Here is a 72,089-nt window from a genome sequence, read left to right on the forward strand (position 1 = left end):
CCCTTCTCCTTCTTCCTTTCATCCTCCACCATCCCTCGCTTCTCCTTCCATCCTCCACCATCCCTCCCTTCTCCTTTCATCCTCCACCATCCCTCCCTTCTCCTTCCTCCTTTCATCCTCCACCATCCCTCCCTTCTCCTTCCTCCTTTCATCCTCCACCATCCCTCCCTTCTCCTTCCTCCTTTCATCCTCCACCATCCCTCCACCATCCCTCCCTTCTCCTTCCTCCTTTCATCCTCCTCCACCATCCCTCCCTTCTACTTCCATCCTCCACCATCCCTCCCTTCTCCTTTCTCCTTTCATCCTCCACCATCCCTCCCTTCTCCTTTTATCCTCCACCATCCCTCCCTTCTCCTTCCTCCTTTCATCCTCCACCATCCCTCCCTTCTCCTTCCTCCTTTCATCCTCCACCATCCCTCCCTTCTCCTTTCATCCTCCACCATCCCTCCCTTCTCCTTCCTCCTTTCATCCTCCACCATCCCTCCTTCTCCTTCCTCCTTTCATCCTCCACCATCCCTCCCTTCTCCGTCCTCCTTTCATCCTCCACCGTCCTTCCTTTGTCCTTCCTCCTCCACCACCTCTTCTTCCTCCACTTTCTGCAGGTCGTGGTCGGGGTACCGGAGGAGGGCGAGGGTTCGCCCTAGCTCGGGGTGCAGGGGAGGGACTGGCAGTTTAGGGTTGGCACGTGGAGAAAGAATTTCCCCCTAAGGGGGGAGAGGCGCAGGTGTCAGGCTGCTGGAGAGCATTTTAGCAACATGAAATCGTATTAAAATCTGTTTATATAGACCCCCAGGAAGAATGACATTTTAATTTTTACATTTTCTGACAAGTAAGCAATTGGATAAGGTAATTTTCACTTTTTCATAAATTCTTAGAATGTTTGGGAATTACATATACTAAAGCATATTGATTAATACAAGCACATAAATGCATTTTGAAATGACCTAATTAATGAAAATGAACACAATGTAATGTAGTATAGTGCAAGTTGACAGATGCATTGATCTTTCAATTCATAATTATTGTTTTTTTTACTGATCTATACATGAGTTATTGAGATAGGAATAATGCCCATATTTGTTTTATTATTCATCTGTGATCCTACTCATGTACGTCTCTGAGCAGCAGTATTCCATTTTGCTCATCACTAAGGACATACAAATCTCTTCTCTCGTCTACTTACTGTTGCTTTCAGAAGCTGAAATCAGCAATGACCTGAGACTGGTTTTGGTTGGTCTGAGTGGATTGGAGAAGAGTGCAGCATGAAACACCATCATGGGCCAAAAGCTGTTTGATTCCAGAATCAGTCCCAAGTCACTGACCCTGAAGAGTGAGAGCAGAGAGAGAGACGGGGCTGTGTGGGAGGACAGTGATGGTTGTGGACACTCCAGGTCTGCTCAACAGTGACCTCTCTGAAGAGGAAGTCAGAGATTAGATTGAGAGGTCTTTGTCTCTCTCTAACACCAGGTCCCCATGCCTTCCTACCGGTCATTCAGCTGGGCCGCTTCACAGAGCAAGAGAAGAGAGTGATGGAGACACTGGAGAAGATGTTAAGTCCCTCTGTCAGTGAATATACCATAGTGCTTTTTAGTTATGGAGACACTTCCGTAGAGCTGTTTTTTTAGAGAAGACCAAAACCTGAAGAATTTTGTTCAGAAATGGGAAGGCAGTTTCCAAGTGTTCAACAATGATGTTAAGTGCGATACCAATCAGGTCAGAGAGCTTTTAGACAAAGTAGAACAGGTAATAAGACAGAGTATGCAAAATTATGAAGATAGTCGAATAATTACACTAAACATCATCACTTCTTCTTTGGATTTGACTGTGGTTTCTCATCAGGATGTTAATCAAAGCATCAGAGCCTGTGAACAGTGCTACATTTTACAAGGTAAAAATCTGTCTTTCTGCCCTTAACAAGGCAGTGTTCCACGGTAAACCATCATTGTAAACAAGAATGTGTTCTTAACTGATCTGCCTCGTTAAATAAAGGTTAAATAATAATTAGGCCCCAATCTATGGATTTCGTATGACTGGGCAGGGGCCCAGCCAATCAGAATGAGTTTCCCCACGAAAGGGCTTTAATACAGACAGAAATACTCCTCAGTTTCATCAGCTGTCTGGATGGCTGGTCTCAGACATTTCAAGGTCCTGAAGTGGCCTACCCAGTCTCCAGATCTCAACCCCATAGAAAATCTTTGGAGGGAGTTGAAAGTCCGTGTTGCCCAGCAACAGCCCCAAGACATCACTGCTCTAGAGGAGATCTGCATGGAGTATTGGGCCAAAATACCAGCAACAGTGTGTGAAAACCTTGTGAAGACTTACAGAACACGTTTGACCTCTGTCATTGCCAACAAAGGGTATATAACAAAGTATTGAGATAAACTTTTGTTATTGACCAAATACTTATTTTCCACCATAATTTGCAAATAAATTCATTAAAAATCCTACAATGTGATTTTCTGGAGAAAAAAATCGCATTTTGTCTGTCATAGTTGAAGTGTTCCTGTGATGAAAATTACAGTCCTCTCATCTTTTTAAGTGGGAGAACTTGCACAATTGGTGGCTGACTAAATACTTTTTTGCCCCACTGTAGATGTCATCCTAACTAACTCGCCCTCCAAATACACCTGTCCGGGGTATCCTGGAATGACATTGACCTCATCCCGTCAGTAGATGATGCCTGGCTATTCTTTAAAAGTGCCTTCCTCACCATCTTAAATAAGCATGCCCCTCTCAAAAAATGTAGAACTAGGAATAGATATAGTCCTTGGTTCACTCCAGACCTATCTGCCCTTGACCAGCACAAAAACATCCTGTGGCGTTTTGCATTAGCATCGAATAGCCCCGGTGATATGCAACTTTTCAGGGAAGTTAAGAACAAATATACACAGGCAGTTAGAAAAGCTAAAGCAAGATTTTTCAAACAGAAATTTGCATCCTGTAGTACTAACTCAAAAAAGTTATGGGACACTGTAAAGTCCATGGAGAATAAGAGCACCACCTCCCAGCTGCCCACTGCTCTGAGGCTAGGAAACACTGTCACCACCGATAAATCCACTATAATTGAGAATTTGAATAAGCATTTCTCTACGGCTGGCCATGCCTTCCACATGGCTACCCCTACCCCGGTCAACTGCCCGGCACCCTCCACATCAACCCGCGAAAACCCCCACCATTTCTCCTTTACCCAAATCCAGATAGCTGATGTTCTGAAAGAGCTGCAAAATCTGGACGCCTACAAATCAGCCGGATTAGACAATCTGGACCCTCTCTTTCTAAAATGATCTGCCGAAATTGTTGCAACCCCTATTACTAGCCTGTTCAACCTCTCTTTCGTATCGTCTGAGATTCCCAAAGATTGGAAAGCTGCCGTGGTCATCCCCTCTTCAAAGGGGGTGACACTCTAGACCCAAACTGCTACAGACCTATATCAATCCTACCCTGTTTTTCTAAGGTCTTCGAAAGCCAAGTTAACAAACGACCTCTTAGAACTACCCATCCCGGAATCGGGAGAATTGTCATCAACTGACACTAATTAGCATAACGCAACGGACAAAAAAATCTTACTAGAAAATATTCAGATTCATGAAATCACAAGTGAAATATATTGAAACACAGTTTAGCCTTTTGTTAATCACCCTGTCATCTCAGATTTTGATATTATGCTTTACAGCCAAAGCAAGACAAGCATTTGTGTAAGTTTATCGATAGCATAGCATAGCATAATGTCCAGCTAGCACCAGGTAACTTGGTCACGAACATCAGAAAAGCAATCAAATTAAATCGTTTACCTTTGATGAGCTTCGGATGTTTTCACTCACGAGACTCCCAGTTAGACAGCAAATGTTCCTTTTGTTCCATAAAGATTGTTTTTGGAGCCGAAATACCTCCGTTTGTTCTTCACGTTTGGCTGAGAAATCGACCGGAAATTGAGGTCACAACAACGGTGAAAAATATTCCAAATTAGATCTATAATATTGACAGAAACATGGCAAACGTTTTTTTATAATCAATCCTCAAGGTGTTTTTCAAATATCTATTCGATAATATATCAACCGGGACAGTTGGCTTCTTAGTAGGAGCGAGAGAAACAATTGCCGCATTTGTCTATTATGCACAAATCAATCCTCAAGAGCCACCAGCTGACCACTGACGCAATGTTGTCGTTCACGCTCATTTTTCAAAATAAAAGCCTGAAACTATGTCTTGTGATACTAAACACATTAGGGAAGCCATAGAAAAAGGAATCTGGTTGATATCCCTTTCACTGCTCAATAGGGACACATAGGAACGCAGAGGTTTCTAAATAAGAGTCACTGTCTGATTGGATTTTTCTCAGGCTTTCGCCTGCTATATCAGTTCTGTTATACTCACAGACAATATTTTTACAGTTTTGGAAACTTTAGAGTCTTTTCTATCCTAATCTGTCAATTATATGCATATTCTAGCATCTGATCCTGAAAAATAGGCCGTTTACTTTGGGAACGTTATTTTTCCAAAAATAAAAATAGTGCCCCCTAGTTTCAAGAGGTTTTAACAAACAGATTACTGACCATTTCGAATACCACAATACCTTCTCCGCTATGCAATCTGGTTTCAGAGCTGGTTATGGGTGCTCCTCAGCCACGCTCAAGGTTCTAAATGACATCATAACCGCCATTGATAAGAGACATTACTGTGCAGCCGTATCCATCGACCTGGCCAAGGCTTTCAACTCTGTCAATCACAACATTCTTATTGGCAGACTCGACAGCCTTGGATTCTCAAATGATTGCCTCGCCTGGTTTACCAAATACTTCTTTGATAGAGTTCTGTGTGTCAAATTGGAGGGCCTGTTTCCAGACCTCTGACAGTCTCTATGGGTGTGCCACAGGGTTCAATTCTTGGGCCGACTCTCTTTTCTATATACATCAATGATGTTGCTCTTGCTACTGGTGATTTTAGACTGTAAACTCTCCTTCCAGACTCACATTAAGCATCTCCAATCCAAAATTAAATCTAGAATCGGCGTCCTATATCGCAACAAAGCATCCTTCACTCATGCTGCCAAACATACCCTCGTAAAACTGACCATCCTACCGATCCTCAACTTCGGTGATGTCATCTATAAAATAGCCTCCAACACTCTACTCAGCAAATTGGATGCAGTCTATCACAGTGCCATCCGTTTTGTCACCAAAGCCCCATACACTACCCACCATTGTGACCTGTACGCTCTCGTTGGTTGGCCCCCGCTTCATACTCGTCGCCAAACCCACTGGCTACAGGTTATCTACAAGTCTCTGCTAGGTAAAGCCCCTCCTTATCTCAGCTCACTGGTCACCATAGCAGCACCCACTCGTAGCACGCGCTCCAGCAGGTATATCTCACTGGTCACCCCCAAAGCCGATTCCTCCTTTGGTCGTCTTTCCTTCCAGTTCTCTGCTGCCCATGACTGGAACTAATTTCAAAAATTTCTGAAGCTGGAGACTCACATCTCCCTCACTAGCTTTAAGCACCAGCTGTCAGAGCAGCTCACAGATCACTGCACATGTACATAGCCCATCTGTTAACAGCCCATCTATCTACCTACCTCATCCCCATACTGGTATTTATTTATTTATTTATTTTGCTCCTTTGCACCCCAGTATCTCAACCTGCACATTCATCTTCTGCCGATCTACCATTCCAGTGTTTAATTGCAATATTGTAATTACTTCGCCACCACAGCCTATTTATTTCCTTAACTTACCTCATTTGCACTCACTGTATATAGACTTTTTGATTTATTTTGTTCTACTGTATTATTGACTGTATGTTTTGTTTATTCCATGTGTAACTCTGTGTTGTTGTATGTGTGGAATTGCTACGCTTTATCTTGGCCAGGTCGCAGTTGCAAATGAGAACTTGTTCTCAACTAGCCTACCTGGTTAAATAAAGGTGAAATAAAAAATAAAAAACATTGTTTGTAACATGTTTTCACAACAAATATATTTCATTAAGCTGTTGCCAACCCCTCACTGTGTTTGAGAAAATAATGAAGAAGAGAGGAGGAGATAGAAACGCATGGTGGTGAGATATTCTGTAGTTAAAAGTAATGTCTCAGCCAATTAATTATTAAAATATAGTTAAAGGTTATTTATCAGACAATTCATTGTAGAAATATTAAGCTAGCCCAATTATTAGGCAATTCAATATCAAATGCAAATGTATTGATGGATAACTCTGTAAGGCGCCTTGCACAATCAATGAACCAAAAGCATCGCCCAGGTCTATACGTTATCTCCAAGACTCATGGATAAAAAGTTTGTAGCTTAGCATAAGTTAACCAGTCCATTCAGTATGCACACTAAAAAGTATACACTTAAATGTAATTGCTACTATTTTTTATTTTATGTACATGCTAAACCAATTATCTACCAAAGACATCTTGAATCAGTTTTTTTATGTTTATGTCATGCATAATATGTATTGTATAACAGCACAATCATTATTTGAATTAAGTTGGGCTCTACAGGTCTAAAGTACGCATATGCATACGCTCTAATATGTGTTCGAGTGTTTGTTTGAATAAATCATCGCCTTAGAAAATGCTGTCCATTTAGTTGTGTTCGGCTTTGAAACAACATCCACAACGATCATCTTTTCCACTCAGTTTCAACCCGTTGGTTCTTCAAATTTACCAATCACGGTGAGGTGAGTGTTAAAATAACTACACTGTTGTGATGATGTGTTTGATGTGATTTTCAAATTGCATTTGCTTCTACACCTGCATTGCTTGCTGTTTGGGGTTTTAGGCTGGGTTTCTGTACAGCACTTTGAGATATCAGCTGATGTAAGAAGGGCTTTATAAATACATTTCCCTCCTTGACTCAACACTGAGAATTCCGAGGTGACTTAACCTGTCATCAACCACGGTTATCCTGAGGTGGGTTTTAATCAGTTTTAGAGCTGAGAAGCTTCTCTCGCAAGAAGCACTGCTGACTGGTGTAACAACAGAAATCTTGCAAAGTCGAAATAGCTCATGGAAGACCTCTTTAGAAGGTTCTAGAAGCACAACAAAGTAAAGGAGAGTAGATGGTCTGTCTCTTTCACTTTTTTCTCTCCTATCGAGAAGCCCCCTGGTTTGATGAACCTCATGTTTGAGGTCCTCTAAATCTGACTCAAAGGTCTGAGCAAAGTCAAACAGAAGCTCCTCATTCAAAAATGCTGTTCTCTTTGGGTTGAGAGACTGGACCCCTTGCATTATCTCACAATTCTTCTTTGAAAAACGCCTCTGTCAAGACTGTCAAGCACCTGATAAAACATAGCTTTTTTGAAGCTCTCACCATCACTTTGGTCACAACATTGACGAATACGCTGATTCGGTGTGTGAGTTCATTAGAACGTGCGTTGAAGATGTCGTTCCCATAGCAACGATTAAAACATTCCCTAACCAGAAACCGTGGATTGATGGCAGCATTCGCGTGAAACTGAAAGCGCGAACCACTGCTTTTAATCAGGGCAAGGTGTCTGGTAACATGACCGAATACAAACAGTGCAGCTATTCCCTCCGCAAGGCTATCAAACAAGCTAAGCGTCAGTACAGAGACAAAGTAGAATCTCAATTCAACGGCTCAGACACAAGAGGCATGTGGCAGGGTCTACAGTCAATCACGGACTACAGGAAGAAATCCAGCCCAGTCACGGACCAGGATGTCCTGCTCCCAGGCAGACTAAATAACTTTTTTGCCCGCTTTGAGGACAATACAGTGCCACTGACACGGCCTGCAACGAAAACATGAGGTCTCTCCTTCACTGCAGCCGAGGTGAGTAAGACATTTAAACGTGTTAACCCTCGCAAGGCTGCAGGCCCAGACGGCATCCCCAGCCGCGCCCTCAGAGCATGCGCAGACCAGCTGGCCGGTGTGTTTACGGACATATTCAATCAATCCCTATACCAGTCTGCTGTTCCCACATGCTTCAAGAGGGCCACCATTGTTCCTGTTCCCAAGAAAGCTAAGGTAACTGAGCTAAACGACTACCGCCCCGTAGCACTCACTTCCGTCATCATGAAGTGCTTTGAGAGACTAGTCAAGGACCATATCACCTCCACCCTACCTGACACCCTAGACCCACTCCAATTTGCTTACCGCCCAAATAGGTCCACAGATGATGCAATCTCAACCACACTGCACACCGCCCTAACCCATCTGGACAAGAGGAATACCTATGTGAGAATGCTGTTCATTGACTACAGCTCGGCATTCAACACCATAGTACCCTCCAAGCTCGTCATCAAGCTCGAGACCCTGGGTCTCGACCCCGCCCTGTGCAACTGGGTACTGGACTTCCTGACGGGCCGCCCCCAGGTGGTGAGGGTAGGCAACAACATCTCCTCCCGGCTGATCCTCAACACTGGGGCCCCACAAGGGTGCGTTCTGAGCCCTCTCCTGTACTCCCTGTTCACCCACGACTGCGTGGCCACGCACGCCTCCAACTCAATCATCAAGTTTGCGGACGACACAACAGTGGTAGGCTTGATTACCAACAACGACGAGACGGCCTACAGGGAGGAGGTGAGGGCCCTCGGAGTGTGGTGTCAGGAAAATAACCTCACACTCAACGTCAACAAAACTAAGGAGATGATTGTGGACTTCAGGAAACAGCAGAGGGAACACCCCCCTATCCACATCGATGGAACAGTAGTGGAGAGGGTAGAAAGTTTTAAGTTCCTCGGCATACACATCACAGACAAACTGAATTGGTCCACTCACACAGACAGCATTGTGAAGAAGGCGCAGCAGCGCCTCTTCAACCTCAGGAGGCTGAAGAAATTCGGCTTGTCACCAAAAGCACTCACAAACTTCTACAGATGCACAATCGAGAGCATCCTGGCGGGCTGTTTCACCGCCTGGTACGGCAACTGCTCCGCCCTCAACCGTAAGGCTCTCCAGAGGGTGGTGAGGTCTGCACAACGCATCACCGGGGGCAAACTACCGGCCCTCCAGGACACCTACACCACCCGATGTCACAGGAAGGCCATAAAGATCATCAAGGACATCAACCACCCGAGCCACTGCCTGTTCACCCCGCTATCATCCAGAAGGCGAGGTCAGTACAGGTGCATCAAAGCTGGGACCGAGAGACTGAAAAACAGCTTCTATCTCAAGGCCATCAGACTGTTAAACAGCCACCACTAACATTGAGTGGCTGCTGCCAACACACTGACACTGACTTAACTCCAGCCACTTTAATAATGGGAATTGATGGGAAATTATGTAAATATATCACTAGCCACTTTAAACAATGCTACCTTATATAATGTTACTTACCCTACATTATTCATCTCATATGCATACGTATATACTGTACTCTATATCATCGACTGTATCCTTATGTAATACATGTATCACTAGCCACTTTAACTATGCCACTTTGTTTTTGAAAACTTTGTTTTCAGCAAAAAACTGGGTCAGGCACTGATTTTACAGTATCGAGAAGCACCAAATTCAAACAATGTGCATTATATTACACACAAAATGCAAATATTGCACTGTTTTTAATCCGTGCAGACAGGACCCTCATCTGTGGATCTTGAAATGTCTGAAATACACATTAAATAATGTCATATCTCTATGGAAATGTATAATTAAGGGATCCACAAGATTAGATACTAACAGCTGCTAACTAAAATGTGTAGTTTAAAGTTTAGGCCTGGCCTACCATTGGGCCCTTTTGGAACAGCATATCTGGTGTCTCTCTTATTGGATATAGGGGGCGCTATTTTAATTGTTGGATGAAAAACGTTCCCGTTTTAAACAAGATATTTTGTCACGAAAAGATGCTATAATTGACAGCTTTGGAAAGAAAACACTCTGACATTTCCAAAACTGCAAAGATATTGTCTGTGAGTGCCACAGAACTGATGTTACAGAAAAAACCCAGATAAAAATCCAATCAGGAAGTGCCGCATTTTTTGAAACCGCCTCATGGCAATGACTCCTTATATGGCTGTGAAGGAGCTAGGAGTCAGCTTATGTTTTCCACGTTTTCCCCAAGGTGTCTGCAGCATTGTGACGTATTTGTAGGCATATCATTGGAAGATTGACCATAAGAGACTACATCTACCAGGTGGTCGCTTGGTGTCCTCCGTCGCAATTATTGCGTAATCTCCAGCTGCAGTATTTTTCCGTTTTCTTCTGGTGAGAAGGCAACTGCCACAACTGATAGATTATCGAATAGATATGTGAAAAACACTATGAGGATTGATTCTAAACAACGTTTGCCATGTTTCTGTCGATATTATGGAGCTAATTTGGAAAAAAGTTTGGCGTTGTAAGTGACTGCATATTCCGGTGTTTTTCTTAGCCAAACGTGATGAACAAAACGGAGCTATTTCGTCTACACAAATAATATTTTTGGAAAAATTGAACATTTGCTGTCTAACTAAGAGTCTCGTCATTGAAAACATCCGAAGTTCTTCAAAGGTAAATTATTTTATTTGAATGCTTTTCTTGTTACTGTGAAAATGTTGCCTGCTGAATGCTAGGCTTAATGCTATGCTAGGCTATCAATACTCTTACAGAAATGCTTGTGTAGCTTTGGTTGAAAAGCATATTTTGAAAATCTGAGATGACAGTGTTGTTAACAAAAGGCTAAGCTTGTGTTTGTATATATTTATTTCATTTAACTTGCGATTTTCATGAATAGGAAACGTTGCGTTATGGTAATGGGCTGGAGGCTATGATTACGCTCCCGGATATGGGATTTCTCGACGCTAGAGGTTATCTGATTAATAACTGTCTCTTAACGGAGCCAAAGATCTAACGTTAAATTATACAGCGACTCATCCTTCGTAAAAGTTGTTCAGGAAACCTAAACCCGATGCTAAACCTTAAAACAGTTGGACGTCAAAATAAATGCTTCTTTCAACAAGAGGTGAAATGAGATGTCAATCAGCATCAAACTGCATGTAGAACATTATATTTTGGGGTGGCACCCGGTGTGGCCAATCAGATGGCAGCGGTTTCCAGTGCAAACCTGGACACCCCACTGGCTACGCCCCTGGGGTTAAGTTTAGGAGTTAGGTTAAAGGGTTAAGGTTAGGGTTAGGGGAAGATTTAGCTAACATGCTAAGTAGTAGCAAAGTAGCTAAAAAAGTAGTAAGTAGTTTAAAAGAAGCTAATTAGATCAAACGTGCAAGTTGTCCGTGATGAGATTTAATATAATATAAATATGGAAAGGACCTTTTCCCCACAATGTGACCTTACTAGGAAAACTTCCAGGTCTTTAACTAAGGCCTGGAGCTTTCCTGGTCAGGTCATGTATAGCTTCTTCTAGAATTAAGGAATATAAGGAAAGGAAGCCATTTAAGAGTATTGAGACACAGCCATGTGAGCCACAGTGGCCTGGTCTGTCTGGATCCTCCAGGCCAGCAGAGGGAGAAAAAATGATATACCGCTCTGGGGACCCCAGGCAAAATGGCATCATATTCCCTATATAGTGCAGTACTTTTGATAAGGGCCCATGGAGCTTAGGTAAAAATCTGTGAAATAGGGTGCCATTTCAGACAGTCAGACAAGGAACCAGCAGCCCTATGTAATCAAGAGTGCAGCGATTATCATCAACAGTGTTTAAAAAATATATATTGTAAAGACTATATACACCTCACTCACTTTATATTCAATTATTACACTCAGTTCTCTAATATCTCACACACGGGTACAGGAAAATAACCAGCGAACCATTAACATTACAAAACAGACATTAGGGGACAAACTATAGTCATTCAGTCACACACATACTCTTTCACACTCTTTCACTCTCTCACCATCTCTCACTTCTCACTCTCTCTCACACAGAACTTTGAGAGTTATTATTTGTACAATAAATAAGGAGAATTGCTTTTCATGATGTTTCAAAATGACACAAGCTGATAAAGCGCAGACACACTGAGAGGATACCTGTATCATAGAGGGTTATAGGAAGAGGGGTTTGAGGGAAGAAGAAGCACCTGGTTGAATGAAATGCAAATCTCCAGCACCACCCAGACCAGTGAGGGATCATTTGTAGCATGAACAAGGATTTAACACCATAGTACCCTCCAAACTCGTCATTAAGCTCGAGACTCTGGGTCTTGAGCAAATTATGGACAAGCAAAAAAGCTAATTATGGACTCCTCTTTAAATCTGTGTATTCCTCACTGCCAAGACCTAGGATCAAGGGAGACTAAAGTTTTGTAAAACTATATCTCTTGACACATTGATGAAAATAATCATGACCTCTAAACCTTCAAGCTGCATACTGGACCCTATTCCAACTAAACTACTGAATGAGCTGCTTCCTGTGCTTGGCCCGCCTATGTTGAACATAATAAATGTCTCTCTATCCACCAGATGTGTACCAAACTCACTAAAAGTGGCAGTAATAAAGCCAAACCTTAACCCAGAAAATATAAAAAACTATTGGCCTATATCGAATCTCCCATTCCTCTTAAAAAGTTTTGAAAAACCTGTTGTACAGCAACTCACTGCCTTCCTGAAAACAAACAATGTATACGAAACACTTCAGTGTGGTTTTAGACCCTATCATAGCACTGAGACTGCGAAGGTGGTAAATTACCTTTTAAAGGCGTTAGACCGAGGCTCTGCCTCTGTCCTTGGGATCCTAGACGTTAGTGCTGCTTTTGATACCATCGATCACCACATTCTTTTGGAGAGATTGGAAACCCAAATTGGTCTACAAGGACAAGTTCTGGCCTGGTTTAGATCGTATCTGTCAAAAAGATATCAGTTTGTCTTTGTAGATGGTTTGTCCTCTGACAAATCAACAGTAAATTTCGGTGTGTTCCTCAAGGCTCCGTTTTAGCACCACTATTGTCTTCACTATGTTACCTCTTGGTGATGTCAATCGGAATCAATGTTATCTTTCAATACTATGTGGACGACACACAGCTGTATATTTCGATGAAACATGGTGAAGCCCCAAAATTGCCCTCCCTGGAAGCCTGTGTTTCAAACTTAGGGAAGTGGATGGCGGCAAATGTTCTATTTTTAAACTCCAACAAAACAGAGATGCTAGTTCTCGGTCCCAAGAAACAAAGAGATCTTCTGTTGAATCTGACAATTAACCTTGACAATTAACCTTGAATGGTTGTACAGTCGTCTCAAATAAAACTGTGAAGGACCTCGGTGTTACTCTGGACCCTGATCTCTCTTTTGACGAACATATCAAGACTGTCAAGGACAGCTTTTTTCCCATCTACGTAACATTGCAAAAATCAGAAACGTTCTTGACCAAAATGACGCAGAAAAATGTATCCATGCTTTTGTCACTAGGTTAGACTACTGCAATGCTCTACTTTCCGGCTACCTGGATAAACTTCAGTTAGTGCTTGACTAGAACCAAAAAATGTGATCAAATTACCCCAGTGCTAGCCTCTCTACACTGGCTTCCTGTTAAAGCTAGGGCTGTTTTCAAGGTTTCATTGCTAACCTACGAAGCATTACATGGGCTTGCACCTACCTATCTTTCCGATTTGGTCCTTCCGTACATACCTACACGTATGCTACGGTCACAAAACGCAGGCCTCCTGACTGTCCCTACAATTTCTAAGCAAGCAGCTGGAGTCAGGGCTTTCTCCTATAAAGCTCCATTTTTATGGAATGGTCTGCCTATCCATGTGAGAGACGCAGACCCAGTCTCAACCTTTAAGTCTTTATTGAAGACTCATCTCTTCAGTAGGTCCTATGATTGAGTGTAGTCTGGCCCAGGAGTCCCTAGGAGGGGTGCGTCACTTGAGTGGGTTGAGTCACTGACGATATCTTCCTGTCTGAGTTGGCACCCCCCCCCATTGGGTTCGTGCCGTGGGGGAGATCTTCGTGGCCTATACTCGGCCTTGTCTCAGGGTAGTAAGTTGGAGGTTGAAGATATCCCTCTAGTGGTGTGGGGGCTGTGCTTTGGAAAAGTGGGTGGGGTTATATCTTGCCTTTTTGGCCCTGTCCAGGGGTATCGTCAAGACGGGGCCACAGTGTCTCCTGAACCCTCCTGTCTCAGCCTCCAGTATTTATGCTGCAATAGTTTGTGTCGGGGGGCTAGGGTCAGTCTGTTATATCTGGAGTATTTCTCCTGTCTTATCCGGTGTCCTGTGTGAATTTAAGTATGCTCTATCTAATTCTCTCTCTCTCTTTCTTTCTTTCTCTCAGATGACCTGAGCCCTAGGTCCATGTCTCAGGACTATATGGGCTGATGACTCCTTGCTGTCCCAAGTCCACCTGGTCGTGCTGCTGCTACAGTTTCAATTGTTCTGGCTTTGGCTTTGGAACCCTGACCTTCTACCTTGATCTGCTAACTTGTCCCAGACCTGCTGTTATCAACGGTAGAGAGGAAGAGATACTCTGAATGATAGGCTTTGAAAAGCCAACTGACATTTACTCCGGAGGTGCATTTACTCCGGAGGTGCTGACTTGTTGCACCCTCTACAACCACTGTGGTGATTATTATTTGACCCTGCTGTTGTCTATGAACATTTGAACATCTTGGCCATATTCTGTTATAATCTCCACCCGGCACAGCCAGAGGAGGACTGGCCACCCCTCATAGCCTGGTTCCTCTCTAGGTTTCTTTTTAGGTTTTGGCCTTTCTAGGGAGTTTTTCCTAGCCACCATGCTTCTACACCTGCATTGCTTACTGTTTGGGGTTTTAGGCTGGGTTTCTGTACAGCACTTCGACATAGGCTGATGTAAGAAGGGCCTTATGATTGATTTAATGATGACAGTTTATTAAAGCTGTATCTACCAATGATGATACTTACAGTAACAAGCTAATCAGAAGTGCCTTGCATGTAGAGGAAGGGTTCTAGTAGAAAAAAAACAGAGCCCCTGTCCAGAAACAACTCTTCCTATACAGCACTGGTGGAGATCTGAGAGGATTGGACAGGTTGAAGCAATAATGAAATTCCACCTAGCCTATCAGAGGGCAAGGTGAAGCTATCACCATAGTAATCATTCATGTCTTCTCAGATCTCTACAAGTATCTTGGGGAAAGGTTTGTTTCTGGATAAAAATAGAGACGCATCTCCATAATGAATTAAAATTTCATCTAGCAACAGACCAACCAATATCCTAGCCAGCAGAAGGGTTTAGTAGTTAGCTACTTACGTGCTTTCAAGACATATTTTATTTATTGGTATTATAAATAAAATATGTTTTAATTGACAAGATTCTCAGCATAAAAACAGTAAAGAAAATAAGAGACTCACTCAGCTGTGAGTCTTTCTGGGTACGTTTCTGAGAGCTTTGCACACCTGAACTGTACAATATTTGAACATTATTATTTTTACAGCTCATCAAGCTCTGTCAAGTTGGTTGTTGATCATTGCTAGACAGCCATTTTTAAGTCTTGCCATATATGTTCAAACCTATTTAAGTTGAAACTAACTAGGCCACTCAGGAACATTCATTGTAGCCTTGGTAAGCAACTCCAATGTATATCGTTATTTTATGCCTGGTTATGACACCTACATAAGTGTCAAAACCCACATTTATTCAAATTATTTTTCTCCCTGCCAAGAAGATTCCTTTCGTTTTACGTTAGTTTCTTAAATCCTTTGTTGTTGCAATAAATTCTTTACAATCATATTTTCTTCATCATGTTTTATATAAGTTTCATGATGCTTTATGACCATTCTGTGTCACTTTACTTGGACGAATAAAATGGTCGAGGTTCTGTCCGAAAAAATATGCAGGCATTGCATTGAATCAACCAAAGGTTGCGTGCCACATCTTCCAGATGGCACTATCATATGATGTGGTTAGCTGACATTAAATACCTATCCAAGCGTTGTAAGATATAGCTTTAGTCAGCTTGCGTCAGTAACATAGTCACCGCAGGAACTCAACACAGCATTTCCAAGAAATCACGTGACTGACTAGAAAGCAAAAACGTTCATACGAACCCAAACAGTGCTATAAAACATTGGCTGCATCTCCAATTGTAGACATATGCCTCCAGATATCTAGCTCAAAAGGCAGGCAAAGGTAAGGACGACCAGAAAGTTACTATTACAAGACAAGCCTGAAACACATTCCTGTTGCATGTTTTGATATTACAAATGGGTGTTCTTTCCAAATTGACATTCAAAAATGATCTGTGAAACTTTTACAAAGACTGCATATGCAATTTATTTTATACAAAGCATTCTATAATATGTTTATCGTAACGAGAGTAAGTAATGAATACATGTCATGTTATAATTTTGACGCCTGCACTATAAAAGCTCTCTTACCATTTTAAAGCTAGAATCCTTCATTGAAACCATAACAATGCGTTCTCCCCACCCGTTATGCTAAAAAGCTAAGGACTGGGGCTGGATAGATTTAACCACTCAAATTCATAGACAGAGCTATAGACTGATATCAAATGTATAGTTTTATCCATGTATGTTTACAAATAGAATTAAACAAGTTTAGGCCGTAATTCAATCAGATCAAGGAGATAGCCGACAGCCGCATAGCTTATCTTTAGGCGGTGCCGTAGCTGCTCTTGTGATCATTGTCATGAAGCCACACCCTTCCCACTTGCATTAGATTAGATGATCAGCAACGCAGTTAAGCCAAAACCACGGCCGGTTATTCAGAGGGGTGTTTTATTACGCTCCCATTGGATAGCTAGCATTGTCTCACTCACGGGATCAGCGCAGAGACAGTGACCTTCCAAGGTAAGGACGGAAAGTGTACTTTAACAATTTGCTGCCTACCGTAATGCAGACCTATTATTATTATTATTATCATCATTATCATGTTAACATTTGCCCATGTATTTATTTTCAGAGTTTCAATGAATTGTAAAAATGTTTCAGAACTCTGCTGTCAGCTAAGTTAACCTAGGCTACTTAAAGTTACTAGCTCGGTATCTGAAGTTGTTATATTATCGTTAGTAGCATATGCTTAAATCTTTATTTCTCAAATGTTTTTTTGCGCTACGTGATATTCACTTCCGGACTTGGAGATCGCTCAAAGCGTGGTAGAACGCTACTCTGAATAACGGGGTGTGGTTTTGTCTTAACTGCGTTGGGGAAAAGAAAGACGCTGTTCAGACGAGAACATGTAGGCTATAAATAAATAATGACGTTGAAATTGAAAATCATTCAATGAAACAAAGATGTATATCTGCCTAATCGAGGTGTGGATTACATACCACATTCCAGTGATCGAATTGAGAAAAAAGGCTGCATGGTATTTATTTAACGGACTCCGTGCAGCTAATGGCAATGTCCCCAAGGAGCGGATTTAGTCCGGAGAAGTAACACTCCAAAAAGTAATTAATAAACCTTTTTCATTTCCATATGTACTAGGAAGCTTAGTTTATTTCTTCGGCTTCAGGAATGTGACTGAAAAAGTGGAGAAAAAAAGTTACTGATTGAAAGTATAACGGGACATCTGTGAACAATTAGAGGAGCTTACTAAGGTCTTCAAAAACTCATATTAGACCGGGAGCCTACCGGGAGCCTAATGCATTATGTCCCTTGCGCTGCTGGTTCACCAGTATGAAGAAAATTGCAAACAGCTTTTTTTGTTCCAGCCCTCAAGAACTGTTGTCTGCTAAAGATAATCCGTTTCCATCTGCCAATTTATGTCAATTTATGGGTAGTATCCAGACGATTTGTCCCCAGAGCTTCCTATACTCTATTTCAGTAAGGTGTTGATGCCGGTACTAAGAAGAATGAGAGGCTCAATTAAATATGTTACAGAACTGCTGTATTTGAAGCACAACTCCCTTCTTCCCAGTTTCCCTGACGTTGCTATGGCAATATAGCTGTATTTAACTTCCCTGTAACTGCTGCTTCTGCAGACAGATCCTTTTCTACACCAAAACTCAGAACTACCTAAGAAGTACAATGTCTCAGGAAATACTGTCTGGGTTGGCAGACTTCAGGACACCAGGGGAGTCTCAAATTTAATTTAATTTGATTTAATTTACCTTGAATTTTGCAGCCTATTTGTTTGTTTATCTGTTAGCCAGATAAAATCTTGCTACTGTTATAGCCTCGCTACTGTATATAGCCTCGCTAATGTTATTTTTCCCTGTCTTTTTACTGTTGTTTTTATTTCTTTACTTACCCATTGTTCACCTAATACATTTTTTGCACAGTTGGTTATAGCATGTAAATAAGCATTTCACTGTAAGGTCTACCTACACCGTTGTATTCGGCACCCGTGACAAATAAACTGATTTGAGTTCAACATTAAAGTGGCTGAATTTATCTTCAAACCGACAACTTGTCATTGTTAAGCTATTAGAGTACCTTTTTATAAAATGTTTATACATATCAGCTACAGTTTAATTCGTAAGTTTACATACACTTAGGTTGGTCGGCCGATTAATTAGGGCCGATTTCAAGTTTTCATAACAATCGGAAATCGGTATTTTTGGAAACCGATTATTATTATTTTTTTCTACCTTTATTTAACTAGGCAAGTCAGTTAAGAACACATTCTTAATTTCAATGACGGCCTAGGAACGATGGGTTAACTGCCTTGTTCAGGGGCAGAATGACAGATTTTTACCTTGTCCGCTCGGGGATTAGTTTTTGTAACCTTCCTGTTACTAGTCCAACGCTCTAACCACCTGCCTTACATTGCACTCCACGAGGAGCCTGCGTAGCAGTCTGACTATCTGTTACGCGAGGGCAGCAAGAAGCCAAGATAAGTTGCTAGCTAGCATTAAACTTATAAAAAAACAATCAATCAATCTTCACATAATCACTAGTTAACTATGGTTGATGATATTACTAGTTTATCTAGCGTGTCCTGCGTTGCAAATAATCGATGCGGTGCCTGTTAAAAGGAACCACCAGCTTTCATGTGTTCTCATGTTCTGAGCAAGGAACTTAAACGTTAGCTTTTTTACATGGCACATATTCCACTTTTACTTTCTTCTTCAACACTTTGTTTTTGCATTATTTAAACCAAATGTAACGTTTCATTATTTATTTGAGGCTAAATAGATTTTATTGATGTATTATATTAAGTTAAAATACGTGTTAATTCAGTATTGTTGTAATTGTCATTATTACAAATAAATACATAAGAAAAATCGTCATCGGCTTTTTTTGGTCTTCCAATAATCGATATTGGTGTTGAAAAATCATAATCGGTCGACCTCTATTGGAGTCATTAAAACTAGTTTTTCAACCACTCCACAAATTTCTTGTTAACAAACTATAGTTTTGGCAAGTCGGTTAGTACATCTACTTTGTGCATGACACGTAATTTTCCCCAAAATTGTTTACAGACCGATTATTTCACTGTATCACAATTTCAGTGGGTCAGAAGTTTACATACACTAAATTGACTGTGCCTTTAAACAGCTTGGAAAATTCCAGAAAATTATGTCATGGCTTCTGATGGGCTAATTGACATAATTTGAGTCAATTGGAGGTGTACCTGTGGATGTATTTCAAGGCCTACCTTCAAACTCAGTGCTTCTTTTGCTTGACATCATGGGAAAATCTAAAGAAATCCCCCAAGACCTCATAAAAAAAATTGTAGACCACAAGTCTGGTTCATCCTTGGGAGCAATTTCCAAATGCCTGAAGGTACTACGTCCATCTGTGCAAACAATAGTACGCAAGTATAAACACCATGGGACCACGCAGCCGCCATACCGCTCAGGAAGGAGACACATTCTGTCTCCTATAGATTAACGTACTTTGGTGCGAAAAGTGCAAATCAATCCCAGAACAACAGCGAAGGACCTTGTGAAGATGCTGGAGGAAACCGGTACAAAAATATGTATATCCACAGTAAAACGAGTCTTATATTGACGTAACCTGAAAGGCCGCTCAGCAAGGAAGAAGCCACTGCTCCAAAACCGAAATAAATCATTCTCTCTACTATTATTCTATTCTGACATTTCACATTCTTAAAATAAAATGGTGATCCTAACTGACCTAAGACAGGGAATTTTTAATTGGAATAAATTTCAGGAATTGAGAAAAACTTAGCCAAATACATTTAAACTAAGGTGTATGTAAACTTCCGACTTCAACTGTACATTTGGAAACTACGTTCACCGTAGCTAGAATATTTAGCACCCTAACAACCGCTCATTCGGATTAGAAATACAACATTTATTTACACTTAGATGTCTTTCTCTGTCATCTCTCTGTTGAAACCACTAGATCCGTCTATGGGGAGTAGTTAGTCTCTGGTTGTCCACAGAGGTCACAATGACCTTAGTTGTAGGCCTCTTTGCTTGGAGTGTTCTTAGAATGGATACCACAGGTGTCACCCATGGTGGTGAGAGGGATCTGTTCTTCCCTCTCGTCTTTGGTCAAATTGTCCCAGACTACTTTACATACCCATCTGCAGAGTGTAAATGTTTGGTCTTTACCTCTTCACTCGTCAAGAGTTTTACAATTTTCTGGTCTTGTAGTTTTAACCATTTCAATGTGTGGACCACGTCCTCACCTTCTCAATTCTCTATTTAAATTCTCAGCTAGTCCTTTTAAGCACACTGGCCTGAATGGCGGTTCCATCATGTTGACATGAGCTCTGAGATCACTTGGGCGTGGCTACTGACTGGGCTGACTGAAAAAAAACTATTCTCATTTAGAAGGCTAAAATCACATGGCTATCTTTTCCAAAATAGTTTCATATGTAATACAGTTATCAACATTTAGATGTAAATCTGATATTAGTGAACGCTCTTAAAGTTAGTGCTTCCATTATTACGTCTTTCTGATCATTTTAATAACGTCACAAAATAGACATGAATTTCTCATATTCCATCTGTGATCATTGAAATATATTGTCCCGGTGTCCATTGCTTGATGTTGAAGTTTTTTGTGCAACGCCCAGACATTCCATTCTCAATTTTACAACCGGCTGTTATTAAGTCATAAAACCGGCCCTGTAAGAGAGAGAGAGTTTGGCTGTCAGACATTGGCCTAGCTGATCCGGCACCTTTGATCCTCACCAAGGAGAGTGTCATGACACTTGTGAAGGGCATCTTTACGATGAAGACATACTCTTGTGTGTGCCTCTTCCTGGTCACATTGTGGCATTGATTTCAGAGAGCCCTTTGAGAGCACAAACTCAATTGTAGCATAGATCTCTTTTCCATTTTCAGATTTATTGGCAAACACCTTCTGTGTCAACATTTTGCAAAGCTCCTGTTTGTTATTAGGGTTTCTGAGGAAGTATTAGAATGTACATGGACGTTGGTTGTCTCCCCATCTGTAGTCTTTTAGACTACTTTGTGGGTAGGCAAAGAATGGACAATGACAGCTCCGTCAATTGTGTTTCCTTTATTTAGGCAGTTATTGTTAATTTGCTTAGAGTTTATACTTTTTATAGACAAAAAATATTAGTCTAAGAAGCAATGTGAGACTGAAAATGTAGATTTAGCAGTTCTGTAAGATCAACAGTGTAATTTTTATCCAACAGAGACCCAAATTGCTCTGGTTGGGAACAATAGACCTGGGAAGACCTTGACAGCATTCCAAAACCCTAACATGACTGGTGAGTACTTCGTCTTCATTTCACTGTATGTAGGCTACAAGACAGTGATGGGCACGGATTTATATTTTTATAAATCTTTTTTTTTTTTATGGGTTTGCACAAAATAATTATATTTTCAGTAATTAATACATTTTCATAAATTATATGTAGGATTACATGTAGCTTAATTTATAGATAATGTAATTGTTAATTTGCTTACAGTCCATATTCTACAGACCAATGTCTAAGAATCTAGAAACTGATCATATTCAGTAGCTATTCTGTATGATGACCAAACAAAAAGAACATCAGACTTCTTTCTACAGTAACAACATCTCCTTCTTATCCAACAGAACAAAATAAAGAGGTCCGGATTGTTATGGTTGGAAAGACTGGAGCTGGGAAGAGCGCAACAGGAAACACCATCCTGGGGACAAAAGCTTTTAAATCAAAAATGTCCTCTATTTCTGTGACATCAACATGTGAAAAGAAAAGAGGAGAGGTGGGTGGGCAACATGTAGCTGTCATCGACACACCAGGCTTGTTTGAAACTAAGTTAACACAGGAGGAGGCACTGAAAGAGATCTCACAGTGCCTGCTTTTCTCTGCTCCTGGTCCCCATGTGTTCCTGGTTGTGATCAAGCTGGGAAGATTCACTGAAGAGGAACAGAAAACTGTGGAGATGATTCAGACATTATTTGGTGATGAAGCATCCAGATACACCATGGTTCTCTTCACACATGGAGAGAGTCTTGATGATGACGACGTTGTAACAATTGAAGATTATTTGCTTGAAAATCCACATCTTCAGTGTTTGATTGCCAAATGTAATGGAGAGTATCAGGTCTTCAACAACAAAGATAAGAATTGCTCCCAGGTCACTGAGCTGCTTGAGAAGATAAACAAGATGGTGAAGATGAATGGAGGAAGCCACTACACCACTGAGATGTTCCAGGAGGCTGAGAGAGCGATTGAAGAGGAGAAGAACAGGATCCTGAAAGAGAATGAAGAGAAGATACGCAGAGAGGAGGAGAAACTGAAGATGGAAAAAATAAAAATAAAAGCTCTGGAGAAAGTTCTTAAAGAGGAGAATGAGAGGATCCTGAGAAAGAACAAAGAGCAACAACTCAGATATGAGGAGAAACTGGGGGAAATGAAAATAGAAGCTCGGGAGGAAGCAATTAAAAAGGAGAAAGAGAGGGTCCTGAAAGAGTACGAAGAGCAGAGACTCCGAGAGGAGGAACTGACAGTGGTATCATCCAGAATGTTTGCTGTGGGGGAAGAAATAAAGACGCTGCCAGAAAAACATGAAAGAGAGGCTAGAGATGAAGCTGAACAATTTTCAATTTTCAAATATTTGGATTTCAGTGGAATGTTGGCCCCCGTCTTGAATAAGTCGCTCAGCTACATCAGAAGCAAATGTAATATACAATGAAAATGTGAAACAGCGGTGTACCATCTAACATTGCTTTACTCTACTGATTAACTTGCTTAGATATTCAACTAACTAGCTATTGATAAATCTAGCTAGCTAGCTATTGATAAAGATCTGTACATTTTCTGACTTTTTTTTTCTTAGTGTCTCTTCATCTTGCCTGTTCCAGTTCGATATTGTAATGTGGGGTGTCCTCAGAAATTACCTTTTAGATTAGGCCTATATCATGTCATGTGCCATACATCTTCTAAATGCAGGCGGTTGTGGCAATTACATTGACTTCTAATGTAGAGACTCCGAGTTAGAAAATGGTATTTCATACACTGCAGTTGAGAAACAATAAGAAAATGATTCTGCTTTGAAAGCTGATAAACTTCTACCCCCATTTTTGAAAATGGCCCATGAATGTTTTGGTACACCAACTGGAGAACTCTTCTTTGTCTACACCCAGCCAGCATTGTTCACACCCTCTTAGGCCTTAGACCTACCCATCTCTTTAAGGATTCCTGTGAGGCCATTTGCTAAACAGAGTGTTTAGTTATTAAACAACCAAAGATTTCAAGACTGAAAGCGGTGAAAGTAGTAGCCTACAACATCGGAAAACTCCAGGTAAAAATAAATGTTATCTAGGCCTTGGCTTAGTCATGTTGTTCTTCACATTACCATCTCTGGTAAACACACACTATATCAAACTATATCAAATACAATCAACATTTATTTGTCACATGCACAGGATACAGAAGGTGTAAACAGTTCAGTGAAATTGATACTTGCAGAGTGGAGTCTTTTGTTTAGACATGCAACCAGCTAAACAATTAATCATAATCCCAACTCATAATACCATTAATCTGTAGCTAAAGATAACCTACTAGGTTCAATGTTATGTAGCTAGCTAACATTAGGCTATAACTAGCATTGCAGAGATTTGAGATATTAATAATATTGCTACACACTTCATACACGTAACGTTAGCTAGCGAACCAGCCAGCTAACGTCAACTAGCTAACAGTACACATTAACTTGCAATAAAGACAACTTTCTGACAAAATTTGAAATGTATAATATCTGAAAATGCTAGACTCTTACCCTTATACATGGATGAATGATTCTCCCTCTGCCATGGTTGCCCTTAGATTGAAGATGTAATGCGGAGATGGGTGTTTTATACAACAACCTCCTGTGTCTTCTTCTTCTGTATGTTTTATGGCAGACTACAGCCCAAAAAGGTGTGTTACCGCCACCAACTGGACAGGGTTGAAAACACCAAGGTAAAAATAAAACCCATGTGATCTTGAAAACGAACTTTATCCACCCAATATAAAACAATAAAAAAAACACATTGACAACCAAAACCCCAAAACTCCCACTTCTTCCTTCAAATCTCCATATCTCCATTCTCAGGGTCTATGACCTGAGAGGATGGTATGGCTTGTGACAATACTCCTTGCAATTCCTCCGCCAATAAGTCTTTCAGTCCTATATCCACCTTAGCAGTGCCATTAATCACCATAGCTAAAACGACCACATAGTCCACCTTCTTAACTTTAACATATTTGGGTACTGCTGTTGAACTGCAAACCCTGCAGCCTTCAGTGAAGGCCTATTCAACACCATGGACTCTTCGGGAGCACCATTCGAACCCTTAACTCTTCTAACAGCCACTGCATATGACATTCTCTGGACAGCCCTGACATTTGCCATCCCATTCTCTTTCACCCTTGTTGGGCATTCCAAAGACGTGGCTTCATGGTTCCCACCACAATTGCAACATGTCACATTTGCATCACATTTAAAACACATGATATGATCTTTTCCACAACTTGAACATCTCGGCTTCTCCCTTCTGAAAACACATGACCAAAACCTTTAAAATGATCACATTGCATTGGAACAATTAACAAACGACTCATTAATAAACCAAACCATACTCATTAACAAACCAAACCATACTCATTAATAAACCAAACCATACTCATTAATAAACCAAACCATACTCATTAACAAACCAAACTCATTAATAAACCAAACCATACTCATTAATAAACCAAACCATACTCATTATCAAACCAAACCATACTCATTAACAAACCAAACTCATTAACAAACCAAACCATACTCATTAACAAACCAAACCATACTCATTAACAAACCAAACCATACTCATTAATAAACCAAACCATACTCATTAATAAACCAAACCATACTCATTAATAAACCAAACCATACTCATTAATAAACCAAACCATACTCATTAACAAACCAAACCATACTCATTAATAAACCAAACCATACTCATTAATAAACCAAACCATACTCATTAACAAACCAAACCATACTCATTAACACACCAAACCATACTCATTAACACACCAAACCATACTCATTAACAAACCAAACCATACTCATTAACAAACCAAACCATACTCATTAACACACCAAACCATACTCATTAACAAACCAAACCATACTCATTAACACACCAAACCATACTCATTAACACACCAAACCATACTCATTAACAAACCAAACCATACTCATTAACACACCAAACCATACTCATTAACAAACCAAACCATACTCATTAATAAACCAAACCATACTCATTAACAAACCAAACCATACTCATTAACACACCAAACCATACTCATTAATACACCAAACCATACTCATTAACAAACCAAACCATACTCATTACCAAACCATACTCCTACAAGATAAGAAGGAATATTCTCACCACTGTATGCTACTTTGCTCCGTTATTCCTTTGGACAACATTCCATGATTCAACCGCCATTATATTCACGCTCCACATCAATGTCCACTTCCGCCATCTTTTAGCTAACTGTGTTATCTTTTCCAATCTCTCCGCATTTGGAAATCATCTCTCTGCTTCCACAGGGCATTCCACTGATTTCAAAACTCTGTCAACTTCTTCCGTGACAAAAACACTATTAATTGCCGTTTCTTCTGATGACAGTGATGACAGTGTCTGGTGGAATTAAAATGTTTTTATCTAAATCCGGTAAATCCTCATTGTCTGATTCCGAGAGGCAGCATTGCATGATGGTCCTCCAGAAAGTAGTCCACAAATTGTTACGTTCTGACCATAGTTCTGTTATTTTATTATTTGTTTTAGTATGGTCAGGGCGTGAGTTGGGGTGGGTAGTCTATGTTTGTCTTTCTATGTTGGTTTTTGTGTTCAGCCTAGTATGGTAGTACTACCTAGTATCAGAGGCAGGTGTCGTTAGTTGTCTCTGATTGAGAATCATACTTAGGTAGCCTGGGTTTCACTGTTGGTTTGTGGGTGTTTGTTTCCGTGTGAGTGTTTGTCGCCACATGGTACTGGTTCGGTTTTCATCACATCGTTTAAGGTTTTGTATTTCAGTGTTCAGTTCGTAAATCGTCATGAACACTTACCACGCTGCATCTTGGTCCGATCCTTACTCCTCTTCAGACGAAGAGGAAGAATGCCGTTACACAAATACTGAACAGCTCATGTTATAAACAGAAGCGTGCTACATGGCAGACCAATCCAAACTCATCTCTTAGCAAGTTGAGGTGACTAAACTGCTTGGAGTAACCCTGTATTGCAAACTTTCATGGTCAAAACATATTGATACAACAGTAGCTAAGATGGGGAGAAGTCTGTCCATAATAAAGAGCTGCTCTGCCTTTTTAACACCACTATCAACAAGGCAGGTCCTGCAGGCCCTAGTTGTGTCGCACCTGATCAGTTGTGTGGTCAGCTGCCACAAAGAGGGACTTAGGAAAATTACAATTAGCTCAGAACACGGCAGCACGGCTGGCCCTTAAAAGTACACGAGGAGCTAACATTAATGATATGCATGTCAATCTCTCATGGCTCAAAGTGGAAGAGAGGTCTCTTCACAATCCCCAAGTCCTGAACAAACTATGGGAGGCGCACGAAACTACATAGAGCCAAGACTACATGGAACTTTATTCCACATCAGTTAACTGATACAAGTGTTAGAATCAGATTGTTTTTTAAAACAGGTAAAAATACACCTTATGGAACAGTGGGGACTGTTAAGAGACACACACACAGGTACAGACACACACATGTGCTCAAAAACGCTAGCACACACACTCTACACACACGTGTATTGTATTATTGTTGTATGGTGGTATTGTACATTTTGAATTGTAGATATGTAGTGGTGTAATAATGTTATATGATGTACTGTTTTATCTTTGGTTTTATATGTAATGTAATTGACTTCATGTATTTGGACCCCAGGAAGAGTAGCTGCTGCCTTGGCAACAGCTAATGGGGATCCCTAATAAATACATATACAAATGTCCAGCCCATCCTTTGTCTCAGCCAATCATTGCTTTAAAAAATGAAAAAAGATCAAAACAATCAAATGCCTCTGCTGTTAAGTAGTGACGTGGGACATACACCTAGCTTCTTGAAACGGCTCACAGATGTATATTCTATAGCTTAGATTAAGCTCTATGACATTTTACCTGGCTTTGCTGTGTCTGTGATTGTTTCCATTTATGTCAACAGTAAACATGATAATTTAAGACAAAATAAAGTATTACATTAAATATATGTTTTATTCAATGAGGACATTCTCTTTAAATAACACTAATTATCATAACAGTTTATTAAAGTTGGTAATTCCCAATGAGGATACTACCAGCAACAACGCTAATCAGAAGTGTCTTGTATGTAGAGGAAGGGTTCTAGTAGAAACAGAGCCCCTGTCCAGAAACAACCCCTAACTAGCCCCTTCCTATAGGCACTGGTGGAGATCTGAGAGGGTTGGACAGGTTTAAGCAATATGGTGAAATTCCGCCTAGCCTATCAGAGTGTAAGGTGGCGCTATCACTATATTGATTAAATCTATCAAATCTATTCCATCTAGCAACAGACCAAACAACATCCCAACCAGCAGAAGGGTTTAGTAGTTAGCTAAATATGTGATTTTAGAGCAGCTTTCATGCATTGGCATTTTACATAAAATATGTTTTAATCAACAAGGTTCTCAGTCTTAAAAATAAAAAACATCTTCATGCACTGCTTTACACTCCCTGACTCGGTCGTTCCATTGACATTTGGGTCAGTGTGCGTACCATTGTCATTATGACATCCTCAATATGTGACAGAACAGTGGCATTATTTGGATGGATGCATACAGTAAATCTGTAAATCATGCTGTTTAAAGCAGTGCAGTAATAAGGAGACTCTCAGCACAGTTGAGTGAGACCGGCTACGGCCCAATAATCTGGTTTCTCTTTACTCCTTTCCTACATGTCACTGGCTAGATGAACTGGTTAGAACTGGTTATAAATGTTAACAGCTATAGCCATATAGTCATAAACCTTTTTAAGTCCCCTCATATCAGTTCATATGATATGAATATGGCCTTGACCTTTTCCTGAACAAATGACCTGACTACGAAAACCTCCAGGTCTATAACTAAGGCCTGGAGCTTTCCCTGGTCTGATCATGTATAGCTTCTCCTAGAATGAAAGGGTATGAGGAAAGGAAGCCATATAACAGTATTGAGCCACAGTGGCCTGGTCTGTCTGGGTCCTCCAGGCCAGCAGAGGGAGAGAAAAACACCTTAAGCTCTGGGGACGACAGACAACTTGGAATCCCATTCCCTATAAAAGTGCACTTTTGGCCAGGTCCAATGGGGCTTGCAGGCCTATGAAAATAAGAGCTCAGTGATTATCATCAATTGTTTAATAAAAAAACATAGTAAAGATGATGTACACCTCAATCACTTTATATACATTTATTATACTCTGTTCTCTAATCGCACACACAGGTACGGGGAAATGACCAGTGAACCGTTAACATTTCAAAACTGACATCAGGGGACAAACTACAGTCATTCAGTCACACACATACTCTCTCTATCACTATCTCTCTCTCTCTCTCTCTCTCTCTCTCTCTCTCTCTCTCTCTCTCACCATCTCTCACTCTCTCTCTCTCACTATCTCTCTATCACTATCTCTCTGTCTCTCTCTCTCTCACACCATCTCTCACTCTCTCTCTATCACTATCTCTCTATCACTATCTCTCTATCACTATCTCTCTCTCTCTCTCTCTCTCTCTCTCAATATCTCTCTATCACTATCTCTCTGTCTCTCTCTCTCTCACACCATCTCTCACTCTCTCTCTATCACTATCTCTCTCTCTCTCTCTCTCTCTCTCTCTCTCTCTCTCTCTCTCTATCACTATCTCTCTATCACTATCTCTCTATCACTATCTCTCTCTCTCTCTCTCTCTCTCTCTCTCTCTCTCTCTCTCTCTCTCTCTCTCTCTCTCTCTATCACTCTCTCTCTCTCTCTCTCTCTCTCTCTCTCTCTCTCTCTCTCTCTATCACTATCTCTCTCTCTCTATCACTATCTCTCTATCACTATCTCTCTATCACTATCTCTCTCTCTCTCTCTCTCTCTCTCTCTCTCAATATCTCTCTATCACTATCTCTCTGTCTCTCTCTCTCTCACACCATCTCTCACTCTCTCTCTATCACTATCTCTCTCTCTCTCTCTCTCTCTCTCTCTCTCTCTCTCTCTCTATCACTATCTCTCTATCACTATCTCTCTATCACTCTCTCTCTCTCTCTCTCTCTCTCTCTCTCTCTCTCTCTCTCTCTCTCTCTCTCTCTCTCTCTCTATCACTCTCTCTCTCTCTCTCTCTCTCTCTCTCTCTCTCTCTCTCTCTCTCTCTCTCTCTCTCTATCACTATCTCTCTATCACTATCTCTCTATCACTCTCTCTCTCTCTCTCGGAGTGCATGCTGGGAGTGAGTCGTCAAGCAGGAGTGATTGTGAGAACGAATGGAATTTATTTTCACTCTATTGGGTTTTGGTATGTACATATATATATATTGATTAGTTTAGTTGTTTTAAGGGTATATTGTTTAACTATCACTAAGCACGTATAGGGGTGGTGGGATCTTTGCGGTTGTTTTTTCGCGAGGGCACAACCAGCGGGTGGGGCTGGTTGGAATGGCCACTCGCGGAAGTGTAGAGTTTGAAAAACTTAGTCGGAGGCATGGAGTAAAAATTCCTGCTGCGGCTGGGTGTTCAGTGGAAGAATGTAGCTTGGCTGTGGGTGCTATCATTGGGTATGATAGCATTAAATCAGCCTCAAGGATGAATAGCGCTGTAGTGATATTCTTAGATTCAATTGAAAAGGTGAATAAGATAGTTGAGAGGGGTGTTGTGTTGCGGGAGACACAGACGCCGGTATTTCCGCTTATGAATCCGGCGAAGAAAGTTATGCTTTCTAACGTGCCACCATTTGTTAGAGATGAAGTGTTAGAGCGAGAGTTATCTCGCCATGGTCAAATCGTATCTACAATAAAGAAGGTTCTTTTTGGATGCAAATCTCCGTTGTTGAAACATGTCGTGTCTCATAGGAGACAAGTGCATATGATTTTAAAAAAGGAAGGAGATGAACTGAATTTAGCGTTTAGTTTTAAGATTGATGGATTTGATTATGTCTTCTATGCATCTACTGAATCAATGAAATGTTTTGGATGTGGAAGAGAGGGGCATTTGGTGCGTAATTGTCCCGAGAATGAACGCGCTGAGCCTGGTAGTAGCTTTAGTGCGGGTGCAACTAACGTACCACAGCGAAGGGATGAAAATACTACAGGTGTAGGTAGGGGAAGAGAGAAGGTGGGCAGATGTGGTTGGAAAAGTAGGAGAGGAAGGCATTGTGGATACGGGGCAATTGTGGTAGGTCAGAACAAAGAGGGAGGGGAAACACTAGGTGAGATTGCGACTGCCGTCGCTGAGGTGGTGCTGGAAAATGAAATTGGAGGTCAAGAGGAGATTGAAATAACGGAAAAGGAAGCGGATGTTTTCAAAATACCAAGGAGTAAAAGGAAGAATTTAAGGGGTGGTGAAGGGTCTAATTCTAAGAGAAAGGTAGAGATGGATAAATCAAGTGAAGATGAACAGGTTGTAGAGATGGGTTTTCTTCTGGGGAGGATAGCGAGAGTGAGTCATCTGACGCGTCACAACAATATAGTGAGATAGATGGGGTGGAAGGGAGGTATGGGATCGAGAAGATACGTCAATTTCTGAAGTTGACAAAAGGGAAGAAATATATGCAGGATTACAATGTAACTGATTTTTTCCCTGAACGTGAATTGTTTATTGAATCAGCAAAGTTTCTGATGTCAAAAATTACAGGGGGAGGTTTGAAAAGCCCTGAAATTGCTAGACTCAAGAAAGTGGTCACGAGAGTAATAAGTGATGCAAATTCTAAAGAAAATTAAAGAGTTCAGTTGCAGTTTTAACTCTGTAAAGAGATGTGGTGGCTGTATCTTCCTCTGTATTTTTTTCTTATCCATGAGCAGTTTTAAGATCTCTTCTTTAAACGTAAATGGGGCAAGAGATGTTAAAAAAAGAGCCATGGTGTATGAGTTAATGAGGGGAAAGGGAAGTGACATAATTTTTCTACAAGAAACGCATAGTAATTTGGAAAATGAAGTTATGTGGCAACAGGAGTGGGGGGGGACAGTGGTGTGTAGTCATAAAAACTCAAAAAGTGGGGGTGTGGTTATCTTGTTCTCAAAAGGGTTTTTGCCTTTGTCATATGAGGTTGAAGAGGTAGTTGAGGGGAGGTAATTAAAAGTTAGAGCAAGGTATGAAAACATCAATATGTGTCTGATAAATGTATGGTGGTGACAGTTGAGAGGGTATGTTTTTTAGAGACATTATCAAATACCATTGAGAAATGTAACAAAGAAGATTATTTGTTTATTGCTGGGGATTTTAACTGCACAGTTAGTGATTTAGATAGAAATCACCAAGAACCTCATATAGCCTCAAGGACGTTTTTAAAACGCCTTATTGTAACAAATGAACTGTGTGATATTTGGCGGAGTCAACATGGAGGAGACAAGGCAGTACACCTGGGCGCATGTGAGAGAGAACATCATCTCTATGGCCAGGTTAGATAGGTTTTATGTTTTTGAGCATCAATCTCAGGTCTGTAAATCAAGTGTGATAACTCCAGTGGGATTTTCTGATCATTGTTTAATAACAGAGGTGGTGTTCATTAACGATGTAAAACCTAAAAGCGCATACTGGCATTTTAACATAACTTTATTGAGTGATGCTCACTTCAGGAATTGTTTCAGTTTTTTTTGGGAGAGGTGGAGGTCTCAAAATGCCAGTTTTGTATCCCTTCAACAATGGTGGGATATAGGGAAAATCCAGATTCAACAATTTTGTAATCAATACACGAGGAATGTCACCAAGGATATCACCAGATCAATGAAAGCCCTAGAGATTGAAATAGTGGAACTCGTGACGTTGGTTGAGACCACAGGAGATCGAGGCCATACTCAGGCCCTCAAGAGGAGAAAAGCTGCATTGGCAGATCTGCTGGGTATCAGAGCACAGGGGGCACTGGTGAGAAGTAAATTTCAGGGCATATCTGAAATGGATGCCTCATCCAAATTTTTCTTTGGTTTAGAGAAAAAGAATGGAAAAAGAAAAATTATTCATTGTCTCAAATCAGCTGCTGGACAAGAGCTCACTAGCCCTAGTGAAATTAGAAAGAGGGCAGTAGAGTTCTATGCTGAGCTCTACAAGTGTGAGTATAAAGAGGACAAAACAGTGACACAGCAGTTCTTTGATGGGCTCCCAAAGGTGGCTGCAGAAGCTCAGGTTGAGCTTGAGCAACCATTGTCTTTGCAGGATTTATACACTGCATTAAAAGGCATGGAAAATGGAAGGGCACCAGGCATTGATGGGCTTCCCGTTGACTTTTTTAAGTCCTTTTGGGCTATGTTGGGAGAGGATTGGTTAGAAGTAGCTAATGATAGTTTAACCGGAGGGTTACTACCAATAAGCTGCAGAAGGGCTGTCCTCACCCTACTGCCTAAAAAGGGTGACCTGAGGGAGGTGAAGAACTGGAGGCCGGTGGCTTTATTGTGTACTGATTATAAAATATTGTCAAAGGCTTTGTCCAACAGGCTGAGGGAGGTGATGGGGCAAATCATACATACGGATCAGTCCTACTGTGTTCCTGGCATGCAGATAGGGGATAACATTTCTCTGATTCGTGATTTTTTGGACGTCTCTAGGGCAATTGGGTTGGATGCTGGTCTAATTTCAATTGATCAGGAAAAGGCATTTGACCGAGTTGAACATCAATATTTATGGCACACGTTTGAGGCGTTTGGGTTCAGCTCTGGTTTTATTGCCATGATAAAGGTGATATATGGTGACATTGAAAGTGTATTGAAAGTTAACGGTGGTTTGAGTGCTCCTTTTAAAGTGTGTAGAGGTATTAGGCAGGGATGTTCTATGTCTGGGATGTTATATGCTATTGCTATAGAGCCACTACTAAATAGCATTAGAAGTCGCATTGCAGGGGTGTGCCTTTCAGAGGATATTCCTCCTATTCGTCTTTCAGCCTATGCTGATGATGTAGTTGTGCTAGTGAAAAATCAAGCGGAGGTGGATAGTTTGAGTCTAATGGTTGATCGTTTTAGGGGAATATCCTCTGCAAAGGTAAATTGGGAAAAGAGTTGTGCTTTACAGATTGGAGAATGGTCTGGAGGGATCATGGCTTTGCCAGGGGGGCTAGAATGGTGTAAGGGAGGTTTTAAGTATCTTGGAGTGTACCTAGGAGATGAGGGGACTATGGAAAAAAATTGGAGTGGGGTGGTTGAAATGGTGGAAGGGAGGATGAGGAGATGGCGTTGGTTACTATCTCGTATATCACTATTATAGTTAACAATGTGATTGCCTCTGCACTGTGGCATCGGTTGTCAGTTTTAGAACCACCATCTGGCCTTCTGGCTAAGATACAGGCAATTATTGTGGATTTCTTTTGGGATAAATATCACTGGGTTCCACAAAGTGTTTTGTATTTGTCAAAAGAGGAGGGGGGACAAGGTCTTGTACATCTTGCTAGTAGGGCTGCTGCTTTCCGGTTTCAGTTTATTCAAAGGTTGCTTTATGGACCGGAAAATGTGGTGTGGAGAGGGGTGACAGGTCTTATATTACAGCGGGTTGGAGGATTAGGTTTAAAGAAGGCTTTATTTCTGGTTGATAGTAGCCAGATTTCTAGGGAGGGAGTACCTCCGTTTTACAGAGGCCTTCTCAGAGTGTGGAGCGTAATGAAGGTGTCCAGAAGAACTTCAGCGGAGTCAGTGCATTGGCTGTTGGAGGAACCTCTGGTGTATGGGGCAAGACTGGATTGTACAACTGCAGCTGTTCCACATTTCTCCAAGATTCTGGTGAAGGGGAAAATCATCACCTTAAGACAGTTAATGGCCATGGCTGGGCCCGCTTTAATGGATGGAAGACGGGTGGCAGAACATTTGGGGATGAGGTCGGAAAGGATTGTCGGACAAATGCTGGGGAGCTGTAGGAAGGCTCTATCAGCGGAAGAATGGGGTATGCTTAGTAGCCACAAGAAGAAGGTGCAAGATGAAGACGTCTCATTTCCAAAACTAGGGATTACACCAAATATCCCAGAGTCAGAAAGAAAGGCGTTATTGCTGGATTTGAGAGGGTTGGAGGAGGTGGGTTTGGATGAGGTGAATGGGAAGGAATTGTATAGGGGGTGTGTCAAGGTGTTGAATAAAGATAAATTGAAAAATAGAAAAGATACTCCATGGAGGGTAAAATTGGGCATTGATGACAAGGTAAAGCCAGCATGGAGAGCACTGTACAAACCACCGTTACAAAAGGGTACTGGTGATATGCAATGGAGGGTTTTACATGGCATCATTGCAGTTAATGCTTTTGTATCTGTTATTAACTCAGATGTTAGAGATGGATGTCCTTTTTGTAATATAAGAGAAACCATTTTTCACTGTTTTATGGAGTGTGAGAGGATAAAACCTCTATTGGAAATGCTGGAATCTTTGTTTAAAGCTGTAGGGGAGTTTTTCAATAACACTGTTTTTATTTTGGGGTTTCAATATAGTAAACAACAGAAAAGAAAATGTCAAATGTTAAATTTTATTTTGGGACAAGCTAAGATGTCAATTTTTCTGAGTAGGAAACATAAGATAGAAACGGGATATGGGCAGGATGTAAGATGTGTTTTTAAAGGTTTAGTGAAAGCAAGAATAAAAGTAGATTTTGAGTTCTTTTCAGCTGTAAAAGATCTCCTATTATTTGAGGAGAAGTGGGCATACGAAGGAGCGCTTTGTTTTGTAGAGGAGGGGAAATTATTTTTTACTGCTGAAATAAGTTGAATGTATATGTTATGTATTTATTTTTGTTTAGGAATTACATTTGTTGTTTCATTTCTGAAAAGGCAGTGTGTCATTTTTTATGTTAACACTTGAGTAAAAAATAAAGGTTTTATAAAAACTCAAACTCTCTCTCTCTCTCTCTCTCTCTATCACTATCTCTCTCTCTCTCTCTCTCTCTCTCTCTCTCTCTCTCTCTCTCTCTCTCACACCATCTCTCACTCTCTCTCTATCACTATCTCTCTCTCTCTCTCTCTCTCTCTCTCTCTCTCTCTCACCATCTCTCACTCTATCTCGCTCACACAGAACTTTGAGAGTTATAATCTGTACAATAAACAAGAAAAATTGATTTTCATGATGTTTCAAAGTTATCCGAACTGTTAAAGCTCAGACACACTTCGAGGATACTGTCACGGCTGTCGAATGACCTGGACCAAAGTGCAGCGTGGTGAGCGTACATATTCATTTTATTATTATGACACCGACAAAAACAATAAACAATCCAAAAACCAACCGTGAAGCTAAAGGCTATAGTGCCAACAAACAAAGACAACTACCCACAAAGACAGGTTGGAAAAAGGGCTGCCTATGTATGTTTCCCAATAAGAGACAATGATAGACAGCTGTCCCTGATTGAGAACCATACCCGGCCAAATCAAAGAAATACAAAACATAGAAAAATGAACATTGAATGCCCACCCAATCACACCCTGACCAAACCAAAATAGAGACATAATTGAAGGACATCGCTGGAGGCTCCGGACTGAAGGACGTCGCTGGAGGCTCCAGACTGGAGGCCGTCTCCGGAGGCTGGAGTTAGAACTACATCCACCTACGTCTCTGTCACCAACACTACAGCTGTACCTGTAGTTAGTACTACATCCACCCAGGTATCTGTCACCAACACTACAGCTGTACCTGTAGTTAGTACTACATCCACCCAGGTCTCTGTCACCAACACTACAGCTGTAACTGTAGTTAGTACTACATCCACCCAGGTCTCTGTCACCAACACTACAGCTGTACCTGTAGTTAGTACTACATCCACCCAGGTCTCTGTCACCAACACTACAGCTGTACCTGTAGTTAGTACTACATCCACCCAGGACTCTGTCACCAACACTACAGCTGTACCTGTAGTTAGTACTACATCCACCCAGGTCTCTGTCACCAACACTACAGCTGTAACTGTAGTTAGTACTACATCCACCCAGGTCTCTGTCACCAACACTACAGCTGTACCTGTAGTTAGTACTACATCCACCCAGGTATCTGTCACCAACACTACAGCTGTACCTGTAGTTAGTACTACATCCACCCAGGACTCTGTCACCAACACTACAGCTGTACCTGTAGTTAGTACTACATCCACCCAGGTCTCTGTCACCAACACTACAGCTGTACCTGTAGTTAGTACTACATCCACCCAGGTCTCTGTCACCAACACTACAGTTATACCTGTAGTTAGTACTACATCCACCCAGGACTCTGTCACCAACACTACAGCTGTACCTGTAGTTAGTACTACATCCACCCAGGACTCTGTCACCAACACTACAGCTGTACCAACACTCCACCCAGGTCTCTGCTGTACCTGTAGTTAGTACATCCACCCAGGTCTCTGTCTACAGCCCAGGTATTACATCCACCCAGGTATCTGTCACCAACACTACAGCTGTACCTGTAGTTAGTACTACATCCACCTTGGTCTCTGTCACCAACACTACAGCTGTACCTGTAGTTAGTACTACATCCACCCAGGACTCTGTCACCAACACTACAGCTGTACCTGTAGTTAGTACTACATCCACCCAGGTATCTGTCACCAACACTACAGCTGTACCTGTAGTTAGTACTACACATCCACCCAGGTCTCTGTCACCAACACTACAGCTGTACCTGTAGTTAGTACTACATCCACCCAGGTCTCTGTCACCAACACTACAGCTGTACCTGTAGTTAGTACTACATCCACCCAGGTATCTGTCACCAACACTACAGCTGTACCTGTAGTTAGTACTACATCCACCCAGGACTCTGTCACCAACACTACAGCTGTACCTGTAGTTAGTACTACATCCACCCAGGTCTCTGTCACCAACACTACAGCTGTACCTGTAGTTAGTACTACATCCACCCAGGACTCTGTCACCAACACTACAGCTGTACCTGTAGTTAGTACTACATCCACCCAGGTCTCTGTCACCAACACTACAGTTATACCTGTAGTTAGTACTACATCCACCCAGGTCTCTGTCACCAACACTACAGCTGTACCTGTAGTTAGTACTACATCCACCCAGGTATCTGTCACCAACACTACAGCTGTACCTGTAGTTAGTACTACATCCACCCTGGTCTCTGTCACCAACACTACAGCTGTACCTGTAGTTAGTACTACATCCACCCTGGTCTCTGTCACCAACACTACAGCTGTACCTGTAGTTAGTACTACATCCACCCAGGTCTCTGTCACCAACACTACAGATGTACCTGTAGTTAGTACTACATCCACCCAGATCTCTGTCACCAACACTACAGCTGTACCTGTAGTTAGTACTACATCCACCCAGGACTCTGTCACCAACACTACAGATGTACCTGTAGTTAGTACTACATCCACCCAGGTTTTCTGTCACCAACACTACAGCTGTACCTGTAGTTAGTACTACATCCACCCAGGACTCTGTCACCAACACTACAGCTGTACCTGTAGTTAGTACTACATCCACCTAGGTCTCTGTCACCAACACTACAGATGTACCTGTAGTTAGTACTACATCCACCCAGGTCTCTGTCACCAACACTACAGCTGTACCTGTAGTTAGTACTACATCCCACCCAGGTATCTGTCACCAACACTACAGCTGTACCTGTAGTTAGTATTACATCCACCCAGGTATCTGTCACCAACACTACAGCTGTACCTGTAGTTAGTAGTACATCCCACCCAGGTATCTGTCACCAACACTACAGCTGTACCTGTAGTTAGTATTACATCCACCCAGGTATCTGTCACCAACACTACAGCTGTACCTGTAGTTAGTACTACATCCACCCAGGTCTCTGTCACCAACACTACAGCTGTACCTGTAGTTAGTACTACAGCTGTACCTGTAGTTAGTACTACGTCCACCAGAGAGCCACCTTTCACCCTGTCCCTGTATCTAAGTAAGGGTTCTTAAACTTTTTCAGCCTGGGACCCAAACTAAAAATTCTATGTTATTTGGCACCCAAGGTTATGAAAATATACACCTATGCATAAATATTGGTACATTTCATTGTCTAAAACAAATGCAATATAAACAAAAACAAATAAGAATCCATTTCAATACCCATATATAAATAGCTATTCATCTTTATTTTTCCCCAATAAAACACTCATATCTGTCTAGGTTGGAACTGTTGCTGTTAAAATACAATAAATCATTTTTATTCTGAACCCGAATTTACTGATTTATCACATCACACAGATGAATAACAGTACACACACACACACACACACACACTCACAGGCTCCGTTTTTGATAGTGCAACCCTAAGTAACAGTACTGTACTGTTAGGGTTGCACTATCAGTAGCTAGCTTGCTTGCTTTGGCTAACGTTAGCTTTTAGCTGTGTACAAGCCCAGGGGATTGTTTGAAAGAGAAACTCACATCTACTACTATGAGAGAGAGTACTCCCTTATTTCTGTGGATGTTTGGTCAGGACGTGTCATTATATTAACTTGTTCGTTTTGAGAGACTCATTACTAAGCACTTCCCCACACAAAACACATTGTGGGCGCGCCTCGTTATTTTTATGAAACCAAGAGAAGAAACTCATCGCTGTATTTGCGTTTCATGATGATTGACCTCAGTCAGGACTTGATGGCGAGTGGGAATGACAAGTCAGTGGCTGACAGCACATCATCTGCTGCTGAACGACAGCACATCATCTGCTGCTGAACCACAGCACATCATCTGCTGCTGAACCACAGCACATCATCTGCTGCTGAACCACAGCACATCATCTGCTGCTGAACCACAGCACATCATCTGCTGCTGAACGACAACACATCATCTGCTGCTGAACGACAGCACATCATCTGCTGCTGAACGACAGCACATCATCTGCTGCTGAACCACAGCACATCATCTGCTGCTGAACGACAGCACATCATCTGCTGCTGAACCACAGCACATCATCTGCTGCTGAACCACAGCACATCATCTGCTGCTGAACCACAGCACATCATCTGCTGCTGAACGACAGCACATCATCTGCTGCTGAACCACAGCACATCATCTGCTGCTGAACCACAGCACATCATCTGCTGCTGAACCACAGCACATCATCTGCTGCTGAACGACAGCACATCATCTGCTGCTGAACGACAGCACATCATCTGCTGCTGAACGACAGCACATCATCTGCTGCTGAACGACAACACATCATCTGCTGCTGAACCACAGCACATCATCTGCTGCTGGACGACAACACATCATCTGCTGCTGAACGACAGCACATCATCTGCTGCTGAACGACAGCACATCATCTGCTGCTGAACGACAGCACATCATCTGCTGCTGAACGACAGCACATCATCTGCTGCTGAACCACAGCACATCATCTGCTGCTGAACCACAGCACATCATCTGCTGCTGAACCACAGCACATCATCTGCTGCTGAACCACAGCACATCATCTGCTGCTGAACCACAGCACATCATCTGCTGCTGAACCACAGCACATCATCTGCTGCTGAACCACAGCACATCATCTGCTGCTGAACCACAGCACATCATCTGCTGCTGAACCACAGCACATCATCTGCTGCTGAACGACAGCGCTGAAGCTTGTGGGTTTCGGAGGGATCTTCAAGAAAACTGAAGAAAAAAAGATCCGGTAACCCGCGAAACACACTGGCATCTCCCACACACGCAGCTGCTAAACTGAGCAGAGACCGTTGCTAAGCAGAGAGCATTGCTAAGCAGAGAGCGTTGCTAAGCAGAGACCGTTGCTAAGCAGAGACTGTTGCTAAGCAAAGAGCATTGCTAAGCAGAGACCGTTGCTAAGCAGAGACCGTTGCTAAGCAGAGACCGTTGCTAAGCAGAGACCGTTGCTAAGCAGAGAGCGTTGCTAAGCAGAGAGCGTTGCTAAGCAGAGAGCGCACTGAACAGTGAGTGCAGTTGCACTTGGCCGAATCAATTCCAGTAATCAATTAAATAATGATATATTTACTCTTACACGTCGCGACCCATACTTTAAGAAAGGCTGATCTAAGGATCTTTGTGATGCTTTCTCTCCTCCTGTGGAATAGAGTAGAGCTATAGAGTTGTGTAATAGTTCATGTAGGTGGATGCCATGTGCAATCGGGTGTGCTAAGATAATGAGAGTTAATGACTATAGATACTGGTATGTATGTGTATATTCTGCTGTACTAAGACACTTTAAATATACCGTTTTCTGTTGCTGCCATAATACACTATGTGGAAGTTCTTCTTCCCCCTTGATATTCAATCATATTATGTTTTAATTGAATTTCCCTTTTAAATCTCTGAAACTGTGGAGATCTTAGCTCTGTCTCAATTAATCTTTCCTTCAGTCCTCGCATCCTCTCTCCTCGACCCCTTCACAAAACTCATTGGATAATATGTTCCAATTGGAGGGACCTTGACCTTCTCTTCTAATAGGGTTGACAAGGAGGAGAGGAGATAGGATGCCAGGAATCCCAGTAAAAAAACGATTGAGACTTAGCCCTTTTCAGAGGATTGGCCTCACAGAGTGCTTTCACAGTAACTTGGCCTAGACCTCAAAGAACAAGCAAAAGAACACGTGTGAAGTTTCCCCCAGAAATACCTATTGAGAAAGATTAAGACCCACATTTCCCACACAAGACCCTGAATAACTATCCACACTGATAGAAAAAAAACAACCTTTATGTCTAGCCTATTGTAGGGTTGCTACCTAGCCTTTTGTAAGGTCAATAGCTAGCTTATTGTAAGGCCTTGTGGGGCCTACTCTAGGTCAAGAAATATCACCTGTTTACAAGAAATTGTATTTGACCTCAAATAAGTCACATGGTACCACAGTGGAGTGTCAGGAGGAGACCTTATAATCCTGACCAGTCTTCCACTTCTCCTTTTCTTTCACCATACGTTCCTTTTTTCATCTTTCACTATCCTTGTTGTTGTTGTGGAATATGCAAACTGTATGTCAAATCTAAAGAATGTGCTGCATTAGCAGACTCAAGTCAGGGCCCGTATTTGTCACGTCTCAGAGGAGAAGTGCTGATCTAGGATCTGTTTAGCCTTTTGATCATATGATGACACTGTCAATTATCTTGTAATCTTTTTGGCTAACCACATTGGAACACTAATCTTTAAGGACATGAACTGGCAGTGGTTTGAGCAAAGTATACTGCTATTGTTTTCAGGAATGTAAACCTACGGCAGGGCCAGGAGGGGTGGAAAGAGAAATGGGTGGGATGATGAGAGAGATAGGAGGGATGATAGGAGGGACAGGAGGGGTGATAGTAGAGACAGGAGGGGAGATAGGAGGGGTGATAGGAGGGATGGTATGGGTGATAGGAGAGACAGTAGGGGTGATAGGAGAGACGAGAGGGGTGATAGGAGACACGAGAGGGGTGATAGGAGAGACAAGAGGGGTAGGAGGGGTGATAGATGAGAGGGGTGATAGAAGAGACTATATGAGAGACAGGAGTGTTGATTGGAAAGACAGGAAGGGTGATAGGAGGGACGGGAGGGGTGATAGGAGAGACAGGAAGGGTGATAGGAATTGACGGGGAGGGGTGAAAGGAGGGACAGGAACGGTGGAAGGAGAAATGGGTGGGATGATGAGAGAGATAGGAGGGATGATAGGAGGGAAAGGAGGGGTGATAGGAGACAGGTGAGACAGGAGGGGCGATTGGAGAGACGAGAGGGAGATAGGAGAGACAAGAGGGGTGAAAGGAGAGACGAGAGGGGTGATAGGAGAGACGAGAGGGGTGATAGGAGAGGCGAGAGGGAGATAGGAGAGACGAGAGGGAGATAGGAGAGACAGGAGGGGTGATAGGAATTGACAGGGAGGGGTGATAGGAGGGACAAGAGGGGTGATAAGAGGGGTGATAGGAGAGACAGGAATGGTGATAGGAAAGGGCGGGGAGGGGTGATAGGAGGGACAAGAGGGGTGATAGGAGAGGTGAGGGATGATAGGAAAGACGAGAGGGGTGGTAGGACAGACGAGAGGGGTGATAGGAGAGTATGGAGAGGTGATAGGAGAGACAAGAGGGGTGAAAGGAGAGACGAGAGGGGTGATAGGAGAGACGAGAGGGGTGATAGGAGAGACGAGAGGGAGATAGGAGAGACGAGAGGGAGATAGGAGAGACAGTAGGGGTGATGGGAGACAGGAGGTGCGATTGGAGAGACGAGAGGGGGGATAGGAGAGACGAGAGGGAGATAGGAGAGACGAGAGGGAGATAGGAGAGACGAGAGGGAGATAGGAGAGACAAGAGGGGTGATAGGAGAGACAAGAGGGGTGAAAGGAGAGACGAGAGGGGTGATAGGAGAGACGGAAGGGGTGATAGGAGAAACAGGAAGGGTGATGGGAGATTGGAGGGACGGTGGCAGGGATGTGTGATGTGAAATCACATGATTTCATCATAAAATGTTTTGGCAGTGAGTGTGTGTAATGTGAGGTGTCCTACGATGAACGTCAACAAGATGCATGACGAGCATTGTTAAAAAGACCTCCACAAAGATCCATCTAACTGAAGTGTCTGCACACTGACAGACAGTGAGGCACGAAATAAACCACGGGTGACTATGGGTGACTACTTTACCACCTGGAACACAACAATGGTTTCAGTTCTGTCCCCTCCTCATAACCACCATTAACCACAACTAAACTGTTTTAATTGAATCTGAACATACCAGTTGATACCTAAAAGAAACAATAGCAAAGCACTCGCCGCTACTGTTTTGGTAGAGAAATGAGGTACAGGCCTGGAGAAATGTAACCACTCTCAAATTCATAGACAGAGCTATGGCTACTACAAGGACTGACCATCCATGATATAAACAAGTACAGTTTAACCATGTGTTGAGGCTATACAGTGTTAGTTTACATTTACATGTGTGATGTGCATGTCTTCATTAACCCAGGTGTATGTATCTGTCTCCAGGTGCAACTCATTACAATTAGGGGCGGGGCTTGGCTGATATATACCTTGCGTACAAGTAGAAAAACACGTTGACTCACCCTACTTGTAGAGAAACACCAATACCATCCTCCTCTCATTCATGCTAATGAAACGGTCTATCACTCTGTCATACAGAACAGGCTTTCATTTTTTGTTGTCCTAGGCTACCTGGATAAAATGCTTGCTCGCTATCCTAATTTCCATTCATGGGCAACGTCAGCTAGTTAACATTAGCCTTCCACATCTAGCTACATATTGAACTTCCATCCAGGCGCACAAATATGTATGAGTTAATGGTTAGATCAGAATCGCCATTATAGTCATTGGCCGGTACGGAGAATTAAGTACAACCACAAGTCCAAATCCCTATCTCCATCCATGGCTAATTGAGGATAGGGTCCATTTTAGCTAGCTTGTAGGGTCGCTAGCTTAATTTAGAGTGGCTATTGTAACTAGCCTTTGGTAGGGTTGCTAGCTAGCTTATTGTAAGGCCTTGTGGGGCCTACTCTAGGTCAATGAAGATAATCTGTTTTACAAGAAATGGTATCGGACTTTAAATAAGTCACATGGTACCACAGTGGGGTCTCAGGAGGAGACCTTAAAATCCTGACCAGTCTTCCACTTCTCCTTTTCTTTCACCATACGTTCCTCTTTTCATCTTTCACTATCCTTGTTGTTGTTGTGGAATATACAAACTGTATGTCAAATCTAAAGAATGTGCTGCATTAACAGACTCAACTCAGGGCTCGTATTTATCACGTCTCAGGATTGTGTAACTATGGCAGGGACAAGAGGCGTGATAGGAGAGACAGGATGGGTGATGGGATAGACAGGAGAGGTGATAGGAGAGACAGGAGGGGTGATAGGAGAGACAGGAGAGGTGAAAGGATAGACAGGAGAGGTGATAGGAGAGAGGAGAGGTGATAGGAGAGAGGAGGGGTGATAGGAGAGACAGGATGGGTGATGGGATAGACAGGAGAGGTGATAGGAGAGAGGAGGGGTGATAGGAGAGACAGGGGGGTGATGGGATAGACAGGAGAGGTGATAGGAGAGACAGGAGAGGTGATAGGAGAGAGGAGGGGTGATAGGAGAGACAGGGGGGTGATGGGATAGACAGGAGAGGTGATAGGAGAGACAGGAGGGGTGATGGGAGAGACAGGAGGGGTGATGGGAGAGACAGGAGGGGTGATGGGAGAGACATGAGGGGTGATAGGAGAGACAGGAGAGGTGATAGGAGAGACAGGAGGGGTGATGGGAGAGACAGGAGGGGTGATGGGAGAGACAGGAGGGGTGATGGGAGAGACAGGAGGGGTGATAGGAGAGACAGGCGGGTGATAGGAGAGACAGGAGGGGTGATAGGAGAGACAGGAGGGGTGATAGGAGAGACAGGAGGGGTGATAGGATAGACAGGAGGGGTGATAGGATAGGATAGGAGAGACAGGAGGGGTGATAGGATAGACAGGAGGGGTGATAGGATAGACAGGAGGGGTGATAGGAGAGACAGGAGGGGTGATGGGAGAGACAGGAGGGGTGATGGGAGAGACAGGAGAGGTGATTGGAGAGACAGGAGGGGTGATGGGAGAGACAGGAGGGGTGATGGGAGACAGGAGGGGTGATGGGAGAGACAAGAGGGGTGATGGGAGAGACAGGAGGGGTGATAGGAGAGACAGGAGGGGTGATAGGAGAGACAAGAGGGGTGATAGGAGAGGCAGGAGGGGTGATAGGAGAGGCAGGAGGGGTGATAGGATAGACAGGAGGGGTGATGGGAGAGACAGGAGGGGTGATAGGAGAGGCAGGAGGGGTGATAGGAGAGGCAGGAGGGGTGATAGGATAGACAGGAGGGGTGATAGAATAGACAGGAGGGGTGATAGGAGAGACAGGAGGGGTGATGGGAGAGACAGGAGGGGTGATGGGAGAGACAGGAGAGGTGATTGGAGAGACAGGAGGGGTGGTGGGAGAGTCAGGAGGGGTGATGGGAGACAGGAGGGGTGATGGGAGAGACAAGAGGGGTGATGGGAGACAGGAGGGGTGATGGGAGAAATGGGAATGGTGATAGTTTGTGCGGTGGCAGGTACGGGACATTTAAAATCACATGATTTCATGAGGATATGTTTCCGCAGTGAGTGTAGGGAGGGGGATATGGCCTAAAACTAATTTCTAGATTTTGAAAACGTTTTCTCAAAATTAAAGGTCAAATACACTGCATTAAAACAGTCAAAAATAATCTAATTAATTCCGAGTCTGTGAAATTAAACCTAGGCTGAATATAGGCCTTCCACAACCATAAGACCCACTAATTATTTAATTAATTGTTCTAAATAGTTGTACCTGCATTTTTCTGCATTAATCATTAATCTGGCTTTCAGGTCTGTCTATAAAAAAGCCCCTTTTGTAACAAATTTAACCAGAACCATGCATAACGCACATTCATTAATAATGTAGCAGGCATTATGGGAAATGAACACCGGTCTCAATACAAATCTATCAAGCACAAGCCCACGTGCTGCTGAGTAGCCAGCAAATACTTATATTCCAAGTTTAGTTAACTTGGATCTAGGTATAATTTCACAAGCTCTGAATTCAGTTAACAAGGCAAAACAGTTGAATTGTTATGAACACACCCTTCTGTCCGTCTCCAACTGTTTGAACAGCATGCTAGACGGTCCACTTTGTGGACAGTGGCCTACTTTATTTCTCAGATTGAGAATGGGTTGTATTTTACCTTTAATTAACTAGGCAAGTCAGTTAAAAACAAATTCTTATTTACAATGACGGCCTACAACTGCCAAACCAGAACGATGCTGGGCCAACTGTGCAGCGCCTGATGGGACTCCCGATCACGACCGGTTGTGATACAGCCCAGGATTGAACCAGGGTCTGTAGTGACGATTCTATCACTGTGACGCAGTGCCTTACACCGCTGCGCCACTCTGGAGCCCCAGGGCATGGTTCGAAAGGTTCACTTTTCCTCTATTACAGTACGATAATGTCTCCATGTGTTTCAAGTGTCCACATGACCGATTATTTTGGACCAAACCTCAAATTCAAATTGCGAGTTGAAACCGTTTGTCAGAGGAAGAAGTGATCTCTCATCTTTGTTGTTGTGAGTGGTAGGTGGAGGGACTTGGGAGAAAGAGTCGAAGTGAGAGGTTTCACTCTCGCCAAAATCTGTCCAAAATAAGCCCAATGCGTTTCTTTGCATTTATTTTTAACCTTGTCGTTTGCCTTCCCACCTTTGAGACAACAACTCCTATTTTTAGGGTGGAGACATGAGCATCTTGTCATTATATACAGATCTCTGGTGTAAATGGGAAGGTGTGGATGGCTGAGGTCTCGTGCAGAGGTTTCTCTCCATTGATTTAGCTAGCTAACTAGCATTAGCTGTAAATTAGCTGTAAACTGGTCGAGGTGGCTTGTTCGCATTGGTGTGCAGTTGTAACTTGCTTGTATATCTAACTAACAAACAAACAAATATATGCACTGTCAATCAAAGACGCAGTGCCCAAGTCTCATCACATCAATCCTCAGCACTTAGAAAAGCATATCAAGCGAAGGGTTTTACGCTTGCTCAGTTCATGGGTCTCGAGCACTGCACGAGTGGACATTTTGAAATGGAAGTTACAGAACTCGAGTGGACATTTTGAAATGGAAGTTACAGAACTCCAAGAGTGGACTCGTGTGCTTCTGTTATGGCGAAAAGTCCTCAATTAAACTGACATTAAATGTGGAGAATGATACATTTGCATTTGTTGGTCATCAATTAGCCTTTTAAATGCTATTCCTATGTAGCCTACCATTTTATACAATAAATATGTGGAAATGATGATATCACTGGAGTCATTGCAAATCAATTTGTGCCGCTTGTGTAGCCTACCTAGAGCTGGCAAATGGATTTAATAAATAGCCAATAACTTCAGTTTATTGTTGTTGTTGTAGCCTTGTGTTATTATGCAATTATTAATGGCCATGTTTAGTTAATGAAATTGGAAGTTATCAACTGTGATCATGGTAACAATTCTATCGCAATTGCATTAGATTGAAGGTAGATCAGTCAGATTAGGCTACACAGAAAAACAAATATGCAATGGCTGTTGTTGACAAGCATAGGCCTAATTAGGTAATTTCCATATTTGTCTTAGTGATTTCGACTCCACCCTAGTTGCCTATTCCAGCAGGCTAACTGACAACGGAAGCACCTAGAAAGCGCCTCGCCTTGCTGAATAAATGAGTCTGTCAATTTTAACTAAGCAAGCTGCTAAATCGTTCGTCTTACATCTTGCCTAGGCTACTGTAGGCTATCTGAAATTAGATGAGGGCCTATCAGGGTTTATAGGCTACCTGCATCTAGCTAACCAAACCATGGAAAAGTTGAGTTATAATCATAAACCCAGCCAATGGCTAGTCTTAACATCTGACACTGTCCCGTCCTGACCTTAGTTCCTTTTTTATGTCTCTGTTTTAGTTTGGTCAAGGCGTGAGTTGGGGTGGGCATTCTATGTTTTGTAGTCTAGGTTTTGTATTTCTAGGTGTTTGGCCTGGTATGGTTCCCAATCAGAGGCAGCTGGCAATCGTTGTCTCTGATTGAGAAACATACTTAGGCAGCCTGTTTTCCCACTATGATTTGTGGGTAGTTGTTTTCTGTCTTTGTGTGTCTGCACCAGACGGAACTGTTTCGTTTGTTCCACTTTGTTGTTTTTTGTTCTAGTGTTCAGTTCCTTTATTAAATTTACCATGAACACGTACAACGCTGCACCTTGGTCCTCTTCACCTTCTTCCACCTACGACAACCGTTACAGGCACATAATAACGGCACAATTGCCATTCGTTTTATATTAGTCACATTTGCTCGCAATAATTATTATTGATGGAAAACCCAATTTTGTGACTTCGGTCGTTAGAAGTTAAGTCGAGATTTCTTCTTAATTCGCTCGATGACGTTATGGAAAAATGGTTTATTGGCTAAATGTGGCAACTCCTCTCTAGCTGCGAACACTACTCTTTGGGCTAGTTTTCAGGCCTTGTTGGCGGGTTTTGAAAAGTCATTGGGCTAGAAATGTAGGCTTGACCTGGCAACCCTGATTGTGTATGTGTTCCATTCAGAGATGAATGGACAAGACAAAATATTGAAGTGCCTTTGAAAGGGGTATGGTAGTCGGTGCCAGGCACACCGGTTTGTGTCCAGAACTGCAACGCTGCTGGGTTTTTCACGCTCAACAATTTCCCGTATAAAACAAGAATGATCCACCACCCAAAGGACATCCAGCCAACTTGACACAGCTGTGGGATGCATTGGAGTCAACATGGACCAGCAGGTGATCCTAATGTTTGGTATACACAGTGTATGTAGACCTACTTGCAATATGACATGTCTAATTTAAAGGTTGTATATGAAAAAAGAGGTCATGGAGAAGGAAACCCTTCACCCGGCAAGATAGTATTGTTTTTGACTTGATCAACAATAACAAAATGCACAATAAGAATTTAAAACCAACAGTTTGCAAAGGATTTTTGAACATTCTGGACGTTGAACGTTCTGAAACAATGGCATTCTGTCACTGGGAATAGCCTAATGTAAGCAGGTGTGAAAAGAACCACCTGAGCGGGATGCCCCACCTCCTGGTCTTGAGGAGAAGAATAAAAAACTGACGGGGTTCTATTCTGCACTGTTCAGCCAATCCAGTACATGTAGAGGAGGAGTTAAGATGGAGTGTCACAGTGAGGGGATTTGATTAATGGGTGAACCGGGCTAAGAAAATCAGGGATGCCTTGCCAGGGTGAGCTGGGTGCCACGGTCAAAGCCGACAGCGAAGTCGGCTGAAAACAAAAGTGACGAATGTCAAGCAAGCTTAGTAATAAGTTGTGATGACACTGAATCCTAAGTGTTTTATTTAAGTAATAAGGCATGAGGGGGTGTGGTATATGGCCAATATACCACGGCTAAGGGCTGTTCTAGCACGACACAGTGCAGAGTGCCTGGACACAGCCCTTAGCCAAGGTATATTGCTATTATAAACTGGTTACCAATGTAATTAGAGCAGTATAAATAAATGAGGTATATACCCGTGGTATATGGTCTGATATACCAAGGCTGTTAGCCAATCAGCATTCAGGACTCGAATCATCCAGTTCATAAAGAAACATATATTGCTTAACCACCCTTCCCAAGGAAAACGACTGAAATTGGATTTAAAAAAGACATGTTTTATGTTCCTGAATGATTCATCATGCTGTTCTGTTGATATTATGGCTCTATTAGAGCTAGGCGCTCTGCCCTCACCGCTTTTGCCCGGTGACGTGAAGCCCGGTTTACCCCCCGGGTCAGTATAATAGAACTCCCTCCTTGTTAACAGCGAGACTCTCGTCCAAAAGCGGAAGTCGCATCACAGGCTATCTTCCTTTTCCCATGAATACAGGATGCATCCGATTGTGAGGGTGCTCAGAGAGCCTGTCAGGCAACAGTGCATATTCAGATCAAATGTTATTAGTATATTTCTATAGTACTATAGAAGAGGCCATATAAATGACAAGGAAAAGGATTCATACATTTTATGAAACCGATAGCCTATTGCCTCATACCAGAATGAACATGGACCTGCCTATTCATTCAGGTATCTGATGTTAGAAATCAAAATATATTTCTTCCTGCATCCATATGTGATAGGCCTGTGATCAATGGCTTGCACTTCACCGTTGCAACATTGATCATGCAATGGATGCATGCACAGTCATGAGTTAAATTGAACCTTACCTACTTTATTCGATAAAAACCACTGTTAAAAAAATCATCAACTCATTTATTGGAATATAACAGCAGGCCAAAGATAAGCTACCTCTTTTGAGCTATTGATTTATAGTATTTTTCTGTTGTCAACACTTTCTACCACAGTACAGTTGTCACGGCAGATTTCCTCCTCTTCGTCCGAAGAGGGGTAGCTCAGGACTGAGGGGCAGCTCCGGACTGAAGGGCAGCTCCGGACTGAGGGGCAGCTCCGGACTGAGGGGTAGCTCAGGACTGAGGGGCAGCTCCGGACTGAAGGGCAGCTCTGGACTGAAGGGCAGTTCCGGACTGAGGGGTAGCTCCGGACTGAGGGGCAGCTCAGGACTGAGGGGTAGCTCAGGACTGAGGGGTAGCTCAGGACTGAGGGGCAGCTCAGAACTGAGGGGCAGCTCCGGACTGAAGGGCAGCTTTGGACTGACTGATGGCTCTAGCAGCTCCTGGCTGGCTGACGGCTCTGGCAGCTCCTGGCTGGTGGACGGCTCTTGCAGCTCCTGGCTGGCTGACGGCTCTGGCAGCTCCTGGCTGAATGGCAGCTCTGGCGGCTCAGGACAGACTGGCGGCTCTGGCGGCTCAGGACAGACTGGCGGCTCTGGTGGCTCAGGACAGACTGGCGGCTCTGGTGGCTCAGGACAGACGGGAGACTCTGGCGGCTCTGGAGAGACGGGAGAATCTAGCAGCTCTGGAGAGACGGGAGACTCTGGCGGCACTGGAGAGACGGGAGCCTCTGGCGGCGCTGGAGAGGAGGAAGGCTCTAGCAGCACCTGTGGGCAAAAGCGAGGTGCACTGGAGGCCTGGTGCATGAGGCTGGCACAGTCAACACCAGACGACTAGCACGCACCTCAGGACGAGTACGGAGAGCTGACCCAGGTGACATCAAATCCCTGACACGCTTCGTCGGGCGGATGTCGTGCCTCATGCACCAACACAGCACCTCCCTCATAACTCTCTCCTCCAATTTTCCCATGAACTCCTTCACTGTCTCTGCTTCGCTCACCTCCAACACCGCCCTGACCGGCTCTGGTTTTCACCTTGGCTCCTTACGGTAAACAGGGGGAGTCGGCTCAGGTCTGCTATCATCTTTGCAGCAGTGCTGATCACAGTAGTGGTCATATACAAGATGAAAACATGTCCTCCCTGGAGGAAGCAGTAGTGCTAGCCAGTAAGACAGGAGAGACACTTTGGGAAATGGTCAAGGATAGTATAGCTGGGAAGGCATTGCTTCTCACAACAGCAACAGGAGGAACAATGTACATAATCATTAACCTAATAATGAGGAGATAGATGGTTGGAAAATACTACCATGTCCCTCATATGAGAGGGTCAAATCAAATGAATCACATCTGGTTGACTTTCTTTTTGAATATGAAGAGTATTAAGAGCATTCTCTCCTGTTTTAGAGAATGGGTGTTGGGTTTTACCAGAAAGACACACAGTAACATTTAAAAAGCAATACAAATCCAGTACTGGTGGATTTGTCAAAAAATAAAAGTAATCATAGATCAATATAAACTTACAAAAACTGATAAAGAAGCAGTGTGATTATTGTTGGTGGCTGTTGTGTGATTTTCACCAGCACTGTTGTTGTAAATACAGCATATGAGATTATACGGGTAATATGCATGTAGTTGGTTATAGATGATTATACTGTCACTCTGTTAGAAGACTGATACAACAATACCAGGGTCAGTCAGTCAAGTATCAATGTAGGCCGTTTGGCGAGTTCTGATGGTAGAGAGAAACTCAAAGTAGTATTTCATTGTTTGTGATATACACTACATCTGAAGGATATACAAACTGAAACACACTTCTATCTCCAAACTAAGAATGCACACTTTAGTTAACCACCCCTGGTTCCTTATACTGTATGTCTTCGTGTAACCAATGGGTTGAACGTTTCAGTGTTGCCTTGTGGATCAATCTGACAGTAGTAAATAAAACTGAGGCTATTTGATGCTTTTAAAATATTTGGGGGGGGGGGGGCGTTTCCCCCCTTTCTTTTATCAAACACTAACAAATGTCAAATTTAAAATAAAATAAAAATCACAAGTCGATCCCTCTGAAGACTGATTTTACATGGTGCATGTTTGAATGGATGGCTAACTGGTTGAACTGATGTTTATCCTTCTTGTTTGAAGGTTCCGTCAACTGTAAATGTTGTAATATGCCCAAAACAATTGCATGTACTGCACCATTATTGAGTAGTTGTTAAATAAAGACAGTACAACTGCCACAAAGAATAGGCAGTTCATAATTCATTTAATGCATTCAATTAGCTTGTTATGTAATATATATATATATATATATTTATTTATTTTTTACCACAGACAAAACTTGTGAAATGATGATTGTATGTAAGGGACTACATACCAAAATAAAATGCCTTGTAACATTACATGTGATATTTAAATCATTTTCAGTCACAGAATGAGTAAGGTCAGGCTACATAAGACATGAACTACAGCATGACTGTCCATCTCCTTTACGGTAGGCATAGTACTACCAATACAGCTCTCATTCTCTCCTCGGGAGCAGGATGAATGATGACTGGCTAAGCATAAATAGTTCATATTCATTTCATAGTTACTTCATGGCACTGTAAATTAAAATGACACTAAAAATACCACTTGACATTGTTGAATCCATCAGGTACTGTAAAATGAACAGTAAACAATGTCTGCTAAATTTCCTAAATATTATATTGATGCTGTAAAAATTTTGCTTTCTGATTCGTGTATTTTCTTCATAAAAAATATACAGTATATATAAACATTTATTAAACACTTTATTCAACTTTTGCACTGTTATACTTTAATCATTTCCAGTCCAGTGTCTTTCTGTACAAACCAAACCCATAGTAATTGGCAGCTTTAAAATACACATTACTGCAATGTGAAGTCCAAACCATAGACTCTGAACATTTAGAGTAATGCTATGCTTCGAACACACCGACTGGGTCATTGCGCAAAATAGGTCGCAGAATCATCAAGATATGTGTGTAACAAAAGTTCAACATTCACCTTCTGCTATCATTTCTGTCAACCCGTTTACGCATACAGTTTGACGCACACGTTCGATAAATTCAACCACACAGAACGCACTGCAACTGCCTCTGCAACGCAATGCTGCAAGGCAAACGCAGCGTTCAATTGGAAATGAGTGTACTTCTGGTGTACCAAAACGCCATAACACAGTCGGTGTGTTTGAAGCGACAGCCTACAATCTAATTAACATAATTTAAAAATCCCCATCAAAATCAGTCTGCTTATGCTAGAGATATTTTTTTTTGCCTGGGCTGCACCATGATTTACAAGAAATCACCTGACTAGAAAGCAACAACGTTCTTACGCCCCACAGTGCTATAAAACTTCGGCTGCATCTCCAATTGTAGACATACGACTCTAGATACCCAGCTCAACAGGCAGGCAAAGGTAAGGACGTCTATAAAGTTACTCATACTAGGCATAAGCCTGAACCACATTCTTTTTGCATGTTTTGATGCAACAAATGGGTGTTCTTGCCAAATGGACTTTAACAAAATGAAGAATGACTAAGTTTATTATCTGTGAAACGTTTTATTTTACAACAATTCATTTGATACAAATCCTCCTCTAATAGGTTTATTGTAACAATAGAGTAACTAATGAATACATGTCATTTGTAAATGAATGCATTATTATGTCAGTATTATGATGTAGGCATTATGATGTAGGCGTTATGCACATTCCTAAAACGGGACTAATATGGACTTATTACACATACTGCACTTAAATTAATTTCTGACAATGAATTCTATAATTTTGCTGCCTTCACTATAAAAGCTCTCTTACCTTTTTTAAAGCTAGACTCTTTAATTGAAACAATAACAAAGCGTCCTCCTCACCCCTGATGCTAAAACGCTAAGGGGTGGAGCTGGAGAAATGTAAACACTCTCAAATTCATAGACTGAGATATGGATCGACTGAGATTTATGGTGGATTGCACCAACATGGATTAACTCTTAAACTGAGTTAAATCAAGCTTTGTATATTAATCTTGTTGCACCAAACTTTAAACCTAGTTTTAAATTACTCCTAATTGTAATCGTTCTTCTAAACTAAGTTTAAGTTTTACTTGAAACTAAAATCACATTTTATCTTGTTACTCCATTGTTTTTAAATCAAATTTAAATGTAGTTTAGATTAAATCTAAACTGTTTGAGGTTGAAGTGAATCAAAGGTCGGTGTTGTGTTTTTCGTGTAACAAGGTGTTTTGCTCATGTGGCCTCATGTATTGTCAACTAGCCAGCTAACTAATTTGACAAAATAATTTATTTCATCAGCCTGATCTGAAAACTCACTGGTTTGGTGCTGGTTTGTTTCCATAGAAATATAATTTGAACATATTGCTAATATAATTAGGCAAGTCAGTTAAGAACAAATCCTTATTTTCAATGACGGCCTAGGAACACCTTGTTCAGGAGCAGAACTACAGATGTTTACCTTGTCAGCTCGGGGATTCGATCTTTCAACCTTTCAGTTCCTAGTCCACCGCTCTAACGACTAGGCTACCTGCCACCCCAAATTTAGGCTTCCTGCTACTACTTCATAGTTTAGTTATTTAACCTTAGATTAACTCATCCATGTTTAAAATTAAGTGGTGCAACACCTCTGATTTATTTTTAACCTAGATGTACAATTTCTGGATTTAGTCTAATCTAAAATGATTATATGTCCATTGCGCTTCCGGTTCACCAGTATGAACGAAATCACGAACAGCTTTTTTTTGTTCCAGGCCTCAAGAACTGTTGTCAGCTAAAGATGATTATCCGTTTCCATCTGCCCATTTATTGTCTGTATCCAGACGACTTGTCCCCAGAGCTTCGTAAACAATTAATCTATTTCCCTACGGTGTTGAGGCCTGCAAATAAGAAGAATGAGAGGCTCAATTAAATATGTTACAGAACTGCTGTATTTGAAGCACAACTCCCTTCTGCCCAGTTTCCCTGCCTGACGTTGCAAATGCAATAGCTATATTTAACATCCACGTAAGTGTTGCTTCTGCAGAGAGATCATTTTCTAAGCTACATCTCAAAAAATAACTACCTAAGACACACAATGTCTCAGGAAATATTGTCTGGGTTGGCAATATTCAGTATAGAAAGCAGTCAGGTCTGCAACCTGGACCTACAGGCAAAACATTTGTACCCAAAATACGGAAACACAACAAACGAGGACTTCAGGACAGCAGGGGAGTCTCTCAAATTAGAATTTAATTGGATTGAAATTACCATGAATATTCCAGCCCGTTTGTGTAGGCTGTTAGCCATATAAAACCTGCTGAGTTCAACAATACATAGGAGCTGAATTTATCCTCAAGCCGACTACTTTATACCTCAGTGTTAGGCTGTTTGATGTGTTATTGTTATAAAATGTTTATAAATAGCAGCTAAATATGGAATAGAGTTATAGATGTTGCACTGCATAATGAAACAATTCCTAGTAAGCTAGTGTTTTGAGGTTGTATTCTTTGTCTCTAATAGACTGGTTTTACTCACAACTTTCTATACAAACTGGAAGAGAGGGTGATGTCATGAAGGTTCAGGTGGCCTATGCAGAGAGTTGTATACTCAACAAAATAAACAATAGATTAGCTGATTAGTATGCTGTTGCATTGAACATTTATTTAATAATCTGCGATGTTTGAATTCCCAACTTTAATTACTGAATAAGTAATTACATTATTGTCAGCAGTCTAACAATGGCAGCATTGTTATACCGTGTTTAGCTTTGTGAAATGTTAGGCTTAACATGAGAAAATGACAACCAAATAAGCCTAAAAATTAATCTATTAGCTAAAGCAAAGCTAAAACCTGGCACCACCGAAAGCCTTCGTCGATTTGATAGGCATGTTGAAATGTAAGAACCATGGACGGTGGTCAGTAGTCTATAATTCATGGAAGGTGAGGTTGGGCTGGTGTCGCCTACTGGTTAAATTCGTGTCTTTTCGCACGAATTAAGTAGCACATAAATTCGTGTATTTTCGAACGATTTGAACCACACAAAAATGCACAAAAACGCACGCAATCTTCTGAAATACATTTTGTACATTTATGCGCGAATTGAATGTGAGGTTGGCCTGATAATTCAATTACGAGATCCAGGAAGATAGCGGCGAGTGCAGACGAGAAACTTGCTCTGAGTAACCTTCATTTTTATCCCTCTCAAATTTACTTCAATGCAACAAATATTGGCTTATAGTAAACACAATAAAGAACAACGCTTAGTTGACCGCTAATTTGATCTGAAACTTGGACATTTTGAAGAAAACATTTGCGAAAAAGCAAAGGGAGGAGAAGGCAGTTGCTAGCTGACCACTCAAACATCGGAGAAAAACCGCCACCTGACTCCTCAGGAGAAGACATGGAGGAATCTGGACACTCGGCTGATTCTGAAAATCCAGTCAATAGTCCCGCACCCAAAAAGACACAGAAATAATTGTCTTTGCGCGAACTCCAGGTCAACATAATCGATGCTGTCTCTGCAAAGATAAACGAAAGAGACGATGGTCTGGTGAAAATGATACGCGAAAACACATAAAAAATCAGCAAACTGAGCGTTCTAGTTTTGAATTGTGGTGTTATGGTTTACAAGTTAAGACTTCTGTTAATACATATACATGAAGCAACTTTTTATAGAGAGGGTATAGTTGAGTTTGCATAGTATTTTTCCTTCTGTTCTATATGGACTTGAAGTTTATGTCAATCAATGCCAGGGGGATACGAAACCTGTTGAAGAGAAAAGTTATTTTTTTGTTTTGTAAGGACTACAACGCAGATCTTGTATTCGTTCAAGAAACACATTCATGCAAAGAGGACTATAACTATTGGATAAATCAATGGGGCCGTGTCATTCTTTGGCCCACGGGACTAATCATTCAACTGAGGTTGCAATTTATGCACACAATTTCAAAGGGAAATGTGTGTTTACTCAAATGGACACGGATGGACATGTAATGGACAGATTATTTGTGTTGTGTAATGTATATGGATACTGTTCTAGTCCTCCAAATAACTTACTTCTAGAGGAAATTGAGGAAATTCTGAAAAGTCTTCTGAGAAAATATCCATCCAGTCAGATTATAGTTGGTGGAGATTTTAATATGGTTTATTCTGATGATATTGATAGATTGCCCCATAGGCCTAACATTGGTATGAACAAGTTGGTGAATTTCTGCCAAAGCCTGGACTTAATTGACAAATGGAGAGTTAATAACCCTGGAGAGAAACAGTACACATGGAGTAATAGAGATCGTTCACTACAATGAAGAATTGACTTGTGGGTGATAACCTCTAGTCTTGAGCCCAACACAGTAGAGGTCAAAATACTGCCTGCAGTCCTGACGGATCATAAAGTCTTATGGCTGACTGTTAGAATGTGCAGTCATGATGGTAAGAAATACTCTGGTGGTTATTGGAAATTAAATAACTCATTGTTATTGCATGATTATTTAAAAAATGGGATTAAGAATCTAATTTATGTTTACTGGATTTTAGATTAGCTTTGGATATTGTGAAGCAGTTCTCCAAAATTTCAGATTTGGTATTAAATCTTTCCAAATGTGAGGTGTTTGTTCTGAAAGGAGCTGTCAATCCAGCAGATTGTATCATCTCTGAAAAAGATACTGTAACCTACCTCGGTATAAAGATTACCAAAAACCTCAAGGCTGTGAATGTTCTTAATTTGAACCCTGTAACTGAATCTGTCAACAACACAAATATCCTCATGGTTACGGAGGGATTTGAGTTTATTTTATTTATTTTTTATTTCACCTTTATTTAACCAGGTAGGCTAGTTGAGAACAACTTCTCATTTGCAACTGCGACTTGGCCAAGATAAAGCATAGCAGTGTGAACAGACAACAACACAGAGTTACACATGGAATAAACAATAAACAATAAACAAGTCAATAACATAGTAGAAAAAAAAGAATCTACTGTATATACATTGTGTGCAAAAGGCATGAGGAGGTAGGCAATAAATAGGCCATAAGGGTGAATAATTACAATGTAGCAGATTAACACTGGAGTGATAAATGATCAGATGAACATGTGCAGATAGAGATGCTGGTGTGCAAAAGAGCAGAAAAGTAAATAAAAAACAGTATGGGGATGAGGTAGGTAAATTGGGTGGGCTATATACCGATGGACTATGTACAGCTGCAGCGATCAGTTAGCTGCTCAGATAGCAGATGTTTAAAGTTGGTGAGGGAGATAAAAGTCTCCAACTTCAGAGATTTTTGCAATTCGTTCCACTCGCAGGCAGCAGAGAACTGGAAGGAAACGCGGCCAAATGAGGTTTTGGCTTTAGGGAGGATCAGTGAAATACACATGAGTCTTCAAGGAAGAGTGCCTTTATCCAAAGCCGAGTGGCTATCTTGTGCATCCTATCTTTTTTCATCTATTGACATTCCCAAATCCACTTGCTGTACCTTAGATAGGCTATTGTACAACTTCATATTGAAAAACAAGCCACATCAGATAATAAGAGATGTTATCACCAACAGGGTTTGTGATGGCGGTCTAAATGTCTTAGACTCCACTCTCTTCAATCCGATATCAAAAATCAACTGGCTTAAAAGGTACATAAAAAATCCTCAAAGTTTCTGGAATATTATACCTCATTTTGTTTTTCAGAAGCTAGGAAGGCTTCATATTTTACTACAATGTCCATATATTGTGGGTAAACTTCCTGTGAAATTGGCGGCTTTTCACCAGCAGGCTTTAATGTGCTGGGATTTGTTGTATAAACACAACTTTTCACCTCATAAATGTTTTATATGTAATAATGGGTCGATATTACATAGAAACAAGATGCTATTTTACCGTAACTGGTTGTCGAAAAACATTGTCCTTGTCAGCCAATTAGTATTAGTGGGAATCTATTTACGCGAAGATCATTTATGGAAAGATACAACTTTAAGGTTTCAAGCAAGGAATATGACGCGTTTATAAAAGTGGGATAAAATCTTTACTTCAGAATAATGCATATTTTGGAATATCTCATATTGTAAGCGATATCAAGGTGAATGGCATAGGTTTACTAGATAAGAAATTCAACAATCGTTTATTAAGGGATATTTTCTACAGGAAGTCTATTCCCTCTGCGATATTTTGTTGGGCTTCATCATTTGATGTAAACTGGCGCCGTGCTTGGCTCACTGCACACACATTTATGGTGACCAATAAAGTAAAGGAGATCTCCTTTAAGATGATCCATAGATTCTATCCGTGTAATAGCTTGATTTCTAAATATATACCTGATGTTACCAGTGAATGCAATTTTTGTGAACTAGAAACTGAATCGATTGAACACTTATTCTGTCATTGTTTATATAGTGAAGTGTTCTGGACTGATGTAAAACTATTTCTTGGCAACAAAATGCATACAACCATTGAAGTTAGACATATTATTGTACTACACTGATTCCACAATTGAACGTGAGTATGTCATAAATCTCTTTATTTTATTAGGACAATTTTTCAAACACAAAACAGAATTATGAAGAAAAAGGCCCTTTTCTTATTTAAAAAAAAACTTATTTGGATAACTATTTAGAGTCAATAAAATGTATACAAAACAAAATGTCCCCCCCAAAAATTTGCTACATGTTTGTATTTGTAATTATATATCTGTAATATCTGTAATTATATATATATTTATCTTATTTCTTCGTGGAATCCCTCTGGCTGTTCTGTTTATGTTTGGCATGTTACTGTTTAAAATTAATTATTATTTTTTAAATTTCATGATTAGATTTTTTTTTATAGGGCGGGGGCAAATAAACTGCCTCGTGCCAGTGTCCGAGGCCTAGGGGTCATAATTTTTTAATAACACACCTGTTATAAATCAGATACAAACGTGTCATCCAACGCTCTAACCACTACACAGCTATGCAGTGCAGGGCCGGCATTAGAACTAATCAGTTGGACAGGCATTTGATTTCCATAGGTTGGCACGTTTTTTTCCCACGGGACCTCCTATGTGTTTAAAATTGTTTTCATCGTATTGTGGCATGAACACAACCAGTCATGATGTTGTTTTCATCTGATCGTCAAACAAATCACTTGAAAAAGTAGGTTTCCTTCAAACGTTCGTCCAAAATGATTCCATCCGAACAATGGACTGTAAACTGCCAACTTTTTCAATTGGCAAGCGGCTGAATCTGGCTCACCTGAGAAAACATCCAGTAAATTCAGAAAATGTTCAGTAAATTCACAATGTTTGTTCTTATATCATTAACAGTTAGCTCTAAGTATAAGCAAGTGCAGGCAAACAGCAAGGAGGACATTGATGTCTGTATCCACTGTTGAAAATCTAATGGTCTGTGCACCCTTTTGAAAGGCGTCTTAGATGAACAGTGGTGGAAAATGTATCCAATTGTCATACTTGAGTAAAAGTAAAGACACCTTAATAAAAAATGACTCAAGTAAAAGTGAAAGTCCCCCAGTAAAATATTACTTGAGTAAAAGTCTAAAAGTTTTTGGTTTTAATTATACTTTAGTATCAAAAGTAAAAATACAATTGCAAATAATTTGAGATTCCTTATGTTAAGCAAACCCGTTGGCGCCATATTCTTGTTTTTTTAGCCAGGGGCTATCTCCAACACTCAGACATAATTTACAAACGAAGCATGTGTGTTTAGTGAGTCCGCCAGATCAGAGGCAGTAGGGATGACCAGGGATGTTCTCTATTTAGTGAGTCCTCCAGATCAGAGGCAGTAGTGATGACCAGGGATGTTCTCTTGATAAGTGTGTGCATTAGACCATTTTCCTGTCCTGCTAAGCATTAAAATTGTAACGAGTACTTTTGGGTGTCAGGGAAAATGCATGGAGTAAAAAGTAAATTATTTTCTTTAGAAATGTAGTGAATTAAAAGTACAAGTTATCAAAAATATAAATAGTAAAGTACAGATACCCCAAAAAACTACTTAAGTAGTAATTTAAAGTATTTTTTACGTACTTTACACCACGCTCTTGTGTGTGCCTCTTCCTGGTCTCATTCCAGCATTGATGTCAGAGAGCCATTTGAAACCACAGACATTTTGAAAAGCTCCAGTTTGTTGTTAGGGTTTCTGAGAAAGTCAGAGAACTTCCATGGAAGTTGGTTGTCTCCCCAACTTGAGAGTCTTTAGACTATCTTATTTGTATGTGTCCCACACAATATTGGTGCTATTTCAGTTTTTCAACTGATGCTCAACCCAAGGCAGAAAGACTACTGCCATATTCGGCCAAATGTAGAAACTATGTATGTAGGCAAGGAACGGACAATGACAGTTCCGTCAATGGTGTTTCCTTGATTTTGGCAGTTACCTGTAGATAACATCATTGTTTATTTGCTTAGAGTTTGTATTTTATAGACAAAAAAATATTAGTCTAAGAAGCTATGAGAGACTTCACACTTCTCTCTACAGAAACAACATTTCATTTTTCATCCAACAGAGACCCTGATTTCTCTGGTTGGAAAGACTGTTCCTTGGAAAAGATTGGCAGCACTCCAAAACCCAAACATGACTGGTGAGTACTTAGTCTACAATAATCGGTTTATTTGTTTAATGTGTTTTCACAAAATAATGTTTTATTACATTATTAATACATTTGATTAAAAATGAATGTAGGCTTGAAACTTAATTTATAGATAATGTCCTTGTTAATTTGCTAACAGTTCATATTCTATAAACCATCAATGTTTAATAAGTAATGTGAGACTGATCATATCAGTAGCTATTCTGTATGATGACCAAACAGAAAGAACATCAGACTTCTTTCTACAGTAACAACATGTCTTTCTTATCCAACAGAACAAAATAAAGAGGTCCGGATTGTTCTGGTTGGAAAGATTGGTTCTGGGAAGAGCGCAACAGGAAACGCCATCCTGGGGAGAAAAGCGTTTGAATCCAAAATGTCCTCTTTTTCTGTGACATCCTCAAGTAAAAAGAAAAGAGGAAATGTGGGAGGGCAACATGTAGCTGTCATCGACACACCAGGCTTGTTTGACACCAAGTTAACACAGGAGGAGGCACTGAAAGAGATCTCACAGTGCCTGCTATTCTCCGCTCCTGGTCCCCATGTGTTCCTGGTTGTTCTCAAGCTGGGAGGATTCACTGAAGAGCAGCAGGAAATTGTGAAGATGATCCAGACATTATTTGGTGATGAAGCATCGAAATACACCATGGTTGTCTTCACACATGGAGACCTTCTTGATGATGTAACAATTGAAGACTTCCTGCATGGAAATCCCAAACTGGAAAGTTTCATTACCAAATGTAACGGGGGATATCATGTCTTCAAAAACAAAGATCAGAATCCCTCCCAGGTCACTGAGCTCCTTGAGAAGATAAACAAGATGGTGAAGATGAATGGAGGAAGCCACTACACCACTGAGATGTTCCAGGAGGCTGAGAGAGTGATTGAAGAAGAGAAGAACAGGATCTTGAGAGAGAATGAAGAGAAGATACACAAAGAGAGGGAAGAACTGAAGGCAAAGTTTGAAGGAGTGTGTCTAAGAGAAGAAGTAGAGAAGCTGGGGATAAAACAGGAAAGAAAAGCTAGAAAGAATGCTGAGAAATTTAGCAAAATGGGAACAGGTGCTACAATCGGAGCGGCTTTGGGAACATTTGGAGGCCCAGTTGGTATGTCAGTTGGTGCAGCAGTGGGAGCTGCAGTGGGAGCTGGAGCATGCAGTACTCAATGAGAGTCCGTAGATAACAGTGCTGTACCTTCTACAAGTTGTTTGACTTCATTACTTGATATTGAAAGCTTCCTCTATATACACAGAGCAAACACAACATATGTTATTGTAGCCTACATTAAAAATGATACTCAGGGGGTTGATGAACACATATTTAGCTGTTTTTGTTATAATGTTTTACTGATCACAAGAAAAGGTTGTTGTATTGAGGTAGATTTTATTAGGAGTAACAGACACCTGCAAAAGATGGGAGGCACTCACTAATAAAGTATTACTTATATGTATTATTAACACTCATAATGTATTATTAACACTCACTAACACTCACTAATGAAGTATTACTTAGATGTATTGTTAACTAATGAAGTATTACTTAGATGTATTATTAACACTCACTAATACAGTATTACTTAGATGTATTATTAACACTCACTAATAAAGTATTACTTAGATGTATTATTAACACTCAAATGGACACATTTCAGCCATCAAGCATTTGTCAAGCAAATTTCCCTAAGGGACATAATGTAATTAATTACTTCATCCATGTGATAATTCTGTATTGTGTTATTCTTATGACCTCACAGAACTATGGTTCTCATAATTGAAAGAAAGCCTTTTTATCTACTATGCTCCACAGTCAATGTATTCCCTCATGTTGCATGAACCTAGAAACTTGATGCATTACTGACACTTTGAAGTCAACACAACACTGTCTAGAGGGCAGGGAGTTCAAATGCAAAGTCTCATTTTCTATCAAATCATGTCACTTAGGCTGCCAAATCACACTCAAAGAGATGGTAGCATAACAGGAAGGTGTCACGACTTCCGCTGAAGTCGGCTCCTCTCCTTGTTTGCACACGTTTGTTTATTTTGTATTACAGTGTCTGGTGTTGAACATTTATCGCAAATTTATCGCACATTTACACTTTTGCCTTGTGGGCTGGAGGTTTTCAAGAAGCTGCTTTCTTCTGTTATTTTCTCTACTGCCATAATAAAGTGTGTGCTTGTTCAATACTACCTGCTCTCCTGCACCGACTTCTCCACCAGCAGTGGAGAGCCTTGACAGAAGGATAGACCTAAAGGGGAAGTAACATTTCTGCAGAAGAGGTGGGGATGTGGTGTATAACTGGTCTTCTTCAAATCTCTGTGCTTTGAGTATAAGTTTTTTCACCACCCCTAACAGTAGCAATTGTGTTGGTGACAGAGGCAGGAAGTTGAAATGTAAAATCATATGACTTAAGCTGCACTTAACTCGTTTTTCAAACACTCCACAAATTTCTTGTTAACAATCTATAGTTTTGCATGGCACAATAAATTTTTCCAACAATTGTTTACAGACAGATTATTTCCCTTATAATTCACTGTATCGCAATTCCAGTGGGTCAGAAGTTTACATGCACTAAGTTGACTGTGCCTTTAAACAGCTTCGAAAATTCCAGAAAATTATGTCATGGCTTTAGAAGCTTCTGATAATTGACATCATTTGAATCAATTGGAGGTGTATCTGTGGATGAATTTCAAGGCCTACCTTAGAACTCAGTGCCTCTTTGCTTGACATCATGGGAAAGTCAAAAGAAATCAGCCAAGACCTCAGAAAAAAAATTGTGAGACCTCCACAAGTCTGGTTCATCCTTGGGAGCAATTTCCAAACGCCTGAAGGTACCACATTCATCTGTACAAACAATAGTATGCAAGTATAATCACCATGGGACCACGCAGACGCCGTACCGCTCAAGATAGAGATGCATTCTGTCTCCTAGATATGAACGTACTTCAGTGCGAAAAGTGCAAATCAATCCCAGAAAAACAGCAAAGGATCTTGTGAAGATGCTGGAGGAAACACGTACAAGTATCTATATCCACAGTAAAACGAGTCCTACATCGATATAACCTGAAAGGCCGCTCAACAAGGAAGAAGCCACTGCTCCAAAACCGCCATAAAAAAAAAGCCAGACTACGGTTTGCAACTCCACATGGGAGCAAAGATCTTACTTTTTGGAGAAATGTCCTTTGGTCTGATGAAACAAAAATAGAACTGTTAGGAAAAAGGGAGATGCTTGCAAGCTGAAGAACACCATCCTAACCGTGAAGTACGGGGATGGCAGCATCATGTCGTGGGGGTGCTTTGCTGCAAGAGGGACTGGTGCACTTTACAAAATAGATGACATCATGAGGATGGAAAATTATGTGGATATATTGAAACAACATCCCAAGACATCAGTAAGGAAGTTTAAAGCTTGGTCGCAAATTGGTCTTCCAATTGAACAATGACTCCAAGCATACTTCCAAAGTTGTGGCAAAATGGCTTAATTGGGCTAGGGGGCAGTATTTTCACGTCCGGATGAAAAGTGTTCTCAAAGTAAACGGCCTGCTACACAGGACCAGAAGCTAGGATATGCATATAATTAGTAGATTTGGATGGAAAACACTCTTAAGTTTCTACATCTGTTAAAATTACGTCTGTGAGTACAAAATAACTTATTTGACAGGCGAAACCCTGAGGACAAACCATCCCAAAAAATTGAGGTCACTCTTTTCAATGGATTTCTGTGTGGATCTAGATTTCTAAGGCACTTGCTCGTTCCTATTGCTTCCTCTGGATGTGAACAGTCTTTAGAAATTGGTTGATGTTTTTCTTTTGAGTAATGAAGAAGTAAGCAGTTCAGAACAAGGGTTGAGTGAAGTGTACTGTTGTGGATGAGACGTAAGACCTGAAAGCTCGCTCCACTTTGTTTTCGTCCTGTATTGAACACAGTTTATCCCGTCTTACATTTTATCGATTATTTACATAAAAAAATACCGAAGGTTGTATTAGGAAAGTTGTTTGAGTCAAACTCGCCAAATAAATTGACATTTTGGATATATAACAACGTAATTTATCAAACAAAAGGACAATTTATGATATTTTTGGGACATATTGGAGTGCCAACAGATGAAGATCTTCAAAGGTAAGGCATGAATTCAATTGTTATTTCTGAGTTTTGTGTCGCGCATGGTGGGATGAAATCTGATTTTCATGTGTTGGTATGCTGGGCGATGTCATCAGATAATAGCATAGTGTGTTTTCGCAGTAAAGTCTTTTTGAAATCTGACACGGTGGCTAGATTAACAATAAGTTAAGCTTTAATTTGGTTTAATGCACTTGTGAATGTATGAAAGTTAGATATTTCTAAGAATTTTCTATGAATTTCGCTCTCTGCATTTTCACAGGATGTTGTCAAATCTATCCCGTTAAACGGGATTTGAGCCACAAGAAGTTTCAAGGACAACAAAGTCAAGGAATTGGACTGGCCATCACAAAGGCGTGACCTCAATCCTATAGAAAAGTTGTGGGCAGAACTGGAAAAGCGTGAGCGAGCAAGGAGGCCTACAAACCTGACTCAGTTACACCAGCTCTGGCAGGAGGAATGGGCCAAAATTCACAAAACTTATTCTGGGAAGCTTGTGGAAGGCTACCCAAAACATTTGACCCAAGTTAAACAATTTAAAGGCAATGCTACCAAATACTAATTGAGTGTATGTAAACTTCTGACCCGCTGGGAATGTGATGAAAGAAATAACATCTGAAATAAATAATTCTGAATACTATTATTCTGACATTTCACATTCTTAAAATAAAGTGGTGATCCTAAGTGACCTAAAACAGGGAATTTGTATTCGGATTAAATGACAGGAATTGTGAAAAATTGAGTTTAAATATATTTGGCTAAAGTGCATGTAAACTTCTGACTTCAACTGTGTGTAAATTTCCGACTTCAACTGTATGTCATATCAGAATAAATTGTTTCTGTTCACACACATTTTGGATAAAATTGTTTAATCAAACAAACAACCAAAAATCACTGATTGCTGTAAACAGGCAACAAGATCCTGACACACATGACCAGACATTGATTGATTGATTGATGGGAGACAGGTTGTGTCAATTACCTGCAGCAACCCTGGCGGATATTGCTGGAAATACCAGTAATAGCACAGTACCTCCATTGTGTCTCCAAACAGCAGGGACCTTCCCATTTGGCTCTGTTCAAAAGTAGTGCAAAATATAGGGAATAGTGTCATTTCAAACACAACCAGTCAGTCAGCCTCAACAGGAACAATCAGCCTTTATAAAACCAAGAGTGCAACATACAGTAATGGTGTGTCACAAAAAAAGTATCTATTGTTGGGTTAGCTGTCACTCAAACTTTAACTGATTAACATTCTGACATGTCTTAAAAAATATGTTGTTCAGTCAGTGTCTTCCTAGTCTCTTCTCACTGTCACTAGAGTCCTCCTATTCACATTACTGAATGTTAAGTGTAGTACTTGGAGGTACACATACAGTATATACACTTTGGAATATACTGCATTGTGTGGGGAGATATACGTAACAAGTTACGGGTTGTGGGTATAATAATCCAAGGAACTCTGAACAAATTGCTCAGATAATTGTTATACTAACATGTTTTCAATACCAATTATATTGGTTATTAGTCAACTTGCTTTTGTCTTGATTAGTTTGCTACTGATTAATAACAGGATCTAACAAATGCGGTTTGAAATGACCAAAGGATTTAAACAGAACACAATGTACTATAGTATTGTGCAAGTTGGCATATGTTCTTATTCAATTCAAAATAAACATAGATCTTTTTCTACTCCAAAGTATTGTTGCGTTGTGTTATTCTGAATTGTGTCCATACTTTTTTTTATTAGTCATCTCAGGGATCATACTCATTCATGTACAGTACCAGTCAAAAGGTTGCACACACCTACTCATTCAAGGGTTCTTCTTTATTTCTACTATTTATACAATGTGGAATAATAGTGAAGACATTAAAACAATGAAATAACACATACAGTTGAAGTCGGAAGTTTACATACACTTAGGTTGGAGTCATTAAAACTCGTTTTTCAACCAATCCACACATTTCTTGTTAACAAACTATAGTTTTGGCAAGATAGTAGAAGGACATCTACTGTGTGCATGACACTAGTCATTTTTCCAACAATTGTTTACAGACAGATTATTTCACTGTATCACAATTCCAGTGGGTCAGAAGTTTACATACACTAAGTTGACTGTGCCAAACAACAGCTTGGAAAATTCCAGAAAATGATGTATTGGCTTTAGAAGCTTCTGATAGGCTAATACACATAATTTGAGTCAATTGGAGGTGTACCTGTGGATGTATTTCAAGGCCTACCTTCAAACTCAGTGCGTCTGGAATACAAGTTTTAATGACTCCAACCTAAGTGTATGTAAACTTCCGACTCAAAATGTACATCTAAAGCACATACACACTGAAAACAGACTTCCATCTCCAAACAGGACTGAATTATGAATTCACATTCTCATTTACAGCAACAACCAGGGGAATAGTTACAGGGGAGAGGAGGGGGATGAATGAGACCGTTGTAAGCTGGGGATGATTAGGTGACCATGATGGTATGAGGGACAGCTTGGGAATTTAGCCAGGAGACCAGGGTTAACACCCCTACTCTTAGGATAAGTGCCATGGGATCTTTAATGACGTCAGACAGTCAGGACACCCGTTTAACGTCCCAGCCGAAAGATGACACACTACACAGAGCAGGTTCCCCAATCGCTGCCCTGGGGTATTGGGATATTTTTTAGACCAGAGGAAAGAGTGCTTCCTACTGGCCCTCCAACACCACTTCCAGCAGCATCTGGTCTCCCATACAGGGACCAACCAGGACCAACCCTGCTTAGCTTCAGAAGCAAGCCAGCAGTGGGAGGCAGGGTGGTATGCTGCAACCAGGACCAACCCTGCTTAGCTTCAGAAGCAAGCCAGCAGTGGGAGGCAGGGTGGTATGCTGCAACCAGGACCAACCCTGCTTAGCTTCAGAAGCAAGCCAGCAGTGGGAGGCAGGGTGGGATGCTGCAACCAGGACCAACCCTGCTTAGCTTTAGAAGCAAGCCAGCAGTGGGAGGCAGGGTTGTATGCTGCAACCAGGACCAACCTTGCTTAGCTTCCGAAGCAAGCCAGCAGTGGGAGGCAGGGTGGTATGCTGCAACCAGGACCAACCCTGCTTAGCTTCAGAAGCAAGCCAGCAGTGGGAGGCAGGGTGGTATGCTGCAACCAGGACCAACCCTGCTTAGCTTCAGAAGCAAGCCAGCAGTGGGAGGCAGGGTGGTATGCTGCAACCAGGACCAACCCTGCTTAGCTTCAGAAGCAAGCCAGCAGTGGGAGGCAGGGTGGTATGCTGCAACCAGGACCAACCCTGCTTAGCTTCAGAAGCAAGCCAGCAGTGGGAGGCAGGGTGGTATGCTGCAACCAGGACCAACCCTGCATAGCTTCAGAAGCAAGCCAGCAGTGGGAGGCAGGGTGGTATGCTGCAACCAGGACCAACCCTGCTTAGCTTCAGAAGCAAGCCAGCAGTGGGAGACAGGGTGGTATGCTGCAACCAGGACCAACCCTGCTTAGCTTCAGAAGCAAGCCAGCAGTGGGAGGCAGGGTGGTATGCTGCAACCAGGACCAACCCTGCTTAGCTTCAGAAGCAAGCCTGCAGTGGGAGGCAGGGTGGTATGCTGCAACCAGGACCAACCCTGCTTAGCTTCAGAAGCAAGCCAGCAGTGGGAGGCAGGGTGGTATGCTGCAACCAGGACCAACCTTGCTTAGCTTCAGAAGCAAGCCTGCAGTGGGAGGCAGGGTGGTATGCTGCAACCAGGACCAACCCTGCTTAGCTTCAGAAGCAAGCCAGCAGTGGGAGGCAGGGTGGTATGCTGCTGGCAATAACAATAACTTTAAGGAAGAAAATACTACTGTAAAATAGTGTACATATTATTAACAAATGTGTATTTAATTATTTGTACGTGTTTGTAAGCACTATAAGCATTACAATTTTAAACAATTGATATGAAAGAAGTAAAGCAACATTTCTACATATTTACAATGGTTTATTCATCAAAGTTTAGTCAACATAAATATTTAAGAAAACAAGTTGTTTTCTGTAGGCTTTGTAAGACAGCCATTTGCAATATGCAAACATCTTTAAAAAAAAACATGATTTTTTTCCAGCAATAGTGGGTGTAGTAGTAAGAGCCACTGTGATATGACTATCAAGGTTGTTCAAGTAGTAAGCAGAATAGAATAATTGAGAAATTTAACAAGGTCGTTCCCTCTGAAGACTGATTTTACATGGTGCATGTTGTTTGAAAGGTTCAGTCATCTGTAAATGTTCTTATGTGTACAATAACAATTTCGTGGACTGTGCCATTACTGAGGGACTGGCATAGTATAGGCAGTTCATAATCCATTTAATGCATTGTAATGATGTTGTCATGGTTCCACCTGTCACCAGAGGGCGGCAGAGACCGTCCTGGTGACAACGACACTCTAGTGTGTCCTATTTACTCATTATGATTTCCCTGTTAAGATAGCTGTGTTTTCTGTTGGTGTTTGCAGAAGCTGGAAGAGTTTTTTTCCCAGTGTTACTGTGATCCTTTGTTTACTGTTTCTCAGTAAAGTATTATGTTGATCCTTAACCACTGATTCCTCGTTTGGTCACTTCTCTGCTCCTGGGTCCAAGCTCACCATGTCACAGAAGTAAAATAGAGTCTTAGGTCTTTGTTATTTTACCACAGAAAAAAATGACTGTGACAAAGGGAAATTGCAACATTTTTCAATGTCATATTCCTTTCCAGCACCAACCCAACATCAACATATGTGAAAATGGTTCTGTTTTGTCGTACAAATAGAGGAAGAAATTGTTTCCAATGACATTGAAGAAAATCACAGGATGCACACTGATGATGTCACTCTCTCTAAACAGTCCATAGGCTTATATCTGCAATAGCCAACTCTCTCTTAAATAACAACTGTACTTACAATGAGAGACAGAACCGTACAGCTGATAGTCAACTAATGTTTTATATGGTCTGTAACAGCTGACTATGACTGCCGCTCTCCACTGACTTCTACATATATTTTAAGTTTTCTATATTGTAGACTGTAGAATGCAAGTGTCATTAAAACTGACCATGGACATTTACCGTGGCAAATTAACAGGATGAATCATATTATTCCAGCCACTAGACCTTGAAATTAAACCATGAAAAAACTTGAAAGGTATTCTTGAAGCACAGACAGAGGGTGAAAGTTGGCCTTGATGGAAAAAGACCTTGAGAGACATACTACCTGGTAACACTGGAGGGCAGTCAAAGAGCAGTAGACATTAACTCTTATCTCCTCTCACCATTTACACGACAGGATGTTCAGAAATGTCCTTTAGCATTACTACTAACAGTATGAACATAGGTTTTGCTTGTGACTCTCAGTGACGACCATAAAGGTCGACCTGGGTATGGCTCACTTTGGGGTCCAGAATGAACCTCTTATCGGGAGCATTATGAATGATGAAACACAAAAAGTTCATATTCATTTCATAATTGCACGTAACAAAAATACAAATGCAACATGTAAAGTGCTGATCCCATGTTTAATGAGCTGAAATAAAAGATCCCAAAAATGTACATTCAATTCTCTGGCAACAGCTCTGGTGGACATTCCTGCAGTCAGCATGCCAATTGCACCCTCCTCAAAACTTGAGACATCTGTGGCATTGTGTTGTTTGACAAAATTCCATATTTTAGTGGCCTTTATTGTCCCCAGCACAAGGTGCATCTGTGACCTGTTCAGTGGATGGATTATATTGGCAAAACAGAAATGCTCACTAACAGGGATGTAAACAAATGTGTGCACTACATTTGAGAAAAATACGATTTTTGTGCTTATGAAAAATGTCTGGGATGTTTTATTTCAGCTCATGGAACCAACACTGGACATGTTGCATTCATCATTTTGTTCAGTATATACACATCTACTGTATAAGAATTTATAATAGTGTATTTCTGAACATTTGTTTTCTGTAGTAAAATATGTTCATCATACAGTATTCAAAGGACTGTATATACTTATTCAAACCAGTTGTTTTCATATTTGTAATCAAGTATTATGCATTTAGTCTTTCATGTCTTTGAACTATTAAAGGTTAATGTGCAACAGTAACGTGCTCAAATGTTGTCTGTTGTTGGTGTCACCTGTCACATCTACTCCCGCTGACCCGTTCCGGCGCTCAACATCGCTGGTCTACTAACCACTGGTCCTGGCAACCCATCTTTACGCACACCTGGCAACCGTCATTACGCACACCTGTGTCTCATCATCAGTCACACCTGGACCAGTGATGACAACTTAGCAATTTTGTTGCTAGATTTAGCAACTTTTCAGACTACCCTGGCAACTTCTTTTCAAACAGCACCTAGCAACAAATTTAGCTACT

The 72,089-nt window shown here is 41.3% G+C and overlaps 2 protein-coding genes across 3 annotated transcripts; both read left to right on the plus strand.

The window, feature by feature from the left end:
• The first annotated feature begins 15,838 nt into the window (after nucleotides 1-15,838).
• Nucleotides 15,839-23,531, plus strand: LOC139403120 (GTPase IMAP family member 9-like). 2 transcript variants are annotated; one of them, XM_071146829.1, is made up of 3 exons: nucleotides 15,839-15,998; nucleotides 21,411-21,485; nucleotides 21,818-23,531. In XM_071146829.1, the coding sequence occupies exons 2-3, from the start codon at nucleotides 21,479-21,481 to the stop codon at nucleotides 22,897-22,899; spliced, it is 1,089 nt and encodes a 362-aa protein (XP_071002930.1). In that variant the 5' UTR covers nucleotides 15,839-15,998; nucleotides 21,411-21,478; the 3' UTR covers nucleotides 22,900-23,531. The 2 variants fall into 2 exon arrangements, with proteins under 2 accessions (XP_071002930.1, XP_071002929.1); XM_071146828.1 differs by lacking the exon at nucleotides 15,839-15,998 and adding an exon at nucleotides 16,543-16,678.
• A 29,953-nt stretch (nucleotides 23,532-53,484) lies between these two features.
• LOC139403121 (GTPase IMAP family member 9-like) lies at nucleotides 53,485-63,064 on the plus strand. Its single transcript, XM_071146831.1, has 3 exons — nucleotides 53,485-53,501; nucleotides 61,550-61,624; nucleotides 61,909-63,064. Exons 2-3 carry the CDS (start codon nucleotides 61,618-61,620, stop codon nucleotides 62,799-62,801), a joined length of 900 nt encoding a protein of 299 aa, XP_071002932.1. The 5' UTR covers nucleotides 53,485-53,501; nucleotides 61,550-61,617; the 3' UTR covers nucleotides 62,802-63,064.
• Nucleotides 63,065-72,089: the final 9,025 nt, after the last annotated feature.

Source organism: Oncorhynchus clarkii, unplaced genomic scaffold, assembly GCF_045791955.1.
Source record: "Oncorhynchus clarkii lewisi isolate Uvic-CL-2024 unplaced genomic scaffold, UVic_Ocla_1.0 unplaced_contig_5358_pilon_pilon, whole genome shotgun sequence".
Lineage (NCBI taxonomy): Eukaryota > Metazoa > Chordata > Actinopteri > Salmoniformes > Salmonidae > Oncorhynchus > Oncorhynchus clarkii.